Source organism: Dendrobates tinctorius, unplaced genomic scaffold, assembly GCF_039654945.1.
Source record: "Dendrobates tinctorius isolate UK_male_01 unplaced genomic scaffold, ASM3965494v1 ptg000139l, whole genome shotgun sequence".
In the NCBI taxonomy this organism is placed as follows: domain Eukaryota; kingdom Metazoa; phylum Chordata; class Amphibia; order Anura; family Dendrobatidae; genus Dendrobates; species Dendrobates tinctorius.
The window spans coordinates 5,636,998-5,709,086 of NW_027361807.1; the positions used below are offsets into that span (position 1 = coordinate 5,636,998).

General features: G+C 44.0%; 1 long non-coding RNA gene across 6 annotated transcripts; it reads left to right on the top strand.

The window, feature by feature from the left end:
- The first annotated feature begins 19,551 nt into the window (after positions 1 to 19,551).
- Positions 19,552 to 52,719, top strand: LOC141048968 (uncharacterized). 6 transcript variants are annotated; one of them, XR_012220217.1, is made up of 9 exons: positions 19,552 to 19,781; positions 19,872 to 19,936; positions 45,928 to 46,063; positions 46,188 to 46,272; positions 47,064 to 47,140; positions 47,230 to 47,290; positions 47,378 to 47,441; positions 48,439 to 48,616; positions 51,050 to 52,719. It is a non-coding gene; the product is annotated as an uncharacterized lncRNA (long non-coding RNA). The 6 variants fall into 6 exon arrangements; XR_012220215.1 differs by having other exon boundaries at positions 47,064 to 47,290; XR_012220219.1 differs by lacking the exon at positions 47,378 to 47,441 and having other exon boundaries at positions 19,553 to 19,781.
- Positions 52,720 to 72,089: the final 19,370 nt, after the last annotated feature.

The window sequence follows — 72,089 nt, forward strand, 5'->3', positions numbered from 1 at the left end:
TCCTTACACAATGCGGATGATTCTGCTGCTCTATATAACACCACAATAGCTGTAGCTTTGGAATTTGCTGCCCCACTTACACATACCAAAGCTCGCAAAATCAACAGACAGCCCTGGCACACCAGCCTGACCAAAGAACTGAGGCAAGCTTCCAGGGCTGCTGAGCGCAGATGGAAAAGATCCCACTGCAACGAGCACTTCATTGCATTCAAACAGTCCCTCACTACTTTCAAGACCACACTCGCCACAGCTAAACAAACCTACTTCTCATCTCTCATATCCTCCCTGACTCACAGCCCTAAACAGTTATTCAACACCTTCAATTCTCTCCTCCATCCCCCAGCACCTCCTCCCTCCCCACTCATCTCAGCTGAAGACTTTGCCTCATTTTTCAAGCAGAAGATTGATAACATCAGAGACAGTTTTAGTCAACAACCCCCCAGAGCCCTTTCTCCTGACTTCCCAGCCCTCCACCCCCAAAACCAACTTCTCCACCATTACAGAAGATCGACTCTCCACTCTACTCTCAAGATAACATCTCACCACCTGTGCACTTGACCCGATCCCATCCCACTTCATCCCAAACCTCACCACAGTCTTCATCCCAACCCTAACCCATCTCTTCAACCTATGACTAACAACTGGTGTTTTCCCCTCAAGCTTTAAACATGCCTCCATCACACCTATCCTCAAAAAGCCTTCTCTTGACCCATCCTCTGTATCTAGCTATCGCCCTATATCACTTCTCCCCTATGCCTCCAAGCTACTGGAACAACACGTCTACCTTGAACTGTCCTCCCATCTCTCTTCTTGCTCCCTCTTCGACCGCTTACAATCTGGCTTCCGGTCACACCACTCCACTGAAACTGCCCTTACTAAGGTCACCAATGACCTCTTAACCGCCAAGAGCAAGCGACACTACTCTGTCCTCCTCCTCCTGGACCTGTCGGCTGCCTTTGACACAGTGGACCATTCCCTATTATTACAGACCCTCTCATCCCTTGGCATCACAGACTTGGCCCTATCCTGGATCTCATCATACCTAACAGACCGGACATTCAGTGTCTCCCACTCACACACCACCTCCTCACCTCGCCCCCTATCTGTCGGAGTCCCCCAAGGTTCAGTCCTAGGACCCCTGCTCTTCTCCATTTACACCTTTGGCCTGAGACAGCTCATAGAATCTCATGGCTTTCAGTATCATCTCTATGCTGATGACACACAGATCTACATCTCTGGACCAGATATCACCTCCCTACTAACCAGAATCCCTCAATGTCTGTCCACTATTTCATCCTTCTTCTCCGCTAGATTTCTGAAACTTAACATGGACAAACAGAATTCATCATCTTTCCCCCATCTCACGTGACCCCCCCAACGAACCTATCCATTACAGTAAATGGCTGCCCACTCTTCCCAGTCCCACAAGCTCGCTGCCTCGGGGTAATCCTTGATGCTGATCTCTCCTTCAAACCACATATCCAAGCCCTTTCCACTTCCTGCCGACTTCAACTCAAAAATATTTCACGAATCCGTTCATTCCTCAACCAAAAATCTGCAAAAACCCTAGTCCATGCCCTCATCATCTCTCGCCTTGACTACTGCAACCTCCTGCTCTGTGGCCTGCCCTCGAACACTCTCGCACCCCTCCAATCTATTCTAAACTCTGCTGTCCGACTAATCCACCTGTCCCCCCGCTATTCCCCAGCTTCTCCCCTCTGTCAGTCCCTTCACTGGCTCCCCATTGCCCAGAGACTCCAGTACAAAACCCTAACCATGACATACAAAGCCATCCACAACCTGTCTCCTCCATACATCTGTGACCTCGTCTCCCGGTACTTTCCTGCATGCAACCTCCGATCCTCACAAGATCTCCTTTTCTACTCCCCTCTTATCTCCTCTTCCCACAATCGCATACAAGATTTCTCTCGCTCATCACCCCTACTCTGGAACTCTCTACCACAACATATCAGACTCTCACCTACCATCGAAACCTTCAAAAAGAGCCTGAAGACCCACCTCTTCTGACAAGCCTATAACCTGCAGTAACCACCGATCGACCAAACCGCTGCATGACCAGCTCTACCCTCGCCTACTGTATTCTCACCCATCCCTTGTAGATTGTGAGCCTTCGCAGGCAGGGTCCTCTCTTCTCCTGTACCAGTTATGACTTGTATTGTTTAACATTATTGTACTTGTTTTTATTATGTATACCCCTCCTTACATGTAAAGCGCCATGGAAAAAATGGCGCTATAATAATAAATCTATGAGGACCTTGTGCAGCAGTGCATCAAGATCCGGATAGTCCCTCAAAAAACTCTGCATGACCAAGTTGAGCATATGTGCCAGACATGGGATGTAAGAGAGGTTGCCTAGGCCCAGAGCTGCCACCAGATTTCAGCCATTGTCACACACTACCTTGCCTGGCTGGAGATTCGCTGGCACAAACCACACGTCGCTCTCCTGCTTGATGGCATTCCAAAGCTCCTGCGCTGTGTTGCTTCGATTCCCCAAAGAAATTAATTTCAATACGGCCTGTTGACGTTTGGCCACGGCTGTGCTCATATCGGTCGTAACAGGTAAGCTTTCACGTGTCCATGTGGAGGTAGACTGTGAAGGCTCCTGCAGCGCTGATTCAGAGGAATTGGAGTATGAGGAGGAGTCAATGTGTACAGACTGGATTCCTGCAATCCTTGGAGTTCGCAGGACACGTACAGCGCCACTCTCAAGATCTGTACCCGGCTCCACAACATTTACCCAATGGGCAGTGAGGGAAAGATATCATACGTGTCCATGGTTACTGGCCCACGCATCGGTGGTCAGGTGGACCTTGCTACTGACGGCGTTGAGTAGCGCATGTTTAATTTTTCCCTCCACATGCTCTTGCAGGGCAGGGACGGCTTGCCTGCTGAAATAAAAGCGGCTGGGCACGTTGTATTGTGGGACTGCCAATGCCATGAAGTTATGGAAGGTGTCAGTCTCCACCAGCCTGAATGAGAGCATTTCAAGGGACAGTAGTTTTGCAATGCCAGCATTCAGAGCCTGTGCTCGGGGGTGGTTTGCCGAGTATGGGTGCCTTTTCTCCCATGCCTGTGCTACCGATGTCTGTAGACTGGCCTGGGAGTGTGAGGGACAGGGAACGTGGTGCTGTGGGTGGAATGACACTGTGTCTCTGTACAACAGTGCCAGAGGTTCTTCCATGGCGATCCTGTGAGGAAGCCGAATCAGCTGTGTGTGAGCTGGAGGAAGAGGATACAACACGAGGTGAAGAGGTGGTAGGTGGCGCTGTAGGTTGGCCTAGGTCTTCAGTGTGTCTTTGTAACTCCACCACGTGCTTGGTCCGCACATGTTTCCACATATTTGTGGTATTGAGTTTGCTGACACTTTTCCCTCTTTTCACTTTCTGATAACACAGCTTGCAATTGACAAAGCAAATGTCACCTGCAACTGTGTCAAAAAAGGACCAGGCACTGCAAGTCTTGGGAGCGCCCGTTTTGGGTTTTGGAAGAGGCATGCTCCTAATGGGTGCCGAAGTGGAGGCTACAGGCAACTGAGTCTGCCCCCTCCCTCTCCCTCCTTTTTTGGCCATTCTGGGAATATCTTCCTCAGAGCTGCTCCCACCACCTTCCTGTACTTCACGCCATGATGGGTCAAGGACCTCATCATCTACACTACCCTCTTCAAATGACTGCTTCTCCTGAGTAGCCTCGACAGCACAGTACACACCAGAAAGTGGCACCTGAGTCTCATCATCAGATGCGTACTGAGGTGTGCTGACCATAGGCACTGGCCCACCCGCCTCTTCAGATTCAGAGAAACAAAGCTGTTGCGCATCGCTGCATACTACCTCTTCTTCAAATTCTCGAATGCTGCTTGGCTGGCCCTCTCTTTCCAAGCCAACAGATTCAGAGAACAGAAGTAGAGATGGCTCCTGTCCAGGGCTCTCTGACTGCTTGGGCAATTTGGCAGGTGGTGAAGAGACAGATGGGTAGTCTTCAGTGCTCTGGACCTGAGAGGATCTGGAACTAATCGAAGTCGATGCGTTAGCTGACATCCTTCCGACAACGGCTTCAATTTGTTCGTCCCGCAGTAGTGGGGTACGGCGAGCTCCAACAAAGCTGCGCATAAAGGACTGGGGGATGCTGAGTCACTGGTGCCCGCAGCAGGCACAGAATCACCACATCCTCTCCCGGCAGAAACTCCACGCCCACGACCACGTAGCTTACTCCCTGCCTTCTTCATCTTGGTAGACTGATAAAGATAGGCAGAAAAGTACTATGGGCTTAGTGTGCTTATTCCTGAACAGCTGCTAACAGGTATAAGAAACACTAATTTTTTAAAGTGTGGACTAGACTTTAATATGAGCTAATGTGGCCTACACAACTGTAAAGTGGAGTGTCGGGTGAACTTTATTAACTTTTTTTTTTTCACAAAAAGACACTGGATGTGCCCAAAGATGTAAAACCGATAGTATCACAACATTTTTGTAGCTATTGCAATGCAGGAAGGTAACCTACAATGCAATAGATGAGGCTCCAAAAAATAGGGTAATACTAATGTGGCTGGGGCTGCAGAGAACAAGCCAGGAGAAAGGCTCCTCTATCTACTCCTATATAGTGTTTGCAAATATTCTAGCTGGATACGGATGGAACCACACTAATAGGAGAAATCTGGAAAAATGAGCAGCACTAATGCAAAAAAGGACAATGTATGAGGCAGTGACGCACGCTGAGCGGACTTCAACCAGAATTGGCTGCAGAACACACTACAGCGTGAGCTGCACTCACACACAGAGACCTCGCAGACAGCCATGCACAGCACTGCAAGGCTGCAGAAAAGCTCCTCTATCTACTCCTATATAGTGTTTTCACGCAATCTAGCTGGATACGGATGGAACCACACTAATAGGAGAAATCAGGAAAAATGAGCTGCACTAATGCAAGAAAGGACAATGTATGAGGCAGTGACGCACACTGAGCGGACTACAACCGGAGGTGGCTGCAGAGCACACTACAGCGTGAGCTGCACTCACACACAGACCTCGCAGACAGCCGTGAACAGCACTGCAAGGCAAAAGAAAGCTTCTCACACAGCGGTTGCTAAAGTAGCCTAGGTAAAGCACAATAAAGCAAATCTCTAGCTCAAACTGTCCTTCAGAGTCAGAACAGCAGTGTCCTGTCCCTAAGTAAATTCACAGCAGAGTGAACCCAAAATGGCGGCGGCAGCTTTTATAGTGCATCATGACATCATTTCAGCAGCCAATCACAGCCATTCCATTAATTAACATGCCTAACATGCATAAAAGGATGTGCCCACACTTCTTAGGATTCCTCATGGGCTGAATAAAATCAAACTGGCTCATTGCATTATGGGAACTTCCGATTCCGGTATTCGATATTCTAAATGTATCAGAACTCAGTATCGGAACTCCGATACCGCGAATATTGGCCGATACCCGATATTGTAGTATCGGAATTCTCAACACTAGCTACTGCGCTATTTTGTGGATTTTATAACACCTTCAGTTTTTTTGCTCTGTCTTGCAAGGTAGGCATTGCTTGGGGTCTCAAATTAGGATCTTTGTTGAGTTTCCTTTTTTTATAACTCTATTCTACATTTTTTTATGCTTTTACACTTGAAAGCAAATGGGGGGCTGCTTGGCGTCTATGTGTGTACTTACGTTTTGGCATGAGCAGCCATTTTAGTTTTCCTGCCGCGCCCACCCCCACCATTGTAGGATCTTGGCTGCGTTTCCTTTTTTAGGTCAGCTATCTATCATATTTAATCATAACTCGATTCTACATTTTTTTATGCTTTTACATAGGCATGGGCAGCCATTTTAGTTTTCTAGCAGCGCCCGCCCCCTCCATTGTAGGATCTTTGTTGCGTTTCCTTTTTTAGGTCAGCTATCTATTATATGTAATCATAACTCTATTCTACTTTTTTTATGCTTTTACACTTGAAAGCAAATGGGGGGCTGCTTGGCTTCTATGTGTGTACATACACTTTGTCATGGGCAGTCATTTTAGTTTTCCTGCCGCGCCTGCCCCCACCATTGTAGGATCTTTGTAGCATTTCCATTACTAATTACGTCAGCTATCAATTATATGCAATCTGAACATTAAACATGTCCAGTTATAATAATCGTGTTATTTTTTTTTGCAAACTTCCCTCATCTTTACCTTTCTTTTGAAGTTTGCACATCATGAACAACGCTGAGTGTGCTGTTGTGGTCGCTGTATTCCTGCTTGAGGGATATCGGCAACAAGATGAGGCACGGATGCTAGAGAGGTGTTCCAAAAGAAAGCGTTGCATGTGGACCAGAGAATGGCTGGAGCAGAGGTCCAAATTCTCCCACATGCAATGTTCACAGTACAAGGGAAGCATACCCAAGGACAAATCATAGACAGGTATTTATTTAACCAAGAATGAAATAGCTAACCTCTTAATTAATTGAAACAACCATCAATCCCTTCTCAATATTCATGTTTGCCCCTATTAAAATAACACTTATACTCATCTCCGATGCCTGCACCGTTCCAGTGGTATTGACATTGGCTGTGCTGAGAATCACATAACATTGTTATGTCATGCGATCCCTAAAATTAGTGCCAGCTTCACTCTCCCCATCTTTGGACAAATCACATACTGTACATCCTGAGGAAGTGAGAGAAGAAATAGGCATTGGTGTTGGCGTGATCTCCTCCCACAAGAGCCCAATCTTTATGCCCCTATTTTTGAGCCACACTCGTATCACCAGAGTCAGCACAACTAAATTCCTACTTAGTATTAATGATGGAGAAACTGTTGAGTTTAGCTATCAATGTTGCAGGCCTAGGGGGTGTGCCTGTCAAAGAAAAAAAAATGTCACCAAGTAAATTGGGAGGTTCTGGATGTTTTCATTGGAAATGAAGAGTTAGTGGTGAGAGTTTACACCAAGGGTAAATACCCACAGTCCCATCCTAGTCTAGTCAAGGTACAGTAAATATGGACTGGAGACCACTACTTTTCTAAACCATATAGAAGAAAATGTTGAAAGGTAAGACAAGCACCAAGACAGCCACTGAATAAGTAGGTCTTTTGACTGATATATCAATCAGAGTAGATAACTCGCTGTCCAATGCTGTGTACAAAAGAGTCTAACAGAGCTAAAAAAAAGTAAGCCAGAGTATCATGAAAATTTATAGTGTCAGTAGTAGAAATGGCTACCAGTGATGTTGTTACACACATAAAGCCAGGACAATCAAAATATTACTTAATTCTACCATTGACTATTCCAAAAACTCTGAATACCTGGGTAGAATCATGTACAAGAATCTCAAGTACGGTAGCTGCTCCCACTAAAGAGATTGTTCCAACCAAGAAGTGGCGTATGGTGCACTAAGGCATGGCCAAACTTTTAAATACATCATTCCATCTGCTTAATTTCCCTCTATCTCCACCTCCTTCTTCATTGATTGATAGCTCTGGCTTTACAGAGCAAGAGAAGGGTGGATATAGAAGGAAACGAAGCAGGTAGGAAGGTGCATTTAAATGATGGTGCATAGAAAACCTGTACTTGGTGTGAATGGTCATTCTAAGCTGACAGAGTCCCTTTAAAGGGAATCTGTCACCCCATTTTTTGAGTATCAGCTGCCGGCACCGCCATCAGGGGCTTAGCTACAGCATTCTGTAATGCTGTAGATAAACCTCCGATGTAACCTGAAAGAGAAGAAAAACGAGTTATATTATACTCACCCGGGGCGGTCCGGGTCCGGTTTTGGTCCGATGTGTGTCACGGTCCGGTTCGGCGCCTCCCATCTTCTACCGGTGACGGCCTCATCTTTGTTGCCTGTCGTGGCTCCTGCACAGGCGCACTGCTCTGCCCTGTTGAGGGCAGAGCAGAGTCCTGCAATGCGCAGGCGCCGGGAGAGGTTCGGTGCCTGCGCACTGCAGTTTTCTGCTCTGCCCTCAACAGGGCAAAGCAGTGCGCCTTTGCAGACCGCCCCCCGGTGAGTATAATATAATTAATTTTTCATATTTTTCAGGTTACATCGGGGGCTTATCTACAGCATTACAGCTGGGGAAGCTGAGCAGAGTGGGTTCTGTTGGAGCTGAAGACAAGAAAGAATGTATCTGAGAGAAGACTGCACAGGCCGCGTGCACCAAAGTACAAGTATCACAGGTTGCTATGGACTATAGCAATTTTGGGTGACGGACCTGAGACTAGCTCAGCTTGTCTGAGTAGCCAAGGTCTGTATTATTTAGTTAGTGCCTGGACAAGGCTAGGGATTTTATGTTTATTGTTTTATTTTCGGTACTGTGCAATCAGTGGAAATAAACATTCTGCTTTAGATATAAAAACCCTGTGGCTTCATGTTTCAAGCTGTTACCTGAGAGAATGAATACCTACAGCTGCTAAAGTGTTTTACAGTGAGATGTCTGAACCAATATTGTATTTAGTATGGCCCCACTACACACTTCCACAATTCCCCTATATTTCCTGTGCAGCTTCACAATTTTCATAATTGACTCCCGCAATTCTTTAAATTCTCTTCTATTGAGAGAAGTTGGGTAAGTCTAATCGACAGGTGACTGCAAGTATGCAAATCACATACATGTAGTCATGTAACCGCCCAGCCTCATACGGCATAGAGGAACTGACAATGTGCACACTGCACACTGTCATGATTCAGCGGTCCTCAGTCTATTACTTTCAGCCTGGACAATCCCTTTAAAAAGACAGGGCTAAACAATGTTTATATGTAAAGGAGCAGCACCTTAATTATATTCATGGTTGCTCCAATTTGTCAAAAAACATCTGAAAACTATAGAGCAGATGTCATTTTGAAATCCATTCCAAATGAATTAGAGATTGCTACCATACTGATTTTTCTGTGTTAATTGAGGATGATAGTTTATTTCAAGACAGGCGTCTAAAATGTCACTTTCGTCGACTTGCCAATAAGGCTTTCCATTGGAAGTTTCCATGACAATCTGACATAATTTAATATTTTTGCCAAGTCAAGAATTCGTACTTGTCACTCCGACCAGTTTACTTTATTTTTATTGATTAGAAAATGACTGATTGGCACCCTAACTCCACAGTGCAGACGTTTAGAGGATTCCTACTGATATATAGACTGAGTCTGACTTATTTAACTAGAATAGGTCATTTAACTCTCCAGGGATCAATAACTCTGCTAGAACATTTCCCAGTAGGAATGCTATTCAGCACCCCAAATTTAAAATCACCTATCGACATTAATTTTAAAAAAAAAAATAGAAAAAAGTCAACTGAACCCCAACCGGCAACTAATGGTCAGAGCAACTCATTTAAAGGTAAGAGCCCGCAGGTTTTCAGCTATAGAATGGAAGGCTACAGCCCAAATTGCTGTTAAATGGAACTCCCTGCAGTGCCCTGAAAGCTGTGATTCTTTTGTCACCATTCTTCCTGCACAGGTGCACGGATCATGGCTGTAAATTGGTGCCAAGTAGGTTTCCTCCCTGAGATGTTGGGCAGATTTCATGCTGAAGTGCTTTTTTTAATTGCTCTCCTACAGCAGTCACTTGTGCCATTTCAGCCACAGGAGTAATCATCTTTCACTCTAGATATACTCGAAATTCACTCATGACTTTCCTCTTCCTTCCCTCACCTTGCTCTTTCTTTTGTCAGATGACCACCTGTAGCTTTTAATTAATCTCACCAGCAGCTGCTGCCTGTCTGATGTGAAGTGTAGGTGTAGGGAGCCAGGAAAGACGGATGAACGGGGACAAGAAAATTCCATATGGTACTGCGTATAGATGAGCGGTGAGCTGGGGCATGTCATATTCCACATGGCCCTGAAGATGAAGCTGCGGATGTTGGGAAGCCAGGTTGAGGCACGAAAATAACTCAATGCTTGAAGTGTCCACCCACAGGCACTAAGGTTCTCAAACAATACAAGAAACCCCCCCACTGTAGGCGCTACCAGCTGCACTTCATTTGCACCTGAAAGGAGAATAACATGAAATGTTTTTTGTTTCTCGCTACATTGTTAGAAGTTTTTTTCCTCCAAGAGATATTACAGAACAGGATGCTATTACCATGCTGGCATAGAGAGGTTTCACTGTTCAGCAGAATAATCATCTCCACACCGGCAGGCAGTGAGAAAGATACGCTGCAAAGTCGACAGAGGAATACGTAGGCTGGGCTGGAATGTAATGTCATTTTTAATGAATAATTAATTTATTTTTTTTCTCTAGACTATTTCCTACTACATCGAGAAACGGCCTTTTACTGTAGCGTATTGGAAAGAGTGATTGAAATGCCTGTACTATGAACAAGCGGAACATTGCAGCGCCATGCAGGTATACAGGTGCTTCTCACAAAATTAAAATATCAAGACCAAAGGCAGCGCAGCCGTCTACCATGAAATTTTAGAGCATTTCATGCTTCCCTCTGCTGACAAGCTTTTTGGAGATGGACATTTCATTCTCCAGCAGGACTTGGCACATGTCCACGCTGCCAAAAGTACCAATACCTGGTTTAAAAACAACAGTATCACTGTGCTTGATTGGCCTGCAAACTCGGCTGACCTTAACTCCATAGAGAATCTATGGGGTATTGTCAAGAGGAAGAAGAGAGACACCAGACCCAACAATGCAGACGAGCTGAAGGCTGCTATCAAAGCAACCTGGGTTTCCATAACACCTCAGCAGTACCACAGGCTGATCGCCTCCATGCCTCACCGTATTGGTGCAGTAATTGATGACAAAGGAGCCCCGACCAAGTATTGAGTGCATTTACTGAACATACATTTCAGTAGGCCAACATTTCAGATTTTAAAATCATTTTTTCTAGCTGGTGTTATAAAGTATTCTAATTTACTGAGATAATGACTTTTGGATTTTCATTGACTGTAAGCCATAATCATCAATAATAACAGAAATAAACACTTGAAATAGATCACTGTATTTGTAATGACTCTATATAATATGAGTTTCACTTTTTGCATTAAAGAACTGAAATAAATTACCGTATATACTCGTGTATAAGCCGAGATGTTCAGACCATTTTTTGGGATGAAAGTCCCCCTCTCGCCTTATACACCAGTCATATACTGGGGGGGGATCGGCAGGGGAGGGGGAGCGGGGATGTCAGAGATCATACTCACCCTTCTCTGCAGCCCCCCTGCTTGTTCCATGTTCTCGGCGCCCCCTGTTTTTCCTGCTTCAGCGGTCACGTGGTACTGCTCATTAAACTCATAAATATGCGCATATACATGAGCGGTACCACTTGACCGCTGAAGCAGGAAGAGCAGCACCGAGAACATGGAACAAGCAGGGGGGCTGCACTGCAGAGGCAAGCGCCAGGATGGGGGTGAGTATGAACGGGGGGAGGCATATTCACCTGTCCCTGCGCGTCGCTCTGCTGTCTTGTGTCCTCTGCAGTGACATTCAGGTCAGAGGGCGCGATCGCGCCATCTGCCTGCACAGTCACTGCAGAGCCCACATCGCTGATGAGCAGGGGGCTGCAACGGAGGTGAGTATACAGTTTTTTTTTTGGTAACAGAGGCAGCGGCAGCAGCAGCAACCTGATGTGGCCACACACTGTGCAGCATAACTGGGGCCACTCACTGTGCAGCATAACTGGGGCCACTCACTGTGCAGCATAACTGGGGCCACTCACTGTGCAGCATATCTGGGGCCACTCACTGTGCAGCATATCTGGGGCCACTCACTGTGCAGCATAACTGGGGCCACTCACTGTGCACCCTAGGCTTATACATGAGTCAATAAGTTTTCCCAGTTTTTTGTGACAAAATTAGAGAGGTCGGCTTATACACGGGTCAGCTTATACACGAGTCTATATGGTAACTTTTTGATGATATTCTAATTTTGTGAGATGCACCTGTATGTGCAGGTATAATAATCACATGTCCACATGCCAACTAGGAATACATATTCCAAACAATTTTCCCAGTTTCCTTAAAAATAAAAAAAACCTATATACTGGTGCTATGCCCCCAAAACACTAGCTGCACACTCCTTAAAGAAGCATTCCTCCTCCCATCAAAATGTTTATCCTATTAATATATTTCAGTCATCATATTATATAGCACTGTGGACTTACAATTGCTCATTTTGACCTTGTACCAAGTTAATTCTTTTCTTTTACATTAGGGCTATGGCATCATGTGATTAAAAACTGACTGGCTGAATCCTCCTAAACTCTATGTAGAAACAGGAAGCCAATTTTCTCTGCATGAGTCATCAGTCACTGCAAAAGTCCCTGGCAGTGGGAGGAGGGAAGAGATGGGTTGGGAGTTGAAGAGGGGTATGGTTTTTGCTGGAAAAAGAGAGTTCTACAGTGGGTTCGGAAAGTATTCAGACCCCGTTAAATTTTTCACTCTTTGTTTCATTGCAGCCATTTGGTAAATTCAAAAAAAGTTCATTTTTTTTCTCATTAATGTGCACTCTGCACCCCATCTTGACGGAAAAAAAAAACAGAAATGTGGAAACTTTTGCAAATTTATTAAAAAAGAAAAACTGAAATATTGTATAGTCATAAGTATTCAGACACTTTGCTCAGTATTGAGTAGATGCACCCTTTTGAGCTAGTACAGCCATGAGTCTTCTTGGGAATTATGTAACAAGTTTTTCACACCTGGATTTGGGGATCGTCTGCCATTCTTCCTTGCAGATCCTCTCCAGTTCCATCAGGTTGGATGGTGAATGCTGGTGGAAAGCCATTTTCAGGTCTCTCCAGAGATGCTCAATTGGGTATAGGTCAGGGCTCTGACTGGGCCAGTCAAGAATGGTCACAGAGTTGTTCTGAAGCCACTCCTTTGTTATTTTAGCTGTGTGCTTGGGGTGATTTTCTTGTTGGAAGGTGAACCTTTGACAAAGTCTGAGGTCCAGAGCACTCTGGAAGAGGTTTTCATCCAGGATATCTCTGTACTTGGCCACATTCATGTTTCCTTCAATTGCAACCAGTCATCCTGTCCCTGCAGCTGAAAACACCCCCATAGCATGATGCTGCCACCACCATGTTTCACTGTTGGGATTGTATTGGGCAGGTGATGAGCAGTGCCTGGTTTTCTCCACACATGCCACTTAGAATTATCACCAAAAAGTTCAATCTTCATCTCATCAGACCAGAGAATCTTATTTCTCATAGTCTGGGAGTCCTTCATGTGTTTTTTAGCAAACTCTGTGCAGGCTTTCATATGCCTGGCACTGAGGAGATGCTTTCGTCGGGCCACACTGCCATAAAATCCCGACTGGTGGAGGGCTGCAGTGATAGTTGACTTAGTGGAACTTTCTCCCATCTCCCTACTGCATCTGTGGAGCTCAGCCACAGTGATCTTGGGATTCTTTCTTTACCTCCCTCACCAAGGCTCTTCTCCCACAATTGCTCAGTTTGACTTGACGGCCAGGTCTAGGAAGACTTCTGGTGGTCCCAAACTTCTTCCATTTAAGGATTATGGAGGCCACTGTGCTCTTAGGACCCTTAGTACTGCAGAAATTTTGTGTGACCTTGGCCAGATCTGTGCCTTGCCTCAATTCTGTCTTTGAACTCCTTGGCCAGTTCCTCATGATTCTCATTTTGTCTGACATGCACTGTTAGCTGTGAGGTCTTATATAGACAGGTGTGTGCCTTTACAAATCAAGTCTTATCAATTTAATTAAACACAGCTGGACTGCAATGAAGAAGTAGAACCATCTCAAGGAGGATCACAAGGAAATGGACATCATGTGACTTAAATATGAGTGTCTTTGCAAAGGGCCTGAATACTTTAGACCATGTGATATTTCAGTTTATATTTTTTAATAAATTTGCAAAAATTTCTACATTTCTGGGGTTTGTTCAGTCAAGATGGGATGCAGAGTGTAAATTAAAGAGAAAAAATGAACTATTTTGAATTTACCAAATGGCTGCAATGAAACAAAGAGTGAAAAGTTTAAAGGGGTCTGAATACTTTCCGAACCCACTGTAGAGCAGAGAAAAAAGAAAAATCTACTGGGTAGAAGGGCAAAATAAGCAATAGTAAGTACACAGTGCTATATAATATGATGACAGCAGTATATTAAGAGGCTACAAACTTTGAGTGCTTCTTTAAGATCCATTAAGTTGGGAGTTAGTGTTTTCATGTCTCAGAAATTTATTTTCAGTGTATTCCAGATATATGCAATTGGATTGAAATCTGGAAAAGTAACTGAGCAAGTCAACACGTATTATGCTCTCAAACTATTCCTGACCATTTTTGGCAGTATGGCATGGTTTATAATCATGCTATAACATTTAGGTGCATGGATTCTTTCATTGAAACATGAACATGATTGCCAAAACTCACAGTAAAGTATCACAGACTATCACTCAGACTATACCAACTTACTGTCTTCCCAAAGTGGATGTTGATGCTGTCTCTTTCCCTAGTAAGTGATGCACACGTACCACTCCATCTACATGATGCACAAGAAAATGAGATTCATCATACCATAAGGCCTTCTTTCTTTCCTCCAATTTTCAGTGCTGATGCTCATGTGCCCATAGTAGGTGCATGAGCACTCTAACCAGTCTGCGACAAACTGTTATGTACTGTGAATTCTAACGTCTTTCTATTAACTCTATCACTATTATGTTAGCAATTTATGTTACAATACCTCTTACATGAGCTTAGACTAGCTAGTTTTTTCTCCCCATTCACATCAATGTGCTTTGGAAGCATCGTGCACCAGATTTCCTTCATTGTACAGGTAATAAGGAACAACTACTACATATTATGAAAACACCACGCGGCCTGAGAATTTGGAGATACCTTGACTCAGTTATCTAGCCATCCCATCTAGCCATTATCAGTCTTGCTAGGGTCCTTTAGTTTGACCATTTTTCCTAATGTAGCTCATTGACTGGATGAACTGACTGTTCATTTTCTGCCTACTATATCCCACACCTTGACACATGGCATTGTCAGAAGAAAATCAATGTTATTCACTTCAGCTTGTTGTTTGAGCAGATCCAAAGCCTCTACATGTGGCTTTCACTCGAGGATTGCAATATCTAAGCTACGTTGGGCAAAACACGGGAGGCAGAACCTAAGAGCAGAAAGTGGACTTGTGACAGAAAGGGACAAGATGGAAGTTAATTTGTACTGTGGTAATGATAATATCATGGTTACATTGCAATTAATGTTGTGCGACTCTGCATTATTAGATGAGTCCTAACAGGGTTTGATGACAATATGACAGCTCCTGCTATGCACATATGCTAGGTAGGCAAAATCGGTCTAAATATTGGAATAGTAAATCTTTGGAAACTGAACCTACTTACCACTATCTGCTTTATGTAGATAACAGGAGTATGTGGATAAGAAAGGTTTAAATAGTGATTTTTATTAACAATTTTCTTTTAGAATAACAGTTTGTAAAAAAGTGTGTAAAAAAAACAGACAAACGAAAGCCAGCTATGGGTACATCAAAACCACAAGTCAAGTGAGGCTCAGGCTGTTAGGAAAAATGGTTGGCAACACCCCCAATGTGCATTTTGCATGTTACAATACTGTAGAATCTGCTGAGTTTTGGGGTGTTAGTTCATATCAATTTACAGGAGCTACGGGATCTTTAAAGGGGATTTATTACAAATAGAATATTTAGAATAACATACATAAGGGAAATATAACTAAGGGACAAGGACACAATAATGGGAAAAGGTAATAGGAGAGAGTGGTAGCGGGTGGGAAGCATGCCTAACTAGCTTGGTGTGTTCCCTTTATCAGTCACATTAGATATAGCCCATACATTTCCCATCCCTAAGAACACCTCCACATAAAGGTACCATCCAATCTGGTCACAAACTTTTGAGTTCTCCAGAAAGATGCATGAGACTGCTGATGCAGACACTTTCCTGAAGGTGGTGTTCTTAGGTCAAGAATGGGTAAGAGGGTCAAAGGTGATTGTAGAAGTCTTTATCTTCCTGCAGGTGACATCCTAGTATATAACCAAAAGGTCTTTGAATCAAGTGGCCTGAGGACACGTTCAACTGCATTTGGCTTGGAGATAAGAGGTCAATCTGAAGAACAGTGGTTTGTAATCCAACCTCCACAGGGGGTTTTGTACCTTCAAAGAGGTCAGACAAGATATTCATCTCCCATGTAGATGCTCTCTTTATTCTATCAACAGAACAAAAGGCACCACACCACAGGACACACAATTGCCTTCCAGCTTCACAGGTTTAATTATGCCCCACTGCACATGGTCTATTTCTCTGATGTAGGCCTTTGATGACATTTCATGTTATACAGAGTTTGTGAATCAAATTGTGAGTTCAGTCTTTCATATTACACGTGTTATCGAAATTGCACATGTTGGGTTCCAACAAATACTGCTTTCTGAAGGGGATGCTTGATATGTAACCAAACAGGACCTTTTATCTCCCAAGTTATGGGTCACGCGGTGTACCATGTGATCTGCAATGGACCAATGGAAAAGCTTATATGGTGCATGCGTGCCGCCCCCACCACATCACACAAACGTGCCCTGGCCATCAAGTTTAACTGTGCATGCACGAGAGCACAAGATGCCTGACAGCTCTCGATCATGCGCAGAAGGCATGTAGATGCCGGAACATGGGCGGGACAGATATCAGAGCGATGCGCACCGCAGTTCCATCCGGAGGTATTGTGTCAATGCTTGATTGAATAAATATTGTTAAATGCTAGTGCAAGGTATTCATGACATATCACAACTATCAAATGCATTGCATAAAAAATGGAGATTTGGCACCACATAGATCAATAGCTACAGATGGCAATCTGTTTGGAAGAAAGATGTAGAAGGTCAAGGGGGGCACCATAAGTAAATGTCAGCACTAAAATGGAATGTAAAACAAATAAACTGCTTTGTATAGAGAAGTCGTTCCACTGTTTCATAGTTGAGCAGTATACTGTACATAGCTATCACATTTGCAATTTGTCTGGAATTAAAACATCTAAAATGACATTTCCATTTAAAGGTAATGTCTCAGCTGATTCATGCTACCCAATCCATGGGCAACATGTATCAGGCACTGATTGTATTATCTCAGTCAGGTATGTTTTGTGCTGAAACGCTGACGCCGCTCCTGGCTGTTAGTGCAGAAGCTCAACCATTGGCAGCACTGAACTCCTGCACTGACCGGGCGGGAGGTGCTGATATTTCAGCATCTCCAGCTTGGTCATGCTGTGATTGGTCAGTCAGATTGACTGACCTATCACAGCGTTCTTGGTGTGGGAACCAACAGCATGGGTTCCTGCACCCGTTGCCATGCCTCTCAGCTGTCACAGACAGCTGTCGGCAATGAACTGTCACTGCATGTTTACACGCAGTGTTAGTTTAAATGCATGATGGACACTCTCTGTCCTGGAGTGAGAACTTACACCCGGCCATGACGGACTGTGTCTGTCAGTGGATGTTAAGGGGTTAACTACTACAATACCGAGTGCAGTATAGTGTATACAGTATAGAATCAATTAGTATTTTGTGCACAATTTTATACAATCCAAATAATTAGTTACATGACACCTAGTGAACCGGTTATTTACATTTCCTTAAGGAGGTAAAAAATTAACAAATGTTGCTACCTGGTACTAGTGATATTAGAGGTCTATGCTTTATTTTCGATTTGAAGCAGATGGTTTGCACGATTTTTTTTTTTATTAACCAAAGTAGGAATGGAGCCCAACGGAAGAGAGGAAAATAATTGAAAGATCTATTCCTCTTTTTTTTTTTTTATTTTGGACCCATTCCCAGTTTTGAAAAAAGTAAAAAATCTAAAATGCAGTGAATCAGACCACCAAGTAATGATAATATGATATTTAAAAGTCAAGTCTGAGGCAGCCATCCATACTAAACACAGGCAAAAGTAAGACAGCGCTGCACCATAGTGTGAAGCAGGCGGGTTCAGATGAGAAGTATGAGGCATTGAAGGGGGGGTAAACGAGCAAAAATAGGAAAAATTATGTATTAAAACACCGCATTTATTTAGTAATTTAAAAGCAGCGATACAAACAAAACAGCATGAGGGGAGAGAAAAGACATTCGGTCTTCGAGTTTCGAGGTACTTACTCTCAATCCTAAGCATGTAGCTTGAAACGGGTATTTACAGTGTCTTTTCCCTCCCCTATTATGGTTTTTAGTTTTTTTCCCTGGTTTTAACTTACCAAATAAATTTGATGTTTTAATACATAATTTTTCTGTGGTAGCGGTACTTTTTTCCTCCTCTCTCACATGGCTCAGGAACCGTCCTGAAGTCTCTTTGCACTGCATCCATATTCGATGATTTCCTATAACTGTGAGCAAATATTTGGTTTCTTTATTTTTGTAAGATGAGAAGAATTAATTTTTATGTTTTTTCTTTCTTTTAGGATCTACTTTTGACTTTGTCTCGAAAATGCTTTTCCCTATGATTTGTTGTGTATGCCAATAATATCTATTTTCACCCCATTTGGTAGTTTTCTGGGAATGCTGTGACTGGCAAGCTTAGATCAGTAATGAGAAAGGTCTTTACATTTTATAAATGCTTCAGTATGCCTTGATTATATTTTGCTATCGTAACTAATAATGAGTATTTTGAGGCATGCAGTTTTTCAGGTACTATATACAACAAAGGCCCAATTCAGCAGCAGTGTCCTGCAAGCAATAGTCTAGTGCCCAATTAATTCTTGCTTTTCCCTTAGGTTTTTGCTATTTTCACTTGTATGCACAGTCTCTCCAATAGTTTCATCTCTTTTTTCATTCCGGCAACCTGGATTGCATGATAACATAGTCCTATTCTTTCCTGTTTTGTCTGCTGCTGGAGAGATACGGTAATGACATAGAATGGTGACTAATTGTGGCTTTTATTGGAACTTTCTAGCTCAGCAAAGATCAAAGTGTTTATTATTACCTACTTAAACTTGTCCACAGAATAAAATATCTATGTGAAGTATATATAGATATGGTACTGACTTCCCAAGAGGGCTTATACTTAGTCTTCTGCCTGAGGCTGCAAATTAAATGGCACCCCCTCAACTGTTACATACTCTACCGATAAGCATTTACAGTACATGTGAGCTGTATCACAACAAACAGCCTATTTGCCATCAAGGTCAAAGTTATTTAGATCAGCAGATTGCGTTCATATTTATCAGACAGAGTCGTGGCGGAGTACCTAACCCTACCGGCATATATGTCGGTGCAGTCTGATGAATATTATTGTTGTGAAATTGTGCAAAACACTATAGATGGTAAACTACCCCAACATTCTATTGTACAGTGGACTGTAGCTCATGCAAGCATCTATGTAGAATTGGATAATATCATAGGCAGTGGCTGTCACTTTCTGTAGAACATAGATGATACCACAACTAAAGAAAATATTTTCATTTATGTTATGTGCATTGCATAAAATGTGGGGAATGTTCTGAAAGTAGAAGAACTCCACACAAGTAAGATGCTTAGAGATGCGTAAAACTTAGCGATGCCCCCAACACCACCCTAGAACTAAAAACGTGTCTATATAGTAACCTTATTTTTTGCTCTCCAGGTGCCTCCTGCTGCCTCCTCAGTTTGACATTTTGTTACTCCTGCTTAAAAGATGGTTTTGACTGAGAGAATGCAGTGGTAAGTTTAAACCATGTCATCCCTGCCTTTCTTCATCTGTGGGAGTGGAAAGGCAGGGGAGAAATGATTTAGACTTGCCACTGCACTCCTTGTGCCTCTATGGTGCCCATCTTGGAAGCAAGTGAAAGGAAGGCATATTATAGTGGAAACTGCAACCAAGACACACAGTGGGCTCCAGGTAGGATGACTATATATATGTGAAATGTACAGTATAGTCACGTTTCAGTTCCATGGAAGAAAGTCATTTTAACTTATTTTAATCTTCTAGGTTGGTTATTTGACTCAAAAAGGCAATGTAAGCTGCATTGTCTTTGGATTTTTGGGCCCATCCAGGTAGTTCTCCTATCTATCTGTATCGTGTGTATTTCTATTATTTGATTGTACAAAAATAAACCATGTTTGGATGACTTAACATGAATAGATTTACCAGCTCTATCATGGTATGCTTTACCATATTTCTTCTCCAGTTAGATTCTTCATGTCAGAACAGTAAACATCTTTTCAAGCAATTCCCACTCATTACATGGCATGTAAATTAGGTCATGTCCTTATTATCTTCTTAATGAAGAGTGAAGTAATGTGCATATTTTCTACTCTCAAAAAGGCTCATTATTATGTTTGGAAAAGCTGTTGGGTCATTGTGCACAAGTCACTGCTGTGCTGCAATAATAGTGTTCTCATACTAATACTTAGCTCATTTTCTTAAACCCACCTCCCAACTATTACCTAAGTGTCTTTTTCTGTTACCTTTACGTTTTAGATTTCTTTTCTATTCCAGTGTTCTTCCATAAGAACAGAACAACAAAATTGATGGCAGTGCTGGATTCTTCACATGATGGACAACAACAGCCCCATCAGATCTCAGAGACTATTATTATTATTATTTATATAGTACCATTGATTCAATGGTGCTGTACATAAGAAGGGGTTACATACAAATTACAGATATCACTTACAGTAAACAAACTTACAATGACAGACTGATACAGAGGGGAGAGGGCCCTGCACTTTCGGGCTTACATGCTACAGGATGGTGGGGAAGGAGACAGTAGGTTGGGGGGTTGCAGCAGTTCCGGTGTTGGTTGAGGTGATATCTCCAGTAGTGGTGAGGAGGTAGTGGGGTCCTTGCAGGCTGTAGGCTTTCTTGAAGAGGTGGGTTTTCAGGTTCCGTCTGAAGGATCTGAATGTGGTTGATAGTCGGACATGTTGGGGCAAAGAATTCCAGAGGATGGGGGCTATTCGAGAGAAGTCTTGGAGGCTGTTGGGTGAGGAGCAAATAAGTGTGGAGGAGAGAACGAGGTCTTGGCAGGATCATAGATTACGTGAGGGAAGGTATCGGGAGACTAGTTCAGAGACATATGGGGGAGACAGGTTATAGATGGCCTTGTAGGTCAGTATTAGTAATTTGAACTTGATACGCTGAGGGAATGGAAGCCAGTGAAGAGATTTGCAGAGGGGAGAAGCAGAGTAGTAGCGAGGAGAGAGATGTACCAAAACAGTGGAAACCCCCCACAAATGACACCATTTTGGAAACTAGACCCCCCAAGGAACTTACCTAGATGTGTAGTGAGAACTTTGAACCCCCAAGGGCTTCACAGAAGTTTATAACGTACAGCCGTACAATTAAAAAATCATATTTTATCAACAAAAATGATCTTTTCACCCTCAATTCTTACTTTTCCAAGGGTAACAGGACCCTAAAAGTTATTGTGCAATTTGTCCCGAGTACGCGTATACCCCATATGTGGGTGTAAACGACTATTTGAGCGCATGGCAGAGCTCGGAAGGGAAGCAGCGCCATTTGACGTTTTTGGCTGGAATTGAGATCGGACACCATGTCGCGTTAGGAAAGCCCCTGATGTACCTAAACAGTCGAATCCCCCCACAAGTGACCCCATTTTGGAAACTAGACCCCCTAAGGAACTTATTTAGATGTGTAGTGAGCACTTTGAACCCCCCAATGCTTCACAGAAGTTTATAACGCCTGGGCGTGAAAATAAAAAAATTGTATTTTTTCCACAAACATGATCATTTAGTCTCCAATTTTTTTATTTTCCCAAGGGTAACAGGAGAAGTGGGCAGCAACTAACAGAATGGTTTTTAACAGGGAGAAATGCAAAGTACTACATCTGGGCAATAAAAATGGAAAAAGCATATATAGAATGGGAGGAATAGGGCTAAGTGACAGCACATGTGAAAAAGACTTGAGTATACTAATAGATCACAGACTGAATATGAGTCAACAGTGTGATGCAGCAGCAAAAAAGGCAAATGCAATTCTAGGATGTATTAACAGAAGCATACAGTCTAGATCACGTGAAGTCATTATTTCCCTCTACTCCTCTTTGGTCAGACCTCATCTGGAATATTGTGTCCAGTTTTGGGCACCACATTTTAAAAAAGACATCAACAAACTGGAGCAAGTTCAGAAAAGAGCGACCAGAATGGTGACCGGTCTGCAAACCCTGTCTTATGAGGAAAGGTTGCAGGATTTGGGAATGTTTAGTTTGCAAAAGAGAAGACTGAGAGGAGACTTAATAGCTGTCTACAAATATCTAAAGGGCTGTCACATTGTAGAAGGATCAACTTTATTCTCATTTGCACAAGGAAAGACTAGAAGCAATGGGATGAAACTGAATGGGAGGAGACACAGATTAGATATTAGAAAAAACTTTTTGACAGTTAGAGTGATCAATGAGTGGAACAGGCTGCCGCGAGAAGTGGTGAGTTCTCCTTCAATGGAAGTCTTCAAACAGAGGCTGGACAGACATCTGACTGGGATGATTTAGCGAATCCTGCTTTGAGCAGGGGGTTGGACCAGATGGCCCAGGAGGTCCCTTCCAACTCTACGATTCTATGATTCTATGATTCTATGAAAATGGACCCCAAAAGTTGTTGTCCAATTTGTCCTGAGTACACTGATACCCCATATGTGGGAGAAAACTACTGTATGGGCACACGTCGAGGCTGAGAAGGGAAGTAGTGACGTTTTGGAATTCAGACTTTGATGGAATGGTCTGCAGGTGTCATGTTGCCTTTGGAGAGCCCCTGATGTACCTAAACAGTGGAAACCCCCCACAAATGACACCATTTTGGAAACTAGACCCCCTAAGGAACTTGTCTAGATGTGTGGTGAGCACTTCGAACCCCCAAGGGCTTCACAGAAGTTTATAATGCCCGGGTGTGAAAATAAAAAAATCGTAGTTTTCCACAAACATTATCATTAAGTCCCCAATTTTTTTATTTTCCCAAGGGTACCAGGAGAAATTGGACCCCAAAAGTTGTTGTCCTATTTGTCCTGAGTACGCTGATACCTCATATGTGGGAGAAAACTACTGTATGGGCACACGTCGGGGCTCGGAAGGGAAGTAGTGACGTTTTGGAATGCAGACTTTGATGGAATGGTCTGTGGGTGTCCTGTGCGTTTGGAGAGCCTCTGATGGGCCTAAACTTTTGAAACTCCCCACAAGGGACCCCATTTTGGAAACTAGACCCCCCACGGAACTTATCTAGATGTGTGGTGAGCACTTTGAACCCCCCAAGTGCTTCACAGAAGTTTAAAGCGCCCAGGCGTCAAAATAAAAAAATCATATTTTTGCCCCCAATTTTTTATTTTCCTAAGGGCAACAGGAGAAATAGGACCCCAAAAGTTGTTTTGCAAATTGTTCTGAGTAGGCTGATACCTCATATGTGGGGGTAAAACACTGTTTGGGCGCATGGCAGAGCTTGGAAGGGAAGGAGCACCATTTGACTTTTTCAACGCAGAATTGGCTGGAATTGAGATCAGACGCCATGTTGCATTTGGAGAGCACCTGATGTTCCCAAACAGTGGAAACCCCCCCAATTCTAACTCCAACCCTAGCCCCAACACACCTCTAACCCTAATCTCAGCCCTAACCCTAGCCCTAACCCTAGCCCTAGCCCTAACCCTAATGGGAAAATGGAAATAAATACATTTTTTTAAATTTTATTATTTTTCCCTAACTAAGGGGGTGATAAAGGGGGGTTTGATTTACTATTTATGGCGGTTTTTATTTTTGGCAGCTGTCACACGCTAAAAGACGCTTTATATTGTAAAAATAGTTTTTGCATCACCACATATTGAGAGCTATAATTTTTCCATATTTTGACCCTCCGAGTCATGTGAGGTCTTATTTTTTGCGGGACGAGTTGACGTTTTTATTGGTATCATGTTCGGGTACGTGACACTTTTTGATCGCTTTTTATTCTGATTTTTGGGATGCAGAATGAGCAAAAACCAGCGTTTCATGAATTTCTTTTGGGTGGTGCGTTTACACCGTTCCACGTGCGGTAAAATTGATAAAGCGGTTTTATTCTTCGGGTCAGTACAGTTACAGCGATACCTCATTTATGTCTTTTTAATGTTTTGGCGCTTAGATGCAATAAAAACAATTTTATATAAAAACTAATTATTTTTGCATAGCTTTATTCTGCGAGCTATACCTTTTTTATTTTTTCTCTGATGATGCTGTATGGTGGCTCGTTTTTTGCGGGACAAGATGACGTTTTCAGCGATACCATGGATATTTATATGCGTCTTTTTGATCGCGCGTTATTGCACTTTTTGTTCAGCGGTATGATAATAAAGCATTATTTTTTGCTTTGTTTTTTATTTTTATTTTTTAAGGGGTTCACTAAAGGGGTTAACTAATGGGACAGTTTTATAGGGAAGGTCGTTACGGACGTGGCGATACCAAATATGTGTACTTTTATTGTTTTTGTTTTTTTTATTTCCAAAAAATGAATTTATTAGGGAATATTTTTTTTTTAATTTATTTGACGATTTTTTAAAATTATTTTTACACTTTTTTTAACTTTATTAGGTTGTCCCAGGGGAGACATCACTGTCCTTTGACAGATCGCTGATCTGTGACATTACAGATCACTGTGAAAGATCAGCGATCTGTCACAGGCACTGCTGCAGGCTTCCTCATGCCTATGCGTTGCGGGCAGTGAGGAAGCCAGCTCCCTGCAGGCCCCCGAAGGTCCCCGCCGCCATCTTGGATCCGGGGACCTGCAGGGAAGGAGACCCCTGCAGCAGCGCTGTACATTGCGCTGCTGTGGGGGGCTCAGGGAAGCACGGAGGGAGCCCCCTCCCTCCCGATGCTTCCCTTTAACCCCCAGTACACCGTGATCGTGTTTGATCATGGTGTGCAAGGGGTTAATGTATCGGGGGCGGTCCGTGACCGCCCCTGACACATTGTGCCGGGTGTCAGCTGTGATAATCAGCTGACAACCGGCCGCGATCAGCTGAGCTCCCTCCGTGAGCGCAGCTGATCTCGCTAGACGTACTATTCCATCCATGGGAATTAGGTCCCAGGTCACATGGACGGAATAGTACGTCCATTGTAGGAAAGGGGTTAATATTGAGTGACAAATTTAATACAAAATATCAATAATTATAATAATGAGCAAAATTAAGTTCAGTCTATTGGTTTTGCCCTCCACATCAGTCACGGTCTCTCATGTAGGAAAATGAACTGCCCACCTCTGCCTCAACATATGACTGTGTATATAACTTTCCACTCTTTTGTCATCAGACTCTTATAGCAATGTGGCTATAATTCCAGACACAACCTATATATGTATGTGGTGCTGTTTCTAAGGAAAAAGAAAATTATTTTTTTTATCCTTGCCAGTCGCTTAAAGCTAGGGCTATTTACTGATATGTGCCGTGCAACAGTAATTCTCAGACAAGTCATGCGACCCAAAACATCCGTACGACTTGTTTGCTGTCAAACGAATATTTTAGATCTGCGGTTTTACAGTAAAAATGGGCAGTTTGCAGATTAATCACGTGATTTGCACTGAAGGCTATAGCATGGGCATTGTATGCAACTTATGACCAACACTTTTGAGAAACTGTAGGTCGCAGGTTGCAATGGACACCATGGAGAATCAACAAATTCAATGTCATATGACACATATTGCCATGTGTTATTATTTATTTATGTAGCTCTATTCCCACAACTGACTTGGTCCTTGGTGAAGTAAGTGCTAAGTGATTCATTGTGAACTGGCTATAAGTGTGATTGACGTAGCACACCCTGGTAATTAACAAATTAGAAACCAATGCACATAGTAAAATGTTAATAAGACATGCATTAATGAGCTTCATTATCATGGGTAATCACACAAGCCACATATAGAATAAAAATAAAGCTAGAATAAAATCTGTCAAAATCAGCTAACCTACTTCTTGACTTCTTTCAAATACTGACTTACAACTGACATAATAAAATGTTACATTTGTTGACTGTACGTCAATTATCAGACATTTTTCAAATATCGTAAAAATTCCTGTGACACTGTTACATTTGATTAGAAAGCGTCAACAAATGATGCTGCCTTGTATGACATCAAAATATAGGAAGACAAGCTGGCGATTTCTGAGCTGTGAATTATTTGTGGACCTCGCTTCCATAGATTTTCCCATTTGTAAGAGCACTTGGCTAATATTAGAATCAGTACTTTGCAGTTGGCTGAAAGCCTCACTCAGATGAAAGTATTCTCTGTAACTATGGAGATTGCTGAGTGCTTGCCTAAAAGTCTGCTTTTAGCTACTTTATGTTGACTTTGACATAGCAGCAGTAAATCAACAAGTGTACAGTCTTTCCTTTCTTGCTTTCTTTTTTTTTGTCTACCTAAAGTTTTGTTCCCACGTTGTGTCTTTGCAGCATTTTTTTTTCTGCAGCCAAAACCTTCACTATTGGCAGGGAAAATGCTGTGTATAAAACACAGCAATAGCTGCATTTTTTAAGGTGGATTACATGTTTGATTTGTCTTATATTATTCCTAGTACGTTTACTTTTTTGCTATTATCTGCAAAATTTCTTAAGTTAGAATTTCGAAACTCCAGGTAATCCTCAAGTATGTCGTTGTTGGTAATATCCAGTTCATATAATTTTTTTCATAGGCATTTCGGTGTAACAATGCTTTTTTGGTGAAAACCACATCTGTATGGATTGGGGGCCTTTTAGGCCCCCATGTATTTTTTATGATGTTCTCAGTAGTGTTTGTGTCTCAAGTTACTTTATTTGTACTCAGTAATGCTGGTGGAGGGGCCAGGGTGTGGATAATGCCATATGAGGATGTCGTGTGATTTTTGGAGGGAGAGATAAGGCCATGACATCATCTCAGGTCCTTCTGAACACAGTAATGAGCTGTGTAGAGAGTAATGAGGACAGTATACACTGTGAGCTAATTGTGAAGGACCTGAGATAAGATAAGATGTTGAGAGGAAGTCCGATTCAGTTTCAATTTCTCTGATTCTAACATCTAGTCAGCAAAGGCACAGTCTTCCTCAAAGCGTCTGAGTGACCAAGAGATTGAAGCAATTGTGTTTCAAAGTGATGATGAAAGTGAACTATCTTTGTCCGATGACGAGTACCTGCCACCAGAGAATCAAACATCCTCAAGTGATTCTTCTTCTGACGATGAAGAAGTGAATACAGTGGGGCCTCAAGAAGTGATAAGTAGAACCAGTGTCGGACTGGGGTGCCAAGGGCCCACCAGTGATCATGACTTTGAGGGGCCCACTTTTCACCTGCATACAAATATTACACTACCCTCGTTCACACATTTACCTAAATCTCTATATAATAACAAACTAGGTAGTTTGGTTAATGAATGATGAGATGCTGCTTTTTTCTGTAGAGAGTGAATCAAGTGAATTATGCCAAGTACTTCCCTTACAGTGGCGTTGGGGACCCAGATCTGCATAGTGGCCCATCGGGGGATCCCCTGTTACCCTATGGGCCAGTCCGAGCCTGAGTAGAACATCCAAAACCAATGTTTTTTGGGACAGTAATCCTACATTAGTCGGACGTACTGCAATCCATAATATTGTGAGACAGGCTCAAGGCGCTGTGGGAAATCTCAGTTACTTTTCCCCTAAAGACGTATTCTGTACTTTTTTTTCTGACAATATTGCAGAAGAGGTCCTTTTATGTTCAAACCTAGAAGGAAAAAAAAATAAGTCCTGGAAATCATATTTTATTTAGCAGTTTTAAAATAAAATTGTAAAAGTTATATATGTGTGTTTTTCCATATGATTTGCATGGGGTCCTAAAAGGCCCCCAATACGTTAATATGAACATTTCTGATGTCACACATACTAGGGTTAAAGGTTTTATGAAAGAGTTTTACCATGGTTATAAATCCTAAAGCCCCCATCACACACAGCGATCTCGCTAGCAAGATCGCTGCTGAGTCACAAGTTTTGTGACGCAACAGCGATCTCACCAGCGAGATCGCTGTGTGTGACACTTACCAGCGACCGGCCCCCCTGCCGGTTATCGCTGATTGTCCTGGAATGGCCAGGACATTTTTTTTGATCGTTGGTCTCCCGCTGGCCAGCACGCATCGCTGCGTGTGGCAGGCGGGAGACCAGCGATCAGCGAGCTGGTGCTGGTAACTAAGGTACACATCGGGTTTCTAAGCACCGCACGGCACTTAGAAACCCGATGTGTACATTAGATACCAGCGCGCTGGTGCAGGGAGCTGGTAACCAAGGTACACATCGGATTTCTAAGTGCCGCGCGCCACTTAGAAACCCGATGTGTACCTTGGTTACCAGCTCCCTGCACCAGCGCGCTGGTAACTAAGGTACAAAGTGGGTAACTAAGCGACGTGCGTCGCTTGTTACCCGTGTGTCGCTGGTGCTGATCGCTGGTGAAGCTGCCTGTTTGGCAGCTCACCAGCGATCATGTAGCGACACACCAGCGATCCTGACAAGGTCATATCGTTGTCGGGATCGCTGGTGCGTCGCTATTTGTGACGGGGCCCTAACAGGCAGGTAGGTGCTACCTATGAGCCAGTCGTGCCTGACGCCAAGCTCTGCTGGCACAGTGTTCACAGACTACTCCTACTGGTGATTCAGCGACTTCCACTGACATAACATCAGAAGAGCAGCGGCTTCATTTCTGCTCTGCTCTGTTGATAGGGTGTGACTGCCAACATCATGCTGATTGATAACTGGCTCCTTGCTGCCTATCAAACAGCATGACATCGGCAATCACAGCCCATTGTCAGAGCACCAAAGAACAAGAGCTTCCCCTGCAATTTCTCATTACTTTCAATGGGTAAAAATGCTGTCAAAACACTGCAAGAGCACTGAAAGAATTAACACACTCAGTGTCAGACTCGCCCACCAGAGAACCGGAGAATTCTCTGATGGGCCCAGGCACTGACATCTGCTGGCATACCGAACCAGCAGGTGCCTATGGCCCCCGCTGCCCCAGGGGCCCCTAGCCAGTGGCGTATCGCTAATAGCGGCACACTACACAACTGCTATGGGGCCTGTGAGTCAGGGGGGCCTGCCCGGCACCAGCGAAGCAGCAGCGACGGAGCAGCGGGTGACAGGAGGCAACAGCTGGCTGTTGCAGCTAAAGTCTGTGCCCGCTGATAAAGAGAAATTAATATTCACTGCTCAAAATGGGGGTGGAGAGCAGTGAATATTCATTATTACAATAGTGGGCTGTGTTAGCCGCAGCTGCTGGTTCCTTCAGCAGTTGGGCTATTACGTGTGCACGCTTCTAAAGAGAATTAATATTCACTGCTCTCCATCCCAGAGTGAGTTTTCCGGCAGCTGTCCTCGGCTTGTAGGCAGCGCATAACACTGCTGTCATGTGCTGCTTACAAACTGAAATCAGCTGCTGGCATCAGAACAGGAGGCTGTGATGGAGCGAAGGGAAGATAAGTAGAATGGTTTATGTTTTTTTATGTTTCCTTTATGGGGGCCATGCATACCAGGATGGGAATGGAGGCCATTCATACCAGGATGCTGATAAGGGGGCCATTCATACCAGGATGGGGAGGGTGGCATGCATACCAGGATGGAAAGGGTGGCATGCATACCAGAATAGGGATGAGCAGGCCATTCATACCAGGCTGGGGATGATAGGGCCAAACATTCTAGTCTTGGGATGAGGGGACCCTGCATATCAGGATGGCTATGAGTGGGCCATGCATACCAGGATGGGGATGAGGGGGGCACGCATACCAGGATGGTGATAAGGGGGCTATGCATACCCAAGATGGGGATGAGGGGGCCATGCATACCAGGATGGAGATGAGGAGGGCATGAATACCAGGATAGGGATAAGATGGCCATGAATACCAGAATAAGGATGAAGGGGCCATGCATACAAGTATAGGGATGAGGGGGTCATGCATACCAGGATGGGAATGAGGGGACAATGTATACCAGGATGGAGATGAGGAGGGCATGTATGCCAGGATATGGATGAGGGGGCCATGCATACCAGGATAGAAATGAGGGGGTCATGCATACCAGGATGGGGATGAGGGGACAATGTATATGTCATGTCGGATGCTATTCACACCACAGCGTCCGGCAGGCAGCGGTAGTTCCATCTCCGTCCACTATAGCCTCAGTGGCGCCGGCTTGATTTTACTCAGGTTATCTGGGGTTAATCTAGCTGGAAATCAGGTGGGATGTTTGGTCACGCCCACGGTCTTTAAATAGTCGTGCTGGCCTGTGGGCGTCGCCGATTATAGCTTGTGTTTTATGCTAAGTGGTTCCGGTCTGGAGAGGAGGTGTTGGAGAGAGAAATTCATATCTGGTGTCGTATGATCCATTGTTACCTTTTCGCCTTCCTATATTTGTGCTTTGTTTTGCCCTGTTCACATTACAGTATTGTCCTGTGTGTTTGCGGCGCGGTGTGGTTTGAGTTCTCCCTGTCTGTCATTACTGTGTGGGCTTTGGTGGTTTGACAACTCACTGGGTGGAGGGTAGAGGGTTCAGCTTAGGGATGAGCAGGAGATAAGGAAAGGCTGGAGGCTCAGGCATTTGCACCATTAGCAAAAACCCTGGGTTGAGGGTCAGGCAGGGTTTTCCCTAGTTTGAGGGACTCCGCAGGGGCCCCGGGTATGTCAGCCTCCTTTGACCTAAGCTCCGCATAACATTATAATTGGCCTAACATTTTTCCATGGATTCCATGACTTCTGTTGTGAGTTCATTTTCCCCTCCGTCACTGAGGCCTGGTGAACTCCCTATTCTAGTGAAGGAAGGTAGTGAGCCTGATTGTCAGGCACCTGGGACTGATGAAGACGATTGGCTGAGTGGAGTCACTGACTGGATTTAAGGCAGCCTACGCCCTTTCTGCCCTGCGGGTGATTTCTCTGTGGACTCTTGGACACCATTCTGATTCCTGCTCTCCTAAAGCTAAGTTTGCTGTTTTGCCTTTTTGCATCTAAGATTTGTTTTTGTTTTTCTTGCTTTTTGGATTCTGCCACTCCCTGCTGGAGTGTGCAGTGTTCCTTGAGCTCTGTTTTCTGAAAGTACCTGAGTGCTGATTTAGTTTTTGAAGCTTAGTTGCTTCAGGGCCATTTTTATATCAGCTTGTTGGCTTTTGTCTCTGATAGGGTTTTGGCAGATTGCAGACAGCAGCCTTCCTATCCGTTCCTATCTAGGTAGTTTTTGGGCCCCGTCTTTGCTCAGCCTGTCTTTCTGTCTAAGTGTTTTCATCTTGCTTCACCGTCATTATATGTGGGGGGCTGCCTATTGCTTTGGGGTCTGCTCTGGGGCAGTTAGATTTCCCCTTTCCTTCTTTAGGTCTATGTATCTCTCCGGCTGTGATCGAGGGGTCTAGGTCATCGTAGGAACCCCCCACGGCTACTGCTAGTTGTGTTGATAGGTTCAGGGGTCTGCAATCTGATAGTTGCCAACTTCTCTGGTTTTCAGGACTTAGCTAGCATTTCTGTTTTTGCCTCCTACGGTGACTCAATCATAACAGAATCACCCGCCCTACCGCAGATCCTGGGGTACTCAATAGCAGGAAAGAATTGTGTTAAAAAAAAAAAAGAAAGGTGTGTGTATATTCTTTCCTCTATATCTCTGAGGCCGTAGGGGGGATTTTTTTTTTTCTCTCAATGGAGATAAAGCAAGTGTCTGATCGTGTGGAGCAGCTCGCTGCTGAAGTGCGAGGAATTTCCGCCTATCTTGCTCGTTCACATGCTGTTGAACCAAAGATCCCCATACCTGATGTATTTTTTGGGGATCGATCTAAATTTTTGAGTTTCAAAAATAATTGTAAATTATTTTTTGCTTTGAAGCCTAACTCGTCAGGGAGCCCCGCGCAGCAGGTTAAAATTGTCATCTCTTTGCTGCGCGGCGATCCCCAGGATTGGGCATTTTCTTTGAAACCAGATGACCCTATTCTGACTAATGTGAACACATTTTTTCAAGCCTTGGGGTTGCTGTACGACGAACCTAATGCTATTGATCAGGCTGAAAAGACCCTGTTAGCATTGAACCAGGGTCGAGAATCTGCAGTTGTACTGTCAAAAGTTCCGAAAGTGGGCAGTCCTTACTACCTGGAATGATAGTGCCTTGGCTGCTCTCTTTCGGAAGGGTTTGTCAGAAGCCGTAAAAGATACTATGGTGGGTTTTCCTGTTCCCTCTGGTCTGGACGATTCTATGTCTTTAGCCATTCAGGTAGATCGGCGTTTACGTGAACGCAGGATTATACGAGAGGTGTTGCCACCGGTTGAACAGACGTCTGAAACTATGTAATGTGATAGAGTTTTGTCTAAGGCGCAACGTCAGGAATTCAGAAGGCATAATAAGCTGTGTTTTTTCTGTGGAGATGCCTCACATGTTATTTCTGTTTGTCCTAAACGTGAGAAACGCTTTGCACACACGTTTTCTGTTGGTGGGGTTCAGCCTAAGTTTCTTTTGGCGATTACTCTGATCTGTTCCCTGTCCACATTTTCCGCCAAGGCTTTTGTGGATTCGGGAGCAACGCTAAACCTAATGGACTTGGATTTTGCTAAACGTTGTGGATTTCCGTAGACACCTCTGCAGACGCCTATCCCTTTGAGGGGGATTGATGCTACCCCTCTGGCTAAAAATAAACCTCAGTTTTGGACCCAGTTGGTCATGCGGGTCGCCCCAGACCACCAAGAAAATTGCAGATTTTTGGTGTTGCATGGTCTGCATGATGCCGTTGTTCTGGGGTTTCCCTGGTTGCAGATTCATAATCCAGTTTTGGATTGGAAGTCTGTGTCTGTGGTGAGTTGGGGTTGCCGGTGTACCTTTAGTGAGGCTCCGGTTTTTTCCACCTCTCCTCAGTCGCATGAGGTTCCTGACTATTTGGCGGACTACTATGATGTATTTAGTGAGAATGAGTCTGCGTCCTTGCCTCCTCATAGGAGTTATGACTGTGCTATTGAACTAAACCCGGGGTGTAAATTTCCTAAGGGTCGGCTCTTCAATTTATCTGTACCCGAGCACAAGGCTATGCGGTCCTATATTAAGGAGGCGTTGGAGAAGGGTCATATTAGACCATCCTCTTCACCCTTAGGTGCCGGTTTATTTTTTGTGGCCAAGAAGGATGGTTCTTTAAGGCCTTGTATTGATTATCGTGCCGTCAATAAAATTACTATTAAATATCAGTATCCGTTACCCCTGATTTCGGATCTATTCTCTAGAGTCAGAGGTGCTTGCTGGTTTACCAAGCTTGACCTCAGGGGGGCGTATAATCTTATCCGCATTAAGCAGAGGGATGAATGGAAGACGGCGTTTAATACTCCGGAGGGACATTTTGACTACCTGGTGATGCCTTTTGGGCTCACTAATGCCCCTTCTGTCTTCCAGTGCTTCATGAACGATATTTTCCGAGACTTTGTCGATAAATTTTTGATTATCTATCTGGATGATATTTTGATCTTCTCCAAGGATTGGGATTCTCATGTGGAACATATTCGGACTGTGTTCCAGATCTTGAGAGAGAATTCTCTATGTCAAAGGATCAAAATGCCTTTTTGGAGTACAGAGAATTTCTTTTTTGGGATTTATTTTGTCTCCGTCAACTATTGAAATGGACCCGGCCAAGGTACAGGCCATTTATGATTGGGTTCAGCCCACTTCTTTGAAGGCCCTCCAGAAGTTTTTGGGTTTTGCTAATTTTTATCGGAAATTTATAGCAAAATTTTCTAGTATTGCCAAACCATTGACTGACCTGACCAGGAAGGGTGCGGATGTGTTGAATTGGTCTCCGGAGGCGGTTGCTTCCTTTCAGGAGCTGAAGCGTAGATTTACCTCCGCCCCGGTTCTGCGGCAACCAGATGTCTCACTCCCGTTCCAGGTAGAGGTGGATGCTTCTGAGATTGGTGCAGGAGCTGTGTTGTCCCAAAAGGATCCGGTAACATCTAAAATGAATCCCTGTGCTTTCTTTTCCCGTAAGTTCTCTTCATCTGAACGTAACTATGATGTGGGGAATCGGGAACTGTTGGCCATGAAATGGGCATTTGAGGAGTGGAGACATTGGTTGGAGGGAGCCAAACATCAAGTTGTGGTCCTCACTGACCACAAAAATTTGATTTACCTAGAGTCGGCTAAACGCTTGAACCCTAGACAGGCTAGGTGGGCCTTGTTTTTTACACGTTTTGATTTTGTGGTCTCTTTTCTTCCTGGAACTAAGAATGTCAAGGCAGACGCCCTCTCTAGGAGTTTCTTTGCTGATTCTCCTGTGGTGACCAAGCCTGCCACCATCTTAGGCGAAGGGGTAGTTCTTTCTGCCATCTCACCCGATTTGAGACTTGCTCTGCAAGAGTTCCAGGAGGACAAACCTGAACGTTGCCCCAGTGGAAAGTTGTATGTTCCTGACCAGTGGAAGAAGAGAGTGATGTCTGAAGTTCATTGCTCTGCATTGGCTGGTCATCCAGGTATTTTTGGTACTAGAGATCTGGTGAGTAGCTCTTTTTGGTGGCCCACCTTGTCTCATGATGTCAGGAATTTTGTGCAGTCCTGTGGGACTTGCTCCCGGTCTAAATCTTGTTCTCGCTCTAGTGGGTTGTTGATGCCTTTGCCGGTCCCCAGGAGGCCATGGACCCATATTTCAATGGATTTCATTTCTGATATGCCGGTCTCTCAAAGAATGACTGTTATTTGGGTGATTTGTGATAGGTTCTCTAAGATGGTTCATCTTGTACCACTCCCTAAGTTACCATCTTCCTCTGAGTTGGTGCCTCTGTTTTTGCAACAGGTGGTTCGCTTACACGGGATTCCTGAGAACATTGTATCTGACAGAGGAGTTCAATTTGTGTCTAAATTTTGGAGGACGTTCTGTTCCAAGTTGGGAATTCAGTTGTCCTTCTCCTCTGCTTTTCACCCTCAGACCAAAGGGCAGACAGAGAGAACAAACCAGACCTTGGAGTCGTATTTGAGATGTTTTATTTCCGCTGATCAGGATGATTGGGTTTCATTTTTGCCCTTGGCCGAATTTGCTTTAAATAATAGAGCTAGTTCTGCCACTTTGATGTCACCTTTTTTTTGTAACTTTGGTTTTCACCCTCGATTTTCTTCAGGGCAGGTGGAGCCTTCTGCCTGCCCAGGTGTTGACACTGTGGTGGAGAGAATGCACCAGATCTGGGACCAAGTGGTGGATAAGTTATCTCTCTCCCAGGAAAAGGCCCAGCGGTTTTCCAATCGACATAGGACCATTGGTCCCCAGTTTAAGATTTTTGACATGGTGTGGTTATCATCAAAAAATATTGCTATGAAGGTGGCTTCTCCTAAGTTTAAGCCCAGATTTATTGGACCTTACAAGATTTTGGAGATTATTAATCCGGTCTCTTTTTGTTTGGCTCTTCCTGTCACATTTAAGATCCATAATGTGTTCCATAAGTCCTTGTTGAAGAGGTTTGTTGAGCCAGTTGTGCCTGAGGTGGCACTTCCGGACCCTGTATTGGTTGAAGGTAACTTGGAATATGAGGTAGAGAAAAATCTGGATTCCCGTCTGGCTAGACGGAGACTCCAGTATTTGGTTAAGTGGAAGGGTTATGGTCAGGAGGATAATTCCTGGGTCTCTGCCTCTGATATTCATGCCAAAAGATTGGTGCGTGCCTTTCATCGGGCTCACCCTGATCGCCCTGGTAGCGTTGTTGAGGGTTCGGTGACCCCTCCTCAAGGGGGGGGTACTGTTGTGAGTTCATTTTCCCCTCTGTCACTGAGGCCTGGTGAACTCCCTATTCTAGTGAAGGAAGGTAGTGAGCCTGATTGTCAGGCACCTGGGACTGAGGAAGACGATTGGCTGAGTGGAGTCACTGACTGGATTTAAGGCAGCCTACGCCCTTTCTGCCCTGCGGGTGATTTCTCTGTGGACTCTTGGACACCAGTCTGATTCCTGCTCTCCTAAAGCTAAGTTTGCTGTTTTGCCTTTTTGTATCTAAGATTTGTTTTTGTTTTTCTTGCTTTTTGGATTCTGCCACTCCCTGCTGGAGTGTGCAGTGTTCCTTGAGCTCTGTTTTCTGAAAGTACCTGAGTGCTGATTTAGTTTTTGAAGCTTAGTTGCTTCAGGGCCATTTTTATATCAGCTTGTTGGCTTTTGTCTCTGATAGGGTTTTGGCAGATTGCAGACAGCAGCCTTCCTATCCGTTCCTATCTAGGTAGTTTTTGGGCCCCGTCTTTGCTCAGCCTGTCTTTCTGTCTAAGTGTTTTCATCTTGCTTCACCGTCATTATATGTGGGGGGCTGCCTATTGCTTTGGGGTCTGCTCTGGGGCAGTTAGATTTCCCCTTTCCTTCTTTAGGTCTATGTATCTCTCCGGCTGTGATCGAGGGGTCTAGGTCATCGTAGGAACCCCCCACGGCTACTGCTAGTTGTGTTGTTAGGTTCAGGGGTCTGCAATCTGATAGTTGCCAACTTCTCAGGTTTTCAGGACTTAGCTAGCATTTCTGTTTTTGCCTCCTACGGTGACTCAATCATAACGGACTTCCATAAACCGCCAGTTGGCGGCGCTGTCCTTACAGGTCACCGAGTTGAAGGGGGCAGTTCAGCAGCAGGGCCTGGTTGTAGCTAATGTGCAAGCGGCTTCTGCTGGTGCAGGTGCACAGCCTAAGATTCCGCTGTCTGAACAATTTTCTGGGGAACGCAGCAAATTTGTCATCTTTCAGGAGGCCTGCAAGTTATACTTTCGCATGCGCCCGGTCTCCTCTGGTAATGAGGCTCAGCGGGTGGGTCTGGTGTTATCATTACTGAGTGGGGACCCTCAAGCATGGGCGTTTTCCTTACCAGCCGACTCTGCTACGTTTCATTCGGTTGAGAATGTTTTTTCAGCACTCGGGCTCATTTATGATGATCCCGACAGATTGGCTTTGGCGGAATCTAAAATCCGCGCCCTTCGTCAGGGGGAACGTATGGCAGAAGACTATTGTTCAGAATTTCGCCGTTGGGCAGTAGACACACAGTGGAACGACCCAGCGCTGCGGAGTCAGTTTATTCATGGGGTTTCAGAAAGAGTTAAACAGGCCCTCCTAATGTATGAGACTCCTGCATCGTTAGAGTCTGCCATGAGTTTGGTTATTCGTATTGATCGCCGTTTGCGTCAAGGGGCACAGGAGACGCTGCCCCTGGGGGAAAGCATGGGTGCCAGTGTGGTTGCTGCAGGTGAGCCCACGGAACCTATGCAAATCGCTGGGGTATCACATGTGCAGCGTCGCGTTCCCGGGTTCAGGAAGCATGGAGCATGTTTTTACTGTGGTAAAAGAGATCATTATGTAAATGCTTGTCCTGTGCTACCAAAGAAAGTCGCACCAGCGGAAAACTGGTAAGCTCAGAGGGTATGGAGGAGGCCCAACTGAGCGTATGCATATCCTCCATGATGGTATCTCAATGTATGCTCCCTGCCAGGGTTATTATTGCGGGCAGAGAGCTACCAATATCAGTGTTTGTGGATAGCGGTTCCACTGCCAATCTCATGGATGAGGAGTTTGCACGCATGGCAGGTTTCAAGATCGAAAAACTCCCTCATCCTATTCGCGTGGTTACCATTAATGCCGCTCCACTCCCACAGGGGGAGATTACTGAGTTTGTAGCTGAGGTTAAACTCCACATTGGGGTCCTACATTCTGAGTGGGTTACATGTAGGGTACTCAATAATCTCCCAGCACAAATGGTCCTGGGTTTCCCATGGTTGTCCAAGCACATCCCGGTGATTGACTGGAGAACCCAGGACATAGTCCAGTGGAGCAGTTTCTGCCAGGAAAATTGCTTGGCCACATGTGTGTCCGCCGTGAAGTCCAGCCTTCCGGAGGCATTGCTGGATTTTGCGGACGTATTCTCTGAGAGGGGTTGCTCTGAACTACCTCCACATCGAGCCTATGACTGTCAGATTAGGTTAAAACCCGGGGCTAAATTGCCAAAGGCGAGGATGTTTAGTATTTCTGGTCCGGAGAGACAAGCTCTTAAAGACTACATCGTGGAGAGTTTAAGTAAAGGGCACATCCGGCCTTCATCCTCACCTGTAGCAGCGGGGTTTTTCTTCATTAAGAAAAAAGATGGGGGGTTACGCCCGTGTCTGGATTTCCGGGAGTTAAATCAGATTACGGTCCGTGATCCCTACCCGATGCCTCTGATCCCTGATTTGTTCCACCAGGTGGCTGGTGCGAAGTGGTTTTCCAAACTTGACCTCAGAGGGGCATATAACCTCATAAGGGTCCGTCAGGGGGATGAGTGGAAGACGGCATTTAATACCCCTGAGGGTCATTTTGAAAGCCTAGTTATGCCATTTGGGTTGACAACCGCGCCTGCTGTGTTCCAACATTTCATAAATGATGTATTCGCTCATGTGCTGGGGAAATTTGTGATTGTGTACCTGGATGATATCCTCATTTATTCGAGCGACCAGGACACTCATTTAGAGCATGTCAGGCAGGTGTTACAGTTGCTCCGTGAGAATAAGCTCTATGCTAAGCTTGAAAATGCGTATTTTTTGTTCAGGAGTTGCCTTTTTTGGGATATATTGTGTCCGCCGCAGGGTTTAAAATGGATGCCGCAAAGGTGCAAGCGGTGCTGCGATGGGAACGGCCTGATAATCTAAAAGCGCTCCAGCGGTTCCTTGGGTTTGCCAACTATTATAGGAAGTTTATTAAGAATTTCTCTACTATAGCCAAACCGCTCACGGACATGACGAAAAAAGGTACCAATCTCGCTATCTGGTCTGAGGATGCGGTGCGTGCATTTGAGCTTCTGAAGAAACGTTTTGCTTCAGCCCCCATTCTGGTGCAACCGGACATATCTAAACCTTTTACGGTGGAGGTCGATGCGTCTGAGGTGGGAGTGGAGGCAGTACTGTCACAGGGCTCGTCCTTGAGCAATATGCGTCCATGCGCCTACTTCTCCAAAAAGCTGTCGCCTGCCGAACGGAATTACGACATCGGCAACAGGGAGTTGTTGGCCATCAAATTGGCTTTTGAGGAATGGCAACAATTCTTGGAGGGGGCGGCCCACCAGGTCACAGTCATCACCGACCATAAAAACCTGCTCTATCTGGAGTCGGCCAAGCGTCTGTCTCCCAGGCAGGCTCGCTGGGCATTGTTTTTTACACGTTTTAACTTTCTGGTGACTTACCGTCCTGGGGCTAAAAACACCAAGGCGGATGCCTTGTCCAGGTGTTTTCCGGGGGGAGAACCTCGGGAAGATCCGGTACCCATCCTCCAGGAAGGTGTAGTGGTTTCGGCTCTCACGACTGAGGTAGAGGCGGAGATTGCCGAGGCCCAGGAGGAGGTACCACCAGGACTTCCCGCTAATAAGTCGTTCGTACCCCTTCATCTTCGTCTTAAAGTGTTGGGGGAACACCACGACTCGGTCCTGGCCGGTCATTCAGGGGTTAGGGGCACCTTGGAACTGGTATCGCGCCGCTTCTGGTGGCCAAAAATCTGGCAGAACGTGGTTTCGTACGTGACAGCTTGCATCACGTGCGCCAGGGCCAAGTCGCCCAGAACCCGTCCTGCTGGCACTCTACAGCCTCTGGGGATACCTAGTAGGCCATGGACAGAAATCTCCATGGACTTTATCACGGACTTGCCTGCCTCGGCAGGGAACACGGTCATCCTGGTGGTGGTTGATCGATTTTCGAAGATGGCGCATTTTGTGTCGTTGCCTTCCTTGCCCAACGCGAAGACGTTGGCTCAGGTCTTTGTGCAGGAGGTGGTCAGACTGCACGGAGTTCCGTCGGACATAGTGTCTGATAGGGGTACCCAGTTTGTGGCAAAGTTTTGGAAAGCTTTTTGCTCACGATTGGGGATCAAGTTGTCTCATTCGTCGGCGTTTCATTCGCAGTCAAATGGTCAAACTGAGTGCATGAACCAAAATCTGGAGCAGTATTTGCGATGTTTTGTGTCTGACAACCAAGAGGAGTGGTCGACGTTCCTTCCCTTGGCCGAGTTCGCATTAAATAATCACCGCCAAGAATCATCGGGAGAGTCTCCGTTCTTTTGTGTTTATGGGCACCATCCTCAATTTTGTACCTTGCATCAGGGGGGCTCTGGGGGCGTCCCAGAGGAGGACCGGTTAGGAGTTCAACTATCATCGATCTGGAGGAGTGTGAAACAGCGATTGCTGAGCATGAGTGCAAGGTACAAACATGTGGCTGACACTAGACGCGTGCCAGGTCCGGACCTGTGTGTGGGTGATTGGGTGTGGTTAGCTACTAAAACATAAAACTCAAAATTCCATCATTGAAATTGGGTCCAAGGTTTATTGGCCCTTTTAAGATTGCTGCCATCATTAACCCGGTTGCTTATCGGTTGGAACTTCCTGCGGTATACAGGATGCACAATGTGTTTCACAGGTCTTTATTGAAAAAGGTGGTAGGCTCTGTGGACACGACACCGATGCCACCTCCAGTCGTGGTGGATGGCGATTTAGAGTTTGAAGTCTCCAAGGTGGTGGACTCTCGAGTACTGCGCCGTTCTCTTCAGTATTTGGTACACTGGCGGGGGTATGGTCCGGAGGAGAGGTCTTGGGTACCAGCCTCGGACATGCATGCGGATTGGCTGGTCAGTTCCTTTCACCGCCGTCATCTGGACAAGCCGGGTCCTATGAGTCTTGAGGGCCCTGGGGTCCCTCGTAGAAGACGGGGTACTGTCATGTCGGACGCTATTCACACCACAGCGTCCGGCAGGCAGCGGTAGTTCCATCTCCGTCCACTATAGCCTCAGTGGCGCCGGCTTGATTTTACTCAGGTTATCTGGGGTTAATCTAGCTGGAAATCAGTTGGGTTGTTTGGTCACGCCCACGGTCTTTAAATAGTCATGCTGGCCTGTGGGCGTCGCCGATTATAGCTTGTGTTTTATGCCAAGTGGTTCCGGTCTGGAGAGGAGGTGTTGGAGAGAGAAATTCATATCTGGTGTCGTATGATCCGTTGTTACCTTTTCGCCTTCCTATATTTGTGCTTTGTTTTGCCCTGTTCACATTACAGTATTTTCCTGTGTGTTTTCGGCGCGGTGTGGTTTGAGTTCTCCCTGTCTGTCATTACTGTGTGGGCTTTGGTGGTTTGACAACTCACTGGGTGGAGGGTGGAGGGTTCAGCTTAGGGCTGAGCAGGAGATAAGGAAAGGCTGGAGGCTCAGGCATTTACACCATTAGCAAAAACCCTGGGTTGAGGGTCAGGCAGGGTTTTCCCTAGTTTGAGGGACTCCGCAGGGGCCCCGGGTATGTCAGCCTCCTTTGACCTAAGTCCCGCATAACAGTATACCAGGATGGGGAATGAGGCCATTCATACCAGGATAGGGATGAGGGGACAAAATATACCAGGATGGGGATGGGGCCATTCATAGCAGGATAGTGATGAGGGGGTCATACCAGGATAGGGATGAGGGGGCTATGTATACCAGGATTAGGGACATATATATTCCAGGTTGGGGGATATTAGTACAGAATTGACCACATTTTTTACTTCAATTTTTTCGATTTTCCTCCTCTAAAGCCTATGTGTGTCTTATGGACCAAAAATATAGGCATATATCAGTGAGCGAGTAAGTGGCCATAATACTGTATGACTGCATTACATTTTATGAGGATGGTTGCATTAATATCTATGTGGTTAGTTGCATTATACTATGAGGGCAGCATTATATTCTATTTGGAGTCTGCATTATACTCTATGAGGGGGCTACATTATATTTTAGGAGAGGGGCTGCATTATACTAAATGAGGGGGTTGCATTATATTCTATGAAGGGGCTATATTATATTCTATGAAGGTGGCTACCCCAACCCCTGCTATATCAGTAAGATGTGTACTACCTTATATAAAACATGATATATGCCCTGATACACTGATATTAGCATGTTTTACTGCACAATTGGTGCTCTGCCTTGTATTTGATTCTATGTAGCTGTGGCGCCCCTGAGACTCGGTCGCCACAGAGGTACTGCACCTTCTCCTAAGGTGTAGTGCCCCACCATCCAGGTAAGGAGGGAACTCCTTTCCACACTCCAACACTCGCACCCCACACAACAGGGTAGTTCTGCACAACCACATTGCGGCTCAGTGCTTAGAGAGTAGCAGAGCACCTCTGGTGGTTCCCTGCTTGGAACACTGGATGTGCTGGGAGGTGGGTGGAGTTAAGATACATAAAAGAGTGGGAAAGTATAGGATGTGAGGTTCAGTCTGGCAGAAGGTCAGGCGGGTAGGAAGTCACTCAGACAGGAGTGAGGATCCTTGGAAGAAGGGATGGAGGAAGGAGTGCTGCAGCTGCCTCAGTAATCTGAGCCAGCTGGAACGGGAAAGGGAAAGAAGGAGAAAGACGTAGAACTGCAACCTAAGCTTCCCTAAGAGAGAGAAAGATCAGTACGGAACGAAGGAGTAAGGAGAACAGAGAGGACGTGGGTTGGAAGAGGAACCCTGCCTATAGTTTCTCAGCGCAAGGCCTGGGCCCGGTCCCTGAGGTTGTATGGACACTTATGGTTCTGCAGCAGACACCGGTGGAGTAGTTGGCTGTAAATCCACTACTCCCATCTAAGACTTGGGGCACAACAGCAACACAGATAGAGAGCCGGGACTTAGGAGTAGAGAGTCCCCAAAGCAGGCTACAGTTGTCTGCCATACAAGTAGAGTTCTTGGGAACATCTGACAAGAGGAACTCCAGAGTACCACGGTGCTGGAGCTCTTCACACTTTAAGGCGCAATATAGGAGTCGTTCAGGATAGGTACATGTTGGCAGAGTGTTGGAGAGGAGCTTTCCATCTGGCCTGGAGGTTGGCTAAGTCTCTGACCCGGAGGACACGGCCCGGAGGCAGGCACCCTTGTGTACCGCAGACTGTGAGTAAAGCTTTGGAACTGCAAGCCTTGGTGTCCTCCATTCATTCTTGCGCCAACCCGCTCAGCACCACTATATCTGGGTACCATCCTTTACACTGCCTGCGCCTTTCCCCCACCATTACAACTACACTGCCCTGGGACATCAGCCCTACCTGTGGAGGGCTATACCATCACTGCTGCACCATACCATCTGTCCCAGAGGATCTTTCTGCAGCATTGGCTTAACACCTCCCTTGCCGAGCACCACAGGTGGTGTCACAAACTATTCCATTCCACATAAACTACATGACATCCCCTCCATTACTTGGGCGCCCAGGGCCACAGACCGGGTCACCGCTGCTGTGACACATTCCCCTGACACCGCCCCGGTACCGAGTACCCCACGGCCCTGGGAGGGCGACCCATAGCAACATAGTGGGCCCCAAGAATGATTTCTCTTGTAAGCCCCAGGTGCTCCAGTCCAGTGCTGAACATACTGCATGGCCCCCTCATCCTTATCCTTTTCAAAAAGGCTGCAGTGCTCAAATTAAGTCAAGAAAAAAAAAAGCTGTGTGTACATGAGATTCCTGAATCTACCTGGCACCTGCACTTTGACCCTGCGGGGAGGAAATGTACTTCATTTCTCCTAACAGTAGTTGGGTTTCAGCCACCGCTTTGTGTATAGAATGTGCCCCGGTACCTACTGACAGCTCATCATTAGGGTCGGCTGTCAGTCAGTGCCAGGGGTGCTGTTACAGCTGCCGCTCTCTATACACATGGCTTACTACGGGTCTCCTGACCTGAGGTAACTGCCTCATAGGCATAAATATACAATGACACTATATAATGACATTTGGGCGTCCCAAAGGGACTGACTGTATGCAAAATTGTTATTGAAGAAACCTGGAACTTTTTAACAGATAAATAAAAATTATATTTTACTCTACCATTGGTCGGGTCGCTGGAGAAACAAAAGTCAATTTTTAATATGTGTGCTATATATATATATATATATATATATATATATATATACAGTACAGACCAAAAGTTTGGACACACCTCCTCATTCAAAGCGTTTTTCAAGACTGTTGGAAGACCATTTCCGGTGACTACCTCTTGAAGCTCCTCAAGAGAATGCCAAGAGTGTGCAAAGCAGTAATCAAAGCAAAAGGTGGCTACTTTGAAGAACCTAGAATATAAGACATATTTTCAGTTGTTTCACACTTTTTTGTTAATTATATAATTCCACATGTGTAAATTCATAGTTTTGATGCCTTCAGAGTGAATCTACAATTCTCATAGTCATGAAAATAAAGAAAACTCTTTGAATGAGAAGGTGTGTACAAACTTTTGGTCTGTACTGTATATATATATATATATATATATATATATACACTCACTGGCCACTTTATTAGGTACACCATGCTAGTAAGGGGTTGGACCCCCTTTTGCCTTCAGAACTGCCTCAATTCTTCGTGGCAGAGATTCAACAAGGTGCTGGAAGCATTCCTCAGAGATTTTGGACCATATTGACATGATGGCATCACACAGTTGGCGCAGATTTGTCGGCTGCACATCCCTGATGCGAATCTCCCGTTCCACCACATCCCAAAGATGCTCTATTGGATTGAGATCTGGTGACTGAGGAGGCCATTTGAGTACAGTAAACTCATTGTCATGTTCAAGAAACCAATCTGAGATGATTCGAGCTTTATGACATGGCGCATTATCCTGCTGAAAGTAGCCATCAGATGTTGGGTACATTGTGGTCATAAAGGGATGGACATGGTCAGCAACAATACTCAGGTAGGCTGTGGCGTTGCAACGATGCTCAATTGGTACCAAGGGGCCCAAAGAGTGCCCAGAAAAAATTCCCCACACCATGACACCACCACCACCAGCCTGAACCGTTGATACAAGGCAGGATGGATCCATGCTTTCATGTTTTTTACGCCAAATTCTGACCCTACCATCCGAATGTCGCAGCAGAAATCGAGACTCATCAGACCAGGCAACGTTTTTCCAATCTTCTACTGTCCAATTTCGATGAGCTTGTGCAAATTGTAGCCTCAGTTTCCTGTTCTTAGCTGAGAGGAGTGGTACCCAGTGTGGTCTTCTGCTGCTGTAGCCCATCTGCCTCAAAGTTCGACGCACTGTGCGTTCAGAGATGCTCTTCTGCCTACCTTGGTTGTAACGGGTGGCAATTTGAGTCACTGTTGCCTTTCTATCAGCTCGAACCAGTCTGCCCATTCTCCTCTGACCTCTGGCATCAACATGGCATTTCCGGCCACAGAACTGCCGCTCACTGGATTTTTTTTCTTTTTCGGACCATTCTCTGTAAACCCTAGAGATGGTTGTGCGTGAAAATCCCAGTAGATCAGCAGTTTCTGAAATTCTCAGACCAGCCCTTCTGGCACCAACAATCATGCCACGTTCAAAGGCACTCAAATCACCTTTCTTCCCCATACTGATGCTCGGTTTGAACTGCAGGAGATTGTCTTGACCATGTCTACATGCCTAAATGCACTGAGTTGCCGCCATGTGATTGGCTGATTAGAAATTAAGTCTTAACACACAGTTGGACAGGTGTACCTAATAAAGTGGCCAGTGAGTGTATATATATATATATATATATATATATATATATTTGCTTAAAATTCAAAGGAAATGTGTCATCTTTAACTTTAGGCCTTTGAGAGATCATTTCATCTTCATCTTGCTTAATTGTTCACAATCGCAGTAATTTTGACCAGGGGTGCCCAAACTTTTACATGCTACTGTATATATCGACAGAGCAAGTTGACATTTGGACCCCCTAAGACAATTCTATTTCTTCATCCCTGACCAAAAACGGGACAATAAAAATCAAGATAACATGAAACATGGGCTCTATGGCAATATCTAGAAATAACTGCAGCAATTCGTCCTGGGCCAGAGGCGTGTGATTACAATTATTCTCTATAATATATAACATTGTTTTGGCATCAGGGATATGTGAAGCATAATCAAAAACATATTCTGGCGGTGCTATGATTTGTTTTTTTCGCTTGAGTTCTCGGCAGTTAACCTTAGCACGAAAGTAGTTATATTGCTTCTGCAATACCCATGACAAGGTGATCATCTTTAATTACATGTGTATCTGATCTGCATCAAACACTTACCCTCTCCCTACAGATTTTATTTTTTATCTCTGAAAATCATGAAATCTTTTTTTTTTTTTAACACAGTTGCCCTTTTCTTTTCATTCCAAACAGGAAAAAAAAAATACCTGCGACCACTTGTTTGACAGTTTGGGTGATTTTCCTGAATAGGATTCGAGCATCATCATTAGTCATAAAGGTCTCGTCCTACACGTGTTCAGCAGTGTTATTATCTCAGCCCTGGACTCAGGTAAATCAGGATTCTTAGGCTCGAGGCAATCTGTATAGAGCTTGTCTTTAGGGCTGTCCTGTAATGTTTTTCTCCTTCACCTGAGCTGCATGTTAAGAGCTTAGTCTTTCTTGTTGCAATTTAGATGTTTCCTTCGGCTGGCTCTTATGTGATTCAATTTCAACCATATTAGCATCACTGTAGGAAACAAGACAGAAAGTCGTGCTAAGGTAAATACCAAAAAAAATCAATCAATCTTTCAAGAAGACTAACAAGCTGCATCTTAAACCCATAGACATGTTTTTTCTTTATTCCTCGGCTGACTTGTATTACAGCATTTGACTTGCAGTAAATTGCCATACAGCGTGCGGGATCCTTTGCCCATTTATTAGGGCAGTGCTGTTGTGACAAACTGCATCTATCTGTGTTCTACTTTAGTGAATGTCTATGGCTAGAACACTCATGGTGTTTGGCATAACTCCATTAATATGTCTTGCGCATAGTTGATGGGTTGTATCTCTAATTTTCAGTTGTCAAATGCATCTTGAAGTAAAGTGTACTAACCCAATGCTTCCATTTATGTAGTAGCATCAATTTATTTAGCTTTGTGAGTGTGTTATTATGTGTTTGCCAAAAACAAAAATCTCTGTCAAAAATTGCCTGCCCGTGAAAATTGAATGAGCAGTTCCATTTCTTGCCATGTGTGATTACATTCCATTTTAGCATCTTCCTGTGAAGCCTAGTGTACCATTAATCTACTGACCCTGTACGGAAATGGCATCTTTTAATGGCACCAGTTAAACTGTACAGTGCATGAATCCATTAAGTAGATCATGGATGAACTCCTTTTCGATTTGTGTAACAGTTGAATTTCCTTAATTTTAAAAATTGGTATAGTAAGTTAGCAGTTTGCTGGAAATATTAAAATGAACCTTGTGTTTCAGAAGTCATTGGTTCTCTTGAGTCAAGTTGACAGCTGTCAGTTGTTTTCCTTTTTTTTAAAAAAACATAACTTTTTCAGGCAAACTGCTTCAACAATTCAGTGAAAACCCCCCTTTTTTGCCCTATGGAACATATTGTTTCCAATTGATTTACCAGGTATATATATACTATCTACTGATTTTTTTCATTTTTTTCATTCTTTATGCCTCACTATTCATTATTTCATGCTCCTTGTTCTACTGCAGCACAGCAACCTGAAAGGATAGCTGGAAGCTCACCATACACCTGCACCATATTTTGAAGCAGGTATAATCATGGGTCTACTTTTCCTGATAAAAATATCACTATTATATGACACAATATTCTGATATTACTCCACCTACCTTGTTATAGATATTCACTAAAAATACTTTACTCGTGGACATACGTTGGTTCATTCCACAGTGATAGCAGTCGGGTATGTCCCCCTTTTTTTCCACTGATTATTTCAATCGTTCTCTCCTCCACTTTGTTCTTCTGACACACAGTTATTCTGGTTTTATAACATAGTCTTTATGAAATTGTCTATACTATGTGGAGATTTATATTAATGACAGATATTGACTGATTGATATATGCTTGTTATTTTGTGTTTTGTATTTGTCATGAGGACCTGTTATGACTTTATGCTTTTGTTTCATATCTGTTATGGCAGACTGACGAAGGCCAATGTAGGCCGAAACGTCTTTTGTAGGACTGCATACAAATAAAAACTTTAATTATAAAGGATCATTTAGTTGAGTGCCAAGTTACTTTATTATTTGCTTGGGTCTGGGTAACCTACTTGAGCACCTTGTGGTAGTGCCACACTATACTTGACACAGCTTATTCCTTTTCGTGAGCACACTGTACGTAATGTCCTCCAATACATTCTCATACAACAATGATGAAACGTCTAACCTTTTGGCCAAGTTAAATCTCCCCAGCGATTTCCTCAAACTACCACCGAAGGAGACCAGCGGGAGAGATCTTGAACGTGAACTACGCCGCCAGATCGATCATGATTTACATTGTGCCACTTTGAGTGAATATCTACGTGTACAGAGGATCCCCAGGGGCTTGAGAGTCCCCTTACGTCCAACCTTGTTTCAGGAATATACAGAATTTTGTTAAAAATTTGAATATATACTTAACAAGTGCTCATTTGATCTAATGACTTTGACTATTGAACATTTACAACGGGCTATAACAATATCCAAGGAGTCCATTAACAATATCGAGTCCCAATTGAACACTATAGGTACTGTCGAAGAGCTTTCTGAACTAAAAACCTGTATAAAAACAGTGACTGATCAACATAGGAGAGATACAGAGAGCAGAAAGAGGGTTAAATTCCAGTGTGATACGGACGATTACGAACAAGGCCGGGTATATCGGTGGCAATTCAGTTCTAATCCTTGTCCCTTTCGTAACAGGTTTACATTTAGGTCTTCAACTGATCAATCATTGTCCGCCTCAGAGATTGAACAACTGGAATATCCCAACAACCAAAGTCGTTTTTTAGGACAGCGACGAAGAAGACCACGTGGAAGAGGATCCGCAGGGGCAGAGGAAAGAAGAGATCCCGACTCCAGCAGAATAACCCGATCACAGGTACGAACCCGCTGGTGATAAACATCTCTACCAGAGTTCTAAGTATAGCCGAACATTCTTTATTGCAGAAGGGTCTATCATTCTGTCCATCATACAAACTTGATACTTTCAAGTTGAATATGGAGCTACAAAGATTCTATCGCTCACTCAGTTTAAAAGTACATTTCTCTAAGAGTGACTCACTAAGACCTCCGCCTTTACCATCTCATATAGACCAATGTGTTATATCTGCTGCCAGTTTAGGTTTATGATCAAAAAGTTCATATATCCCCCCACATGGGTCACATGCCTTAGAGACTTTTATCGAGTTTGTCAATAAGTCCTTTAATAAATTAAGGCAGGACATTACCAGCAATAGACTCCATCATCCTCCTAATCTAGACTCCACTGATTTTCAGGCCCTACACAGCCTGCAATCTGATAGTAATATAATGATCAAACCAGCAGATAAGAGAGGGGCTATTGTGGTTATGAATAGATCGGACTATATGAGGGAAGTTTACCGCCAACTTAATGACCCCACAATTTACACAAAACTAGAGAAGGATCCCCTACAGGACACAAAGGATGTAATTAGGGAGGTTCTAACTGAATTTTGCTATCGTAAAGTTATCGACACAAAAACGGTCGAATTCCTTACAAATTCACATCCTATAACCCCTGTATTCTATATCCTACCAAAGGTTCACAAGAGTCTGGATAACCCCCTGGACGCCCAATAGTGACATCCACTGATTCTGTCCTGTCTCCCCTGTTTTTATTGAGAAAGTACTTACCCCCTAATTAAGGATCCATCTTCCTTCCTTCTAGATACGGGTGATTTTCTTAAAAAAATTAATGAATTGGGCCCCATACCAACTGGAGCTATACTGGTCTCCTTTGATGTCAAGGACTTATACACTTCCATTCCGCATGACAAGGGCATGCACTGTGTTTACAGTTTACTCACACGGGCCAACGTACACAAAGACATAATCGATTTAACTTTGCATCTCCTCAGGATAGTTCTGATACGTAATTATTTCATGTTTGAGGAGAATTTTTTCCTTCAAACCTGGGGTACCGCCATGGGATCGAACATGGCACCTCCGTACACCAACAGCTACATGGCCATATTTGAGGAGGAAGTTGTATATACCAATATTCTTTTCCAAACCCATTGCTCCGTATGGAAATGTTACATAGATGACGTGTTTTGCATCTGGACGGGTTCTTTTGAATCCTTAGAGACATTCTTTAATAGTCTGAACACCGTCTGGACAGGCCTCTCTTATCATTACTAGTAGTGAGTCACAGGTCAGCTTCTTGGACACCATGATTATAAAAGATGATCAGGGCAATTTGAGCTCTGAGCTCTACACAAAACCAACGGATAGGAATAGCCTCCTTCATTATTCTAGTTTACATCCTCCCGCAGTGAAAAAGGCAATTCCCAAATCTCAGTTTAAGAGAGTGCAGAGGATAGTTTCGGATCCTGAGAAACGCGAAACGCATTTACAACAAATGAATTCTAGGTTTACGGAGCGTGGCTATCCTCAAAATGTCTTAACAAAAGCTTTAGACTCAAACATGACTACTCGTACAGAAATAACTTCATGGTTACCGTTTGTACACACCTACCACCCATATGTCAACATTCTACACAAAACCATAAGGAAGCATTGGAACCTCTTATCTACTGCTCACCCTGATGTTCCAGAATTTCATAACCTCTTTCTTCCATGATACAAGAGACCCAATAACATACCTGACTCGCTTATTAGGGCTGACATTGGCCCCAGACAAAGAGTATCTACACAGACATTTATACAAAATCCCTGCACTGGCACGTACCCTTGTTTACATTGTCATGAATGCAACAACGTACAAAAAGGAGACGCAATCTTGCATCCACACTCAGGCAAGAAATATCCCATCAAAGATTTTTCCACCTGTGACACTAATTTTGTAGTCTATCTCATTAAATGCCCTTGTGGGCTCCTCGACATAGGCGAGACAACTCGGGCCATAAGAGACAGGATTAGTAAGCACAAATCTACTATCAAATGTAAGAACTTGCTTCTCACTCTGCCCCACCATTTCCACACCAAAGGACATAGTGTTGCACAATTGAAATTCCAGGTCATCGAACATGTCCCAAACCCTAGACGTGGGGGTGACCGGATCAGAATATTGAAACAAAGGGAATCCTACTGGATTCATGAGCCTCAAACATTGACCCCCAAGGGACTAAACAGGGATAATGATCTATTGTCTATTATGTAACACCACCATATAATGTTAATTATGTTGCCTTGTAACACTATTCCACTTTCCTTTTATTAGTGGGCCATGAGTTGGAGTATATCAAGATATAGGAACACTGTGTTTCCTGTCATTATATGGCAGATATTTTAAATTTGAATATTAATGCTGTTTTTCTCTTCAATTTAGAGTCGACTCTACTGATTTCATATTGGCCATCTTCACGTGTCACGTCCGTCTGGACCTCACTGTATCACTGTCCTCACCCGCCTGCAAAAATTAATATTGGTATCGGCATTTTTTATCTCACTTATACACTCAACTGTGTTATTGTTTGAGAGATATCTATATCATATTGCCTTCTGAGATATCATTTATTTATTTTCACTCCACTATCTGTAAGTCCTTTTTTCACAATATCCCTATATGTCCTGGTAAATCAGTAAATAAAAAATGAAAAAATAATATGAACATTTAAAAAAAAAAAAGATTTTTCTTGTAGTATGTACATAACAGATACAGTGAAACCTATGGGTAGTATCAATAGGACTCATTTTGGAGCATACAAATTTGTCTGGTGTGAGCATATATTATAGCACAAGAGCGCTACATGCTTATCGCTCCCTTTTCCCTGTAACGTTACATTCTTCCCCTGTGTATTTAATAGTTAACAGCCAGCTCTGTCACATAACCCATTCGCTCCTCCCATCCACACATGTGATTCACATCCAAGCATTTCAGTGGAGCAGGGCAGCTCCCATTGGCCTCTGTAGTATAGGACAGAGTGCAATTTGATGGACACCGCTGACCGGACACTTCCGGTTTACTATTTCCGGTTGGCGCGGGCTTAGTCCAACCTCCAGGCTATTTAGACCAGCTAATGATAGCACACAGGGCTACCAAACGGTGGCGGATACCGCATTCAGCCCTGCACACCTGCCACCTGCTTATACATGGTAAGCGTTCTTACTCCAGCCTGCACTTGTTACCAGGCATCGCCATCACCACTTCATGACTTATGAGTCTTTTCTCTTCATTTATAGCCCCATATGGGCCTTTGGCTACCGGTCTCAATACAGTCATCTCCCACAGGTATATATTTCTATATAATATACTATATATGCCCTGCTCACAGCGGTCAGTTTTCCTTTTTTAAAAAAAAAAATAACTTTTTCAGGCAAACTGCTTCAACAATTCAGTGAAAACCCCCCTTTTTTGCCCTATGGAACATATTGTTTCCAATTGATTTACCAGGTATATATATACTATCTACTGATTTTTTTCATTTTTTTCATTCTTTATGCCTCACTATTCATTATTTCATGCTCCTTGTTCTACTGCAGCACAGCAACCTGAAAGGATAGCTGGAAGCTCACCATACACCTGCACCATATTTTGAAGCAGGTATAATCATGGGACTACTTTTCCTGATAAAAATATCACTATTATATGAGACAATATTCTGATATTACTCCACCTACCTTGTCATAGATATTCACTAAAAATACTTTACTCGTGGACATACGCTGGTTCATTCCTTCGTGATAGCAGTCGGGTATGTCCCCCTTTTTTTCCACTGATTATTTCACCTGTTCTCTCCTCCACTTTGTTCTTCTGACGCACGGTTATTCTGGTTTTATAACATAATCTTTATGAAATTGTCTATACTATGTGGAGATTTATATTAATGACAGATATTGACTGATTGATATATGCTTGTTATTTTGTGTTTGTCATGAGGACCTGTTATGACTTTATGCTTTTGTTTCATATCTGTTATGGCAGACTGACGAAGGCCAATGTAGGCCGAAACGTCTTTTGTAGGACTGCACACAAATAAAAACTTCATTTATAAAGGATCATTCAGTTGAGTGCCAAGTTACTTTATTATTATTGGTTCTCTTGAGGTATGACTTTTCAGGTTCTATTGCCAAAGTAATTGAATACCAACAAAAAAACGAGCAACTAGTAACTTATAGACAGACAAACACTCTAAGGTAAATCAGAAAACCAACATGAGAACACAGAGTGCAAAGCAGGTCTCATAAAACATCACTTTTTATTTCAATATTCTTAAACAATGAAATATATATAATCAGGCATAAGTAAGATGCAAACAGAGTATACCTAAAAAGGGTGATGCCAGTACATACGTACAAAAATTTTTTTTTAAAGAAAGATATATATATGACAATATATGAATATCTGGGCCAAAAAATAAGAGCCCCTAAAAATATACCCCTAGTCAAGGACAATTGCTATGACTATTGCTAAATCCATTTCAGCCAAGAAAAAAGATCAAGTAAAGTACTTACATCAAGCTGGTATGTAGATATGTAGGGGTAAAGTACATATGTGCTGGCCCACCAGCCCCAACGCATGTTTCACCCAAGGCTTCGTCAGCACATATGTACTTTACCCCTACATATCTACATACCAGCCTGATCTAAGTAGCGTACTTTACTTGGTCTTTTTTCTTGGCTGAAATGGATTTAGCAATAGTCATAGCAATTGTCCTTGACTAGGGGTATATTTTCAGAGGCTCTTATTTTTAGGCCCAGCTGTTCATACATTGTCATATATATATTTCTGTCTTTAATTTTTTTTTGTACGTATGTACTGGCATCAACCTTTTTAGGAATACTCTGTTTGCATCTTACTTATGTCTGATTGTATATATTTCATTTTTTAAGAATATTGAAATAAAATGTGATGTTTTATGAGACCTGTTTTGCACTTTGTGTTCTCATGTTTGTTTTCTGCCAAAGTAATTAGTGCATGAGCCAGTGGTCATGGGATTGGGTGTGGCAGGGCTTAATCTAGAATTTGGCATTGCTGTAAAGGCATTGGTCTAGGAATAAGAAAATGTTTTAATTGTAATAGTCTGGGGGTGGTAATATTGATCAGTCACCTTACTGCGCCTTTATCACCAACTGTGAAATTGTCGCATTGTCTGGTCCTTAAATGTTTAAACCTTGATGAACTGATTGTAGCAGTGGCCATGGGATTAGATGTGACAAGGTTTAGTTTAGAGGATGGCATTAGTGTAAAGAGAGATTTTGGAATAAAAATTGTGTTATCATTGTGATAATTTGGGTAAAGTCATCAATCTCCATACTGCTTCTTCATCCACAATGGTAAAATTGTCGTGGTGTCTGATTCTTGAATGTTCTACCCTTGATGAACTGATTGTGGGTCGCCCTCCCAGGGCTGTGGGGTACTCGGTACTCGGTCCGTGGCCCTGGGCGCCCAATTAATAGGGGAAGTTTGAATGGTGGAATGTATTAAATGAATAGTTCGTGACGCCACCTGTGGTGTTCGGCAAGTGAGATGTTAAGCCGACGCTGCATGCAGATCCTCTGGGACTGATGGTATGGTGCAGCAAAGATGTAAAAGCTCCCCACAGGTGAAGCTGTAGCCCCAGCGCAGTGTAGATGTGGTTGGCACGGGGATGTAGCAGTGCCGGAAGGGTAGGAAGCAGACGAAGACACAGCAGGGTGCAATTTCTGTACCTTTACTTGATAAATGCAGTCCAGGGTCCTGATTACAGATGGTACCGGAGCAGGCTAGCCTGGAAGCAGCTCAGGATTCTCTCTCAGCAGATGGGCTAGCACTTATTTGAGTGAAGTACTCCTAGTACTGAGTTACACTGAAGTTCCTCCTAGTTCTCTTCTACTAGCACTCCTCGTATGGCGGACAGCTGTAGCCGCTATTCCTCTCTTGGCTCACTCTGTGCTGTTGTGCCTCCGAGTCTTAGATGGGGGTAGGGCATTTACAACCTCCTACTCCTCTGGTGTCTGTTGCAGGACCATTAGTATCCGTACAACCGTGGAGACCAGGCTCCAGTTCATGCGCTCTCACTGGGAGGGAGCTCTCTCTTTTCTCAGCTCAACCTCCAGCTTCTCTCCACACATCCACACACGTGCCCCTCCTCACACTAACTGACCACTCCTTCCTCTTGGCCCTCAGAGAGCACTCCTCCCTTCAATTCTGGTTCAGAGTCCCCCCTGCTGCCCTGGAGTGGAACTGTGTTGCATGCATAGGTTAACTGCAAGAGAGACCCTTCACTGCTTCCAAGCCTGGCATTACCCTCACTGGAGGAAGGCAAAGCCACTGTGGCGGGCATACTCCTGGGGGCGCCACATTCCCCCCTAGTGCCAGTCAGCACTCCTGGGCTAATGAAAAACATATGAAATATATATAAACATGTAAACAGTTTGACGGTTACAAGATTTGAAAAATGTACAAAAGCCAAAAGCTCCAAAAACAGTCCTTTGATGACAAGTCCAAGTATCAATGTCCATGGTCCATTCCTGGGCAAATGGTGAACTAATTACAAAGAAAGTTTTTGACCACACACAGTCCTGTGGTTCAGTGTCCATAAAACAAGGTAAAAACTGGAAAATTCAGAGGAAACTCTTACAGATTACCTGTAGGCACAAAACTTGAAAACAGTTACATATTTATATATACAATGTCAACATTCACATAAACTTAGCTATATACGATATCTGATGGGTGGTATACCTTGTGTTGTATGGGTAGACCTGCGTAATACTGGTGTAGTGTGTAATGTACTGGATACACTACTGGTGGTTCTGCATGGCACAGGGATACTACATTGTCTGCGAACTCTTAGACTCACCATGGGTATAACAGATTCACCACTGGCAAGGCGAGGACTCTCCGGCTCCACTGCTGGTGTGGCTTTTGCTGCCTGATTTTCCTGATCTTCAGGATTTTCTTGAGTCACTTCTTCTTGTGCTACCAGCTGGGGAAAGGTCAACACTGGCACCACTATTGCATCATTTACTTTAGTCCAATTTGCAGGGAATTCTCCAAGTATGGTGCTGACCTTTTCTTCTATGGGTTGGATGTTATCTTGTTCTGCCATTCTTTCTTTTAGCTGATCAGGGCATAATTTCAAATGATCCCTGGATCCTGTTGCTGAGGTTTCTCCTCCATCTTTACTAATAAGGCACACCTTGGTATTATCAAAGTGTGAGGGTAGAATGCTGTAGCGTTCAGCTTCCCATTGGTCATCCAATTTATGCAGTCTTCTTTTCCTCTTGAAGACTTGTTCTCCTGGTGACAAGGGAACTGCAGGTGCATGCTGATTGTTGTTCCTTTCTTGCTTTTGTCTTGACTGAGCTAAACTCTATTCCACACATTCTTGTACTCTTCTGTACTGTTGCTACCTCTCTGTATCCCAGTCAGCATCTGGTGATGTTACTTCAGGTGTCAGGACTTCCATGTCCAAATCAATAGGTAGTTTCCTAGGCCTTGCTCTCATTAGGTAGGCTGGAGTACAGTTGGTGGAATTCACAGGAATGTGGTTGTAGAGATCTACCAGATCTAGCAACTTTTCTGGTCACAGATTTCTCTCCTCCAAAGGCAAGGTCTTCAGCAGATCGATCACCACCTGGTTCATCTTCCCACACATGCCATTGGTCTGTGGGTGGTACGGGGTTGTCCTGATCTTCTTACAACCATACAAGTTACAGAGTTCCTGGAACACTTTGGCCTCAAAAGCGGGACCTTGATCTGTAAGCACTCGCTTAGGATATCCATGTGGTCTACAGAAGTGCTGTTGAAAGGCTCTGGCTGCTGTCCTGGCTGTTTGATCTTTGACAGGCACAACTACCAGGAATCTTGAGTAGTGGTCCACGATGGTGAGACCTTAGATGTAGCCCGACCGGCTTGGACCAACTTCACATGGTCCAGGGCAACCAACTCGAGTGGCTGCTTGGTCACTATTGGTTGCAGAGGAGCTCTCTGGCTGTCTCGATCCTTTCTGCGCAGGTTACATTGTCCACACTCCCGGCACCACTTTTCAATGGCTTTCCTCATACCAGCCCAGTAGAACCTCTCCCGGAGCAATGCTTCCAACTTCTTCCATCCGAAGTGGCCAGCTCTATTGTGGTATGCTTCCAGGACCATTGATGCCTCTCTCGTTTGGGACTATCACCTGCCAAACCAGCTCATGAGTGTTGGCATTAATACTCCTCTGACACAGCTTTCCTTCATAAATGAACAGCCGACCTCTTTCCTTCCACAACTGCTGGGTTCCTTCAGGAGCATCCGACTCTGGGCGTGAGTCAGCTTGTGACAGTAGCTCCTTCACCAGGCGGACTGTGGGGTCACTATCCTGCATTTCTGCCCAATTGTGATGGGGCAATGGATTTAGGGTGACCTCTTTCAAGCCAGACCGTCTGTTTCTCACTCCTTGAGCACGTTGGGCTGCAACTGGCCAGTGGAAGGGAGGCATCTCTATTTCTTCAAGGGTCTTCTCCTGCATCTGGCAGATTAGGCATCCTGGACAGCGCATCAGCATTGGCATTCTTGTGCCCTGCTCGGTACTTGATGGTAAACTCATAGTTAGACAGCCGAGCCATCCATCGCTGCTCCAGTGCACCTAGTTTTGCAGTGTCCAAGTGAGTCAACGGGTTGTTGTCCGTGAAAATGATAAACTTGGCTGAAGCTAGGTAATGCTTGAATCTTTCAGTCACAGCCCAGACTATGGCAAGGAACTCCAGCTTGAAGGAACTATAGTTGTCTGGGTTCCTTTCAGTGGAGCAAAGCTTCCTGCTGGCGTAGGAGATCACCCTTTCTTTGCCATTCTGTACCGACAGTACTGCTCCCAGTCCCACGTTGCTGGCATCAGTATACAACACAAAGGGTTTGTCATAATCTGGATAGGCCAGAACTTCATCTCCTGTGAGAGCCATCTTCAGTCGGGTGAAGGACCTCTCCAACTTCTCAGTCCATTCAAATGTGGAATTCTTCTGTTTGGCTTTCATGGACTGCCCCACAAGAAGATTTTGCATAGGAGTGGCTATTTCAGTGAAGCCTTTGACGAACCTTCGGTAGTAGCCTACCAACCCGAGAAATTGGCGAACTTCATGGAGGTTGCTGGGCTTCGGCCAGTCCCGGATGACTGTGACTTTGTCAGGATCTGGTACCACACCTTCTGCACTCACTACATGACCAAGGTACTGTACCTTGGGCTTCAGGAGGTGGCATTTGGAAGGCTTCACCTTTAGGCCAAAATTGGAAAAGGCTTCAAACACCTCAGCCAGGTGCTCCAGATGGTCTTCATAAGTCTTGGAGAAAACAATGACATCATCAAGGTACAACAGGACTGTCTCAAAGTTCATATGTCCCAGGCAGCACTCCATCAGCTGTTGAAATGTTCCTGGGGCAGTGCAGAGCCCGAATGGCATATAGTTGAACTCACAGAGACCCCTCAGGGTGGTAAATCCTGTTTTCTCCTTGTCTGCCTCTGCCACGGGAACCTGCTAATACCCACTAGCGAGATCTAAGGTGGAAAAGTAGTTAGTTGTTTTAAGTGCAGCTAATGACTCTTCAATTCAGGGTAATGGGTAGGCATCTTTATGTGTAATGCTGTTAATTTTCCTGTAATCAACACACATTCTCATGGTACCATCCTTTTTCTTTACAAAAACTATTGGAGCTGCCCAGGGGCTTCAACTGTCTCCGATGACCCCTGCTTCCTTCATCTCTCTCAACATACCTTTGGCACATTGGTATTGTGTTGGGGGTATTGGCCGGTACCTTTCTTTAATGGGTGGATGATCTCCAGTGGGGATATGATGTTGAACACCTTTTGCCTGCCCAAAATCTAGTGGATGTTTACTGAATACCCACTCATATTCTTGTGTCACTCTGTAAACCCCATTTTTCTGGTATGAAGGTGTAGAGCCAGTCCCCACCTGCAGTTGCTGGCACCACTCCTCGATCTGTTTCACAGAGCCATTGTCCTCCACCTGATCGGATGAGACCAAGGGCTCTGCTGCCTGCAAAGAGTTGTTATTAACAGTGAGCAGCTTAGCAACTGTGGCGTACCGAGGTATTGTGGCCTCCTCCTCCCCACAATTCAAAAGGTGTACAGGTACTCTCCCTTTACGTACATCAACCACCCCTCTGGCTTTCAGGACAGTGGGCCTGCTTTCAGAATATACTGGTTCTACCAATGCCTGGTAATCCTTCCCTCTGAGGCCTATGGCTGCCCGACACCAAATCAACATTTCACATCTGGGGGGTATTGCAATGGGGAAAGCATCACTCACTCTGACACTACCAATTTCTCTGCCAGAGAGTTCTACCTGCTGTCATTGCATCAGGGCCTTGATCTCCTTCTGCGTTGTTCACTGGAACCAGGAGTCTCAGCCACCTGTTGCAACCAGACAATAACCTCGGAAAGACAATTTTCAATTACATTTGTACCAAGAGTCATCATGGGATTACATTCACGTCGGTCTATATCCACAACTATCAGACCTTGAGATTTTAACTCCACCCTCCCCACTTTAACAGTAATTTCTTTATATCCCACTTGTGGTAAAGACTGAACATTACTGGCAACTACTGTTAGTTCATCAGTTGGGCCACGGGTGAGTTCAGAGTCAGCCCAATACCGCTTGTAGAGCATATAGGGCATAGTGGTCACCTGGGAGCCAGTGTCCAGCAAAGCGTTCATGGGGATGCCATCAATCACCACAGGAAGGACCGGTCTCCCTCCAACATACTTGACTCGCCAGTTCCTTGGGCCTTGTGGTCCTATTCCTGGGGGTTGTCCTCTGCCCCAGGGGTTGCTCGTTTAAAGGGCAAAATCTTGCAAGATGACCTGCCTTGTAGCAGTGACGACAGATGGGACGTCCGTCCTGGTCATAGCGGTCGTTGTTCCTTCCTCGGAGTGGCGGGGTTCTCCTCCTCCGGAGCCACTGGACATCCTCTGGACTGGAAGCAAGCTGGATCTTCTCTTTGGAGGACACCTGCAGGGACTGCATGGTTTTAGTAAGTGAAGCCATACCCCTGGTTAAATCCTGGACCTGAAGACGCAGCTCCTCAGTTGGATCTTTATCCAGAGTCTGTGCATCAGCCTCCACAGGGATGGAAGGAAAAGATGTTGCTTCCTGATGGTAGGTGATCGCTGGGCACCTAGGGGGCATTGGACGGCTGTCAGTTGATTCCTGCAGGACCCGAATAGCCCTGTCCTTAAAATCAGCAAAGTCCAGATCAGGGTTTTGCAGGGTTATGATGCGCAACTGCCCCCTGTGGGTACTGGATAGGAGTCCTTCCATGAACTGCTCCTTTAACAGTTTATCTTCCTCCTTCACACTGTCAGAATCAACTTGCCTAACTGCTCGCAGCGCCTCCTGAAGGTTAAGAGCATAGTCCCTTATACTGTCCTGCGTTCTCTGCTTACATCCAAAGAATCGCATCTTGATTTCAGCTGCAGTGCGGGAGTCAAAGGTGCTTCTCAGCTTGGCTAGAATCTTTTTAACAGTCTCTTTGTCAGTGTCCTGCCAGGCTTTCACCTCTCTCTGTGCTGCACCCGTTAGCTGTCCAATAAGGATGTTCACTTTCTGGCTTTCAGACAGAGGGTATACTTTAAACAAACTGCACAGTCTCTCTTTAAATTCACTCAGGATATGTGACTCACCCGAGTACTACGGTAGCCAGGCCACTCCCGGAAGGTAGGGCATAGACAGCGGCATTATGGGGACCGCTGCGGCGGGCACTACTCCTTGCGTCGCTGAGGGTTTGGCGGCGGCGTCCGCCGCTGCATTGCTGCTTGGCACAGACATTCTCTTCCCCCCTCAGTTAACGTTAGCCAGGGACGGGGGTTGAGTGAGCTTACCGGCTGCCACTTCGCAGGCCCGATGCTCCGGGCTGTATGCCTCAGCTCCTCCCCTTCTCACGCGCTGTCCTCTCTTCCCGCGCGGCACTTCACTTCTTCGCGCTCTTCGACAGGCTCCGCCCATGAAGGCCTGCCTCCCTGGAGGAAGGCAAAGCCACTGTGGAGGGCATACTTCTACGGGCGCCACAATTGTAGTTGTTCATGTTTCAATAATTCAATAATAACCTCACTAACTTTCTTTCACATTTGCAGTCAAGTAGTTTCGGGAGATAGCATCGGAGGTGAACCAATGTAGAATGGCATGTTTCTGGTATTTGTAAAAACTTTGAGTGGACCGATGGTAAACTTGATCAGTGCTTGTAGGTGCTTTTTCTTGGTTTAGTGATGATATGGTCAAATATATTGTTACTATGAGTACTAGGAGACATGGAGAGAGGCTCAAGGGCCTGTCACACTAAGCGATATCGCTAGCAATATCGCTATAACTTGTGACGTTATAGCGATATTGCTAGCGATGTCGCAATTTCTGATACTTACCTACGACCTGCTCCCCGCTGCTCATCGCTGGTCGTGCGAGAACGTCCTGGACCGTTTCTCGTCGTCAGCTTCCTGCGGCGCTTCCTGTGGAGAGACGAGCGACGAGCGTGGAGCCGGGCGGGAGGACGTCAGGATCACCTAGTGTGACAGGTAAATAGTGACTCCCGACCCCTGCGATGTCGCTGGTGAGATCTGCCTGTGTGGCAGCTCACTAGCGACCACTTAGCGATGCACCAGCGATCCAGACCGCGTCATATCGCTGGTCGGGATCGCTGGTGCATCGCTAAGTGTGACAGTACCTTCACTCACTGGGAAAGGCTGAATACAATTAACTGTTTATAATTAATGCAAACAGGGCAATATTGAGTTTCATTGCTAGGAACCAGGCACTGGTGGAGACCTGGTGGATGATATACAGTTGTGGCCAAAAGTATTGACACCCCTGCAATTTTGTCAGATAATACTCAGTCTCTTCCTGAAAATTATTGCAAACAAAAAATTCTTTGGTATTATTATCTTCATTTAATTTGTCTTAAATGAAAAAACACAAAAAGAATGGTCCTAAAGCCAAATTGGATATAATTCCACACCAAACATAAAAAAGAGGGTGGACAAAAGTATTGGCACTGTTTGAAAAATCATGTGATGCTTCTCTAATTTGTGTAATTAACAGCACCTGTAACTTACCTGTGGCACCTAACAGGTGTTAGCAATAACTAAATCACACTTGCAGCCAGTTGACATGGATTAAAGTTGACTCAACCTCTGTCCTGTGTCCTTGTGTGTACCACATTGAGCATGGAGAAAAGAAAGAAGACCAAAGAACTGTCTGAGGACTTGAGAAACCAAATTGTGAGGAAGCATGAGCAATCTCAAGGCAACAAGTCCATCTCCAAAGACCTGAATGTTCCTGTGTCTACCGTGCGCATTGTCATCAAGAAGTTTAAAGCCCATGGCACTGTGGCTAACCTCTCTAGATGTGGATGGAAAAGAAAAATTGACAAAAGATTTCAATGCAAGATTGTGCGGATGTTGGATAAAGAACCTCGACTAACATCCAAACAAGTTGAAGCTGCCCTGCAGTCCGAGGGTACAACAATGTCAACCCGTACTATCCGTCGGCGTCTGAATGAAAAGGGACTGTATGGTAGGAGACCCAGGAAGACCCCACTTCTTACCCCGAGACATAAAAAAGCCAGGCTGGAGTTTGCCAAAACTTACCTGAAAAAGCCTAAAACGTTTTGGAAGAATGTTCTATGGTCAGATGAGACAAAAGTAGAGCTTTTTGGGCAAAGGCATCAACATAGAGTTTACAGGAGAAAAAAAGAGGCATTCAAAGAAAAAAACACGGTCCCTACAGTCAAACATGGCGGAGGTTCCCTGATGTTTTGGGGTTGCTTTACTGCCTCTGGCACTGGACTGCTTGACCGTGTGCATGGCATTATGAAGTCTGAAGACTACCAACAAATTTTGCAGCATAATGTAGGGCCCAGTGTGAGAAAGCTGGGTCTCCCTCAGAGGTTATGGGTCTTCCAGCAGGACAATGACCCAAAACACACTTCAAAAAGCACTAGAAAATGGTTTGAGAGAAAGCGCTGGAGACTTCTAAGGTGGCCAGCAATGAGTCCAGACCTGAATCCCATAGAACACCTGTGGAGAGATCTAAAAATGGCAGTTTGGAGAAGGCACCCTTCTAATATCAGGGACCTGGAGAAGTTTGCCAAAGAAGAATGGTCTAAAATTCCAGCAGAGCATTGTAAGAAACTCATTGATGGTTACCAGAAGCGGTTGGTCACAGTTATTTTGGCTAAAGGTTGTGCAACCAAGTATTAGGCTGAGGGTGCCAACACTTTTGTCTGGCCCATTTTTGGAGTTTTGTGTGAAATGATCAATGTTTTGCTTTTTGCTTCATTCTCTTTTGTGTTTTTTCATTTAAGACAAATTAAATGAAGATAATAATACCAAAGAATTTGTGTTTGCAATCATTTTCAGGAAGAAACTGAGTATTATCTGACAAAATTGCAGGGGTGTCAATACTTTTGGCCACAACTGTAGGTGAGTGTGGCTTTAGAATAGACCAAGTCTCATGAAAGTGTTTAGGGTTTTTATGTAGCACACCAAAAGAACTATAAATGGCTCCACTCAACGGCTAGAGTTAAGCCCCCGTTACACACTGCGATATCGCTAGCAATATCGCTGTAAAGTCACCGATTTTGTGACGTTACAGCGATATTGCTAGCGATATCGCTGTGTCTGATACTTACCTCCGACCGGCTCCCCCGCTGGTGATCGCGCGAGAAGCTCCTGGACCATTCCTCGTCGGCCACTTCCTGCGGCGCTTCCTGCTGTGACGACGAGCGACGCGTGGACCCGGGCGGGAGGATGCAGGATCGCTGCGTCTGACAGGTAAGTAGCGATCCCCGTCCCCAGCGATGTCGCTGGTGAGATCTGCCTGTGTGGCAGCTCACTAGCGACCACCTAGCGATGCACCAGCGATCCTGACCGCGTCATATCGCTAGTCGGGATCGCTGGTGCATCGCTAGGTGTAACGGTACCCTTAGTAAGCATTGCTCAGAGTATATGGGGCTTCTAGGGCTTCCCTTATTAGGTCAGATTTATAGTATTCTTTGGTTATGCACAATGTATATGTTATCAGGGTATTAGCCTTAATGAGATTATACAGTAGGTACGGAGATTGTCCAGTGGTTTTAAATGCTTGTTTCTATATCACATGTACTAAAAAGGCTGCTATGGCCAATTTAATCCACTCAAGTACCCAATGCTTGTTTTATACAGAACAGGTCGGGACATTTTATGGGTGAATGGTCTGACAATACCAGTATTTTGTCATGGTTGCATCTGTCAGTGCAAGAAAAACCTTTTTGTCTCTATATTTCTCCTCTATCATGATATTTTTTTTTTCCAGGTCTAATGAATTTAATACAATTATTGAAGACGCTGGAAGATTTATGACTACAATAATTGGAAACAAGATGCATTTTTTTCTTTTTTTGCTATTTAACAAATATGCCGATTTGCTGATAGGCAACACAGCACAAATGTAAGGACACTATCCTAATTAATATGGCTTTGGTTATAACGTCTACTGTATGCATGATCTATCACAGTATTCTGTTGCTCAGGTCTCGAACCAAACAACATACAGTAGTAGCATCAAAGTCATGAGTCCACTATATTCATGAGCAAGTGTTCCACTTCTACTCACCTCTTATTGCCCCTGTCAGTAGAGATTGATGCCTCCTATGCATCGATCTCATCATACAGCAACATGTCAATCATTTCTGGTAAGGAAGGGATGGGGCAGAAAATGGTGGAGTGAATGCTTCCTACACGAAGGGGGAAACCAAAAGAAAATCGCCTTAATATGACTACTGCCTGACATTATTACAAAAGAAGTATCACTGAGCAGTTAAAGTTCAATGAAGTAACTGATCATATTGAATACTATTTGATGCATTTTGTTTCTTGTTTACTCTGATTGTAGAATAATAATGTGGCTGCTGGCCCTTTATGCACTCTGGCAACATGAATGAAACTTCTAAGTACCACCATTGTGACTATAGCGAGCCAGACATACCGGTGTGTATTAATTTGTAATGTTGTTATGCTCAGACTCGGGGAAGTACAGCGGATGACACAACATATAAATGAGACAGGATGGAAAAAGGAGAGGAAGGATCTAATGGTAGGGAATGGATGGGACACCTTCTGACACCAACTTGTGTCTGTCCCTAAGCTTCCCTAACATTGTTACCCCCACCACCATCACGCGCCTAGTCCCTGACTGCCACCTCTATGTACCCTGGCTAGTGCACTGGCACTACCCTCACCACTGCAGATGATAAGATACAGGGGAAGAGATGAACAGGGAATAGACAAAAAGAAAACTACTCAGGTCAGAATCTGCTACTTCGCTCCACAGCAGCATCACCACCGTCACAGGCGAGCTCCACATCCCTAGCTGGTCTGCATAGAACAAAAACTCTATAACCGATGAGCAGCTGGGTCATGTGACTGTTTACAAACCAACATCAGCTGACGAGCCTGAAAGACAACTTCCAGCAAGAGACTGACACTAATTCTTGCTGGACCCCCCCCAAAAAAAAACATTTAAATTTCAGCCGACCCCGAGCTGCCACGAATCCTTTAATGATTTGAGACAACTGTGAAGCTTTTAATTGCACGGAATACATGGTCAGGTTGCAAGGTGCATATTCCGTGCTTTTGATTTCTATTTTGAGCTGTGGATACACAGACTGGTTGAGGTCACATCTCACATGTGTAGATGTTAAAAAGTTCCACTGCACAGGTTTTTCTATATATGGGGTTAGAGTATAAAAGAGGTGGCAACCGCACCTTCTGCACAGTAGGAGGTGGTTGATTAGAGTGGTTACCGCATTGCGCAGCTAAGCCACAGAATGCAGCAGCTGACTCTTTTGGAGTCTAAGGGAATCTGTCACCAAGTTTTAGCTACTCCGTCTGAGCGCAGCATGATTTAGGGGAAGAGACCCTGATTTTAGCTATGCATCACTCGGCCTATGTCTTCTGCACCCAAGTTTTCATCTTAGGCAAAGCCTGCCATAGCTTCATTATGCACTTTGTTATATAAGAAGCCTACAGTGGCATGTAAAAGTTTTGGAACCCCTGGTCAAAATTACTGTTATTGTGAACAGTTAAGTTGAAGATGAAATGATCTCTAAAAGGCGTAAATTTAAAGACTACACATTTCCTTTGTATTTTCAGACTTTTGTATTTCTTTGTATTCCCTTGTATTTACAGGTGTATGGGGCCCAGTGATTAGGGGGGGCCCGCCCGGGCCTGACGCCCTAGCACGCTGGCAACTGGGTCCGCGCTAGGGCCCCGGGCCAGGCCCCCCCTACATTTTGTTCAGCCTCAGCCAGCCTGATGACCCAGCACAGCGCACAGAGCCTGCCGGGCCCCTCATCCCCCCGATGCACCAACGTCCAGCGCCGCCCCCTCACGTGATGTCACAGGCTGCTCTGCTCCACTTCCTCATTCCGGAGCAGAGGGGTGTGCGCGTGCCACGTGGGACTGGGAGCACCGATGGCAGAAGACGGTGGACAGCGGCGACGGTGAGGTGCAGAAGGCAGGCAGAGTCGAGGCTGCGGCGAGCGAGCAGGATAAGGTAAGTAGTCTGTCTTGTCTGTCTCTCTCTCTCTCCTTGGTGGCCGCTCTGATGATGGGGGTCTGGGGGAGCCAGGGGCCCAGCTGATGGGGATCTGGGGGGGAGCCAGGGGCTCGGCTGATGATGGGGGTCTGGGGGAGCCAGGGGCCTGGCTGATGATGGGGGTCTGGGGAGCCAGGGGTCCGGCTGATGATGGGGGGAGCCAGGGGGTCCGGCTAATGATGGGGGAGCTAGGGGGCCCGGCTGATGATGAGGGAGCCAGCCAGGGGGCCCGGCTGATGATGGGGGAGCCAGCCAGGGCCAGGGGCTGATGATGGGGTGAGCCAGCCAGGGCCAAGGGCTGATGATGGGGTGAACCAGCCAGGGGGCCAGGAGCTGATGATGGGGGAGACAGGGGGCCCGGCTGATGATGGGGTGAGCCAGGGGGCCGGGCTGATGATGGGGTGAGCCAGGGGGCCCAGCTGATGGAGTGAGCCAGGGGGCCTGGCTGATGATGGGGTGAGCCAGGGCCCAGGGGGACAAATCTCCAGCATCCATGATTAGTAGGCACATTGTTGACTGTTCAGTCTCCACCTGCAGCTCAGCCCATAGTTCCATCCTTTTAGTCAGCACAGATTGTGCTGACCAGTACCAGCATGTTGACTGTCTCCACCTGCAGCTCAGCCCGTAGTTCTATCCTTTTAGTCAGCACAGACTGTGCTGCACAGTACCAGCATGTTGACTGTCTAGATAAGTTCCTTAAGGGGTCTACTTTACCGTAGCATTTACTGAGCATGGGTACATACCCTAAAGAGTTTTGGAATTATTACTGTATAAAAGTTAGTAAACTAAATAAATGGGGTGATCAGTCCTTTAAGCTTGACTCATTTTTTTTGTTGTGTTTTTTACATAATCACTTAGAGCTACGTTTTGAGGTGTATTTATGTTGTATAACTTACAGGTTTTTAATAAATACCAATAAAGAATTTTTTGTAGTGTATAATCAGTGATTATATATGTAGTAATATATACTTTCCATTTATTGGTGGGTGGCCATTAGATTCTTCTTGACTGGGTGGTGGGCTGTGTGAGTAAGTAACAAGTCCATGTATTTGTTTGTCCACCATTTCAGTACGTGATTGTACTTATATATACATTGATATTGGATTCGATTTTGGAAGGTTCGCGTGGCGGTGGAGGAGGAGCTAGGGTGGAGGCGGAACTGGGGGGTGGAGCCTAGGCGGAGTCTCAAGGGGGGCCCAATAAATTTTGCCAGTATGGGGCCCCGAAATTCCTAGTGGCCACCCTGCATCTGGCCAAATCCATCTAAATTACAGTTTGCAATAGTTGGTCTGAAGCTTGCCTAACAGCTTTCAAGCACGTGCTCTTCCACTAGGAAGCCGCCTACTTTCATAGATTGCAGAAGTGGCTGGTGACCTGGGCAGTGATTAAAGAACTATAGAAACAGAAATCCCTTTGTCCTTGTAAAGAAAAGGGTAGGAGGTAAGTGGTAAACTGCTAAGTTCCTTATGTTTACAAGCACTTTATAATTTTAAGAAGTTGAGACAACTCCTTTAATCTACCATTAGTAGCACTTCAAGGTAATAGTAGGTTAAAGAACCTATTGTAAGTGGGCCCATTACAGTTGAAACCAGAAGTTTACATACACTATATAAAAAGACAACATATGCATGTTTTTCTCAATATTTGACATGAAATCAGAATAAACCTTTCCTGTTTTAGGTCAATTAGGATTACCATAATTATCAATTAATTGATTATTAATCTTTGCCAAATGCCAGAATATTGAGAGAAAAAGAATGTTTTATGGTATTTTTATTACTTACTGCAAAGCCAAAAGATTATATACACTAAGATTACTATGCCTTTAAACAATTCTGGACTGCTCATATGATGATGTCATGTGCGTGGAAGCTTCTGAGACATACCTGTGGATATATTTTAATGCACACCTGAGACACTGCTTCTTTGTGTAGTATCATGGCAAAGTCTCAAGAAATCAGCCAAGATATCAGGAAGAAAATTGTGGACTTGCAGAAGTCTGGCTCATCCTTGGGTACAATTTCAAGATACCTGAATGTGCCTCGTTCATCTGCACAAACAATTATATGCAAATACAAACAAGATGGGAATGTCTAGCCATCACACTGCTTAGGAAGGAGACGAGTTCTGTGTCCCAGAGAAGAATGTGCTTTTGGTCCGACATATGCATATCAACCCAAGGACAAAAGCAACAGACCTTGTGAAGATGATGGTGGAAGCTGGTAATATTGTGTCAATATTCACAGTGAAACAAGTACTGTATCAACATGAGCTGACAGGTCACTCTGCCAGGAAGAAGCCAATACTCCAAAAGAAACATAAAAAAGGCAGATTAATGATTGCAAATGCACACAGGAACAAATACCTTAATGTTTTAAGACGTCCTGTGATCTGTTGAAACTAAAATTGAACTTTTTGGGCTTAATGACCATTGTTACGTTTGGATGAAAAAGTGTATTATATCAGTGTATATAGAGTATATATCAGTGTGCTATAAAGCTCAGTGGTCAGAGTATAGTATGAAAGATTTATGGATTTTTGGGGGGGCTGCCAAGAGATTAATGCTGCCACGTAACCATAGTCAACATGATAATGGCTGCATTATTACAACTGTGTATGTTGTTTGCTCTTCTTTGAAAATACGCTACTGAATTTCAGAGAAAACATGTCTGTGAAAAGCCGGCAAAGGACAACTTCTATGCTGCTCTCTGGCAACTTCTCCCTACCGTGCAATCATATAATCCCTTTACCTATTGCCAAAAAAAAAAAATTATAGAAACAGCTGGGGGTTAAACAGGTTTGCCTCTCTATCTGGACACCTCACATCCATGATTTGGCTGGTTCCTTATTGTGCCTCCTGATGAACCGTGTGGACGGGGAAACGCGTCGAGGCTGGAAGCTTAGTTTGGGTTAACTCCCATCTGTTTCTATAATTTTTTTTTGGCAATAGGTATCATCCATTGCCTTCTATGGGAACCAATATGGATATAATTCTGATGTTCCTTTATTGAACCATGCTATTTTTTACCTCTTTTTGGATAAGTATCAATCTCAGGCTTACTGTGCGCTGCTTGACCAGGATAAAATTACTACCACATGAGAAGTTTAACCATTTATTCCCAACGCGTTTCAAAGTGTAAACCACTTCTTCTTCAAGGGATGACATGTAGTGAACAGATACAGCTTTCTCTGGTTAAATACATACAGTGTTTGAATTTAGGCGCCAAAGAAAAAACACGTGGTAGAAGGACAGATGTCAAAGTTCAAGGGTTAATAGTGCGCAAGATGCATTTGAAATTATTCTTGTTGATTTTACTTTTAACCTATTTACATTTCTGTTATAGATAGTGTATTAGTAAGAAAGAAAAAAGAAGAGAAGAAAAGAAAACGAAGGAAAAAACTTCAAATGTATCGAAAAAAGGGGTGAAACGAACTTGCTGACAAAAAGTGTCATAGACCAGAGTCAGTAGCACTAGGCTGGGGAGGATTTCGTTTGGGAGAAGAAGATATATTTCTGGGAAGGAATAATTAAAAATATATATTTAATTGGAATATATTAAAAATGTAAAAAATCACCTTTATTGAAAAATGCGAATATATATGATAAAAATATATGTAATAAAAATATAAGATAAAAATGTGTTAAAATTATATATTAAAAAATATATGTGTGTGTGAGTAAAATTTTATTGTGTGAGATTGTATCTGGAGAAACATCAAGGTGGTTCGTGGCACACGGCAAGGAGAAAGGAATCACAGAAACGTCAATCAGAAATCACTTCATGAAAAGGAGATCGCCACCCAGAAACAGAAGTTACATTTAGTATTAGCAATATTTTTAGAAATATAAAATAAAGGATATGATAAAAATCTCTACATTATTATGGATTACCCTATAATGATACTTCATAATTTCAATGAGAGCGCTCTACTGAAAAAAAAGGGAAATATAAAAAACATTCTGTCAGAATATACTCCAAACAATTATTAAAGTGAAAATATACCATTAAAAAATACAGTTATAAGAAAACTTCCGTGATTTCGTTGAGTCCGTTAGGTTTCAATGTATTTAATCTATAGATCCAGAAGACCTCTTTGCGATTTAATTGTCCAATTCTATCAGGATAATCACTGGGTATATGCTCAATGGGGGTGATTTTAAATCCATTATAGTTTTTTTCATGTTTTAAAGCAAAATGTCTGGAAAGACCATGCTGCATAAAACCTATTTTGATATTATGTCTATGGGAGTTAACCCTCCGATGTAAGGGCTGGGTTGTTCTTCCTACATATTGCTTTTTGCAGTCACATTCAATTACATATATAACGAATTCTGTGGCACAACTTAAAAAACTTTTAATGGGAAAACATTCCTTAGTAAAAGTAGATTCAAAGGTTTTTTCTTTATGCGAAATGATTTTGCAGCATAAACAATTTTTTTCTGCCACATTTGTATATTCCTAAAAATGGATTTGATGGAGAGGTCAATGGTTCAATTCTAAGACGACTCGGAGCTACTAGATTTTTAATAGTGGGGGCTCTACGAAAAGTAATGCTAGGATTTCTCGGAAGGATTTTACATAAAACAGGATCATTTAGAAGAACATGCCAGTTACGTGTCAAAATCTCCCTAATTTTAATATTCTCAGAACAATATCGTGTAATGAAGTTACTTGTGAAACTTCTATTATCAGTTGCGGTAATCATCATTGGATTAATTAATGATTTTTGTGAAAGACCTTTGCATGTATTATAAGCATTTTTTACCAAATCCGCAGGATATTTCTTGGCTAGAAACCTAGTTCTCAAAATTTCAGCCTGGTTTTCAAAGTCCCCTATATCAGTACAATTTTTTCTAATTCTTTTATATTGGTTAGCAGGTATATTGTTTAACCATTTACTAAAATGCCCACTACTGAAGGGTATGTAGCTATTCTTATCCACATGTTTAAAAAAGGTTTTGGTTAAAATGTTATTATTCTGTATAAATATGGTTATATCTAAAAAATTAATGGTAGAAGAATTAAATATTGAGGAAAAGGAGAGACCCCAGTGATTATTATTCATGTCCTTAATAAATTCATCGATATCATTTTTAGAGTTATCCCAGACAAAGAATAGATCGTCTATGAATCTTTTGTATGTAATAATATTGTGTTGAAATTTAGAATTAAAAATATAAAATTCCTCAAAAACCCCCATAAAAATATTTGCATATGTAGGTGCGACCTGGGACCCCATCGCAGTCCCAAGCCGCTGGTGATACAAGCACCCATCAAAAGTAAAATAGTTATTTTTTAAAATGAATTCCATCCCCTTCAATAAAAACCTTTTTTGTGCCGATGACAGTCTCTTATCACTCACTAAAACCTTATTGAAACAGGCGAGTCCCAAATCATGAGGAATATTCGAATATAAAGAAGATACATCCATAGTCAGGAAAACATATTGTGGTTTCCATTTATTGAGTTGGAGAATTTGAATAAGATGTGTAGAATCTTTAATAAAACTTTTAAGGAGGGGGACATGAGTCACCATGATTCTGTCAATATAGTGAGATAAGTTACTGGTAATAGAGCCAATACTAGATATGATAGGTCTACCCGGAGGATTTTCAAGGTTTTTATGCACTTTAGGGAGGTGATAAAAAAATGGAGTACGGGGGTTAGATATATTTAAAAATTTGGATTCATTTTTATCAAGGATATTATTGTTTTTTCCTTCTAAAATCAGTTGGTAATAATTGGTCATAACTGTGGTTAATACTTCAAATGTAGTTTTCACATAATATTTTTTGTCAGATAAAATTCTAAAGGCTT